This window comes from Agelaius phoeniceus, chromosome 3, assembly GCF_051311805.1.
Source record: "Agelaius phoeniceus isolate bAgePho1 chromosome 3, bAgePho1.hap1, whole genome shotgun sequence".
NCBI lineage: Eukaryota > Metazoa > Chordata > Aves > Passeriformes > Icteridae > Agelaius > Agelaius phoeniceus.
The window spans coordinates 34,748,419-34,820,507 of record NC_135267.1 but is presented as its reverse complement, the minus strand read 5'-3'; positions in this window follow the sequence as shown (position 1 = coordinate 34,820,507).

Genomic DNA, 72,089 nt, shown 5'->3' with positions numbered 1-72,089 from the left:
AATACTCAGTCTGTAATAACCCTCTTGAAATATCATATTTACTGTATAGCATTTAAAACCATTTAATAATAAAACTATCCCAAGAATGATGGTCATTTTCAGCTGATATCTCTAAAGCCATTTTATCACCATTTTAATTTATAATTATGGAGTGGCATAAGAAACTAAACCTAATTCATTATCTGGGTGAGAAGGATTGCTACAAACATATCACATTACTCTCTATCACTTATGGGCACATTAGTGCTCATAATATCTCATTTATTTTCAAAGCACAAAGTCCTACCTATCCTTAAGTATTGTCATGATTCAGGTAAAAGCCAGAAGAGCCTAGAAATGCAGAATTAATACAAACATAATGGGATGACCTCAGTGGCATCTCAGATGATTCAGTGCTATAGAAAAGATAAGTAAAGAATATTTTGTATAAAAACATAAGGATATGGACCCGAACAATGAATCACATCCTGGAGAAGGTCCTTTACTTTTTCTTTTAAATTAATACCTGCTTCCTTTGGCTTTTGCAGTGATGTTTATGGCACTTGGAAAACTTTACCCATACAAATCAATAAACTCTTCAGGTCAGGACAATTGAAGCAATAGGTAGAGAATGGAGTGGAGCAGTTCCAAAGCCAGCAAGGCTGGGAGTGGAGATAAGTGAATCTAAGTTACTCGTCCTTGCTGAAGTAAATTAGCCCAGATGAAGAGATTCATAGTGAATTGAAGAGGGCAGTGTGCAATGGTAGAACCAGCAGGGAGCAATTTTAAGCCTCCCTCCTGCCAGCTGTTTTACATGGGTGGTCCCTAAGCATGCCTGGTATGTAATTAACCTGAATCCCTGGATAGCATCTGTGGCACACACACTGGTATTGCAAGCTGCCATTTCATCCTTGCTTCCCTGCAGGTCTGACAAATGATTGTTGTGTTGCAATTACAGCAGACTGAAACCAGCCCTACATTTTCCTGCCTCTCTTTAGAAATAAGGAACACTCTTTTCCATTAGCTGCCAATTAAAACAAAATTTACTTTAGGATTAAAAAAAAAAAAAAACAGCTCCAGCTGTGAAACAGTTGCCTCTATCCCTGAAAGGAAGTGTCTAGAGCAGAAGGAGCACAACTTTTCACCCACTGATGCTTGTTAAGTAGAAAAAATTTTCATCACATTTTTAAAAATCTATCAGGTCTTTGATCTGGCATATTTCTTAACCAATGATCAGTTTTCCTACATCACCAGTGTTACTGTGCTCAGGTGCTTCTAGTTAAATGGTTAACTAGACCAGGATGTCAGTCTTGCCACACACCAGACGCTTGGTTGTGCACCACGTCCCAGTGTCTGCAGTCAATGGTCGATGGGCATTAGAGTCCATTGACTCAGGACTGGGCAGCGCCTGATGTTATGCAAAGATGATTGCTTGCAAAACACCCCAGACCCCTAACCTTGCAAGCTGACACAGATTTGCTAAGTTAGAAAGTTATTTTAGGGGTCACTAGCTGCAATAAGACATTTTCTTGAGCAGGCAGCACACTGTGTATATTGTACAGTCCAGATATACTGTAAAATGTTGACTTTATTATGCTATGGTTCCACTGGTTGTATTACCATTTTAGCTACATTTACCATCTTCTCTTAATTTAAAAAGAATCTGTTTCTCATGATGACAGATTGGCTGGCATCATGGAAGTGTTTGATATCATAAAATCCTGTGACTTGTGAAATGATGTGATTTAACCTACAGTTACCTATGCCAATTTGTGAGGTCTGATTGACAACAGACACTTGTGCAAATAGTGAGATACTTCTAATTAGAAGCACTTTAAAAGCAGCAGAACAGAGACAGTGGGGCACTGTGCTAGCATTTTCAACAGTTTTGGCTTGATCCTCTAAAAACCTGACTTACTGGGAAAGTTGCTCCTTTTTCAGGGAAGACCCATGAGGCATATCATATTGGTGGACTCTTTTTTCCCCGAAACATTCACAAGAGTGGAATTAACGTGTCTTGTTTGTGCAGCGTGGGATAATGGGATTTTCTTGCAAGGAATTTAGGAGGAGTGCTCCTGGAGGACTGTACGACTATGCAGGGAAGAGCTCAGCTCAGCAGACTAAGGCTTGTTGTCTAGTAATGTTATGTATAATGTTGGCTTGAACCTTTTTTTGGCTCACAGAGATGATTTCCAGATGCTGGGCCAGAAAATTTTTTACAACTCCAAAAATGGGAGAAGGGGGAATCCACTTATCTGCATCTCAATGATTGCACACACTAAGCAAAAGAGATTTGGAGCTTCCCAAATTTTCTCAGGGACTTAACCATGTGCTTTGGCTCAGGAAGAACAGAGACTGTTTGCCCATGGCCTGAAACACTTATTCCTGGCTGAAGCTGAAGTGCTCTGGCATTCTGCAGCTGCATGGGAGAGAAACAAACTCCACCTCAAAGCATGAGCTTTTCTATGCTGCTTTCACTCACCCTTTCCAAATGACGAGGGTTTGCCAGCTATTATGTGCATATATTTGTAATTTTCTGGCCAGCACATGGGTCTGTATTCTACAGCATGTGTTCTACATGCTGCTGCCTGACACTGGCTGAGGTCTCAGCTCTGCCACTGGGGATCTGTGCTGCAGCAGGCATGCAGAGTGCCTGCCTGCTCCTCGGTCCTGCCTCCAGAGAAGGCAGGTGATAACACAACACAAAGCTTTCTCCAGTGGTTGACTCTGCTTCTTAGAGAGGATAGTGGGGTATCTCTGTGGGGGTGATAGTGCAGAGTCAGGGGTCTGGAGCTTGCTTCAACTGAGCTCGCTGTGGTGCTGGAAACAGCTTTGTGTGACATTTCTCTCCTGAGTAAATTATGCAGCTGTCTGCAATATATATGTACTCTGTAGAACTAGGGCTGTCTGTTTGCCCTGTTTTCTCTCATTAATATATTTCCTGCAATAATTCCTCCCTTCCCCACCTCTAAATTATATATATATATATATATATGTATATATGTATATATATATATTATTTTTTCCCCTGAAAGGAGAAGCATTCTGTTCTAGAAAATGGAACAGATTTCATTATCCTACACCTCTTCTTTTTTTCTTCATCTCCCAGGATTTTAAATTCACCCTTTAAGAAAGATTCATGTCTTCTGAGAAAGAGATGTTTGGAGTATGAGTTTTTCTCCTCTTATTTTTTTAGTTTTTTAGGGCAGGGAAGAGAGTGCTCCTATAAAGTAACTATATTCCATTATGGTTGGTTGAAATGTATTTTTGTTTTCTAATAGTTTAAGTAGTAGAAATAAAAGTTTTGATAATTTTTGTCTGGCTTTTACTACAATATATATTTTTTAAAGAAACTGGAAATACTCTATTTTAAGTCACATCTCTAATGAAACAGAAAAGACCAAGAATAAGATTTTGTATTTTTTAGAACCTGCACATCAAACCAAATTCTTCATGGTTCTTTTTTATAAAAAGTTGGAGGTTGTTTGTTGCTTTTTTCCCTCCTGCCATAGCCATTTGCTGTTATAATGTGACAATTTCCATGACTGTTTTGCATGTTGATTTAGTTGAGAATGACTGTTGCTCTCTTGGATGCTGTTCGCATAATTAATGCCTCCTATCTGTCTCTAGCAGAAGGAAGAAAATCTTTCTTATCTTTGATGGAAATGGTGGAGAGGCCCTCTGGGGCCAATTAGATCATCAAATGGCAGTGGCATCCTGAAAGAAACCACCATGGTGCATTTTCATCATTCTTTTCAGCTAAGCAGGTCGGAGCATGGGAGGAAAGGAGAGGGAAGGGAAATGTCGGGGTCCCTGATTAGAGCAATAAATTGGCAAATAGACCACATCTTACTTCCCTGTTGAAGGTGCTGACATGACACCTCTCATTTTTTTCAACCTTATTTCTTTCTGGCTAAATAAATTCATTTCATGAATTCATCACTATTTTGAAAGCACAGTGTCTTGATGTCAGTCTGAATCCATACCACTTAATTCTAGCATTTCTTGTGTCTCTTGACAGCAAGCAGACAGAAAATACTGTTTGAGATAAATGACATTTCCGTCCAGTTCAAGTTGTAGTGCTTTTTAATCAGAAGATTTGAAACAGCATCAAGAGCTGTAGTCAAATTGTTTAGGGTTTTTTTTCTCATTGAAAAATTTAATAGCATGCAAGTGTCTGACACTTTTTATAGCATTACTGTAATTCCTGGTTTTAGTGATAAGATATTTAATAGAATTATTAGCTATTGCAACAAAGCCCTAAAATTCAGAACCACTTAAAATTTTAAGTTGTATCCTGAAACCATCTGTACAGAATAGTGGTAATCTTTAAATGCAATAAGTTTATAAGTAATATGCATGTCATGCTGTTAAAATGAACATGTGTGTTGCCTTGACATTTATAAATGCTAAAACCTTTACCTTGTTATTCAATTCACAGCAGGAGATGATATTTAAAATGGTAACCTTCTCATGCTTATAGATTATTGCTTAATTTTATTACTCTTTTATAAAAAAAAGTCACAGTCATTATAATTTCTCCAGTGTCAAGGAACACAATTGTAAGTTGATGCATGATTGTAAGTTATGAGAGCTAGCATAGAAAAACTAAGCTTAGGAACACATATCTCTGATGCTGTTCTTAACTATCAGCTTAGGAAGCATGTCAGTAGATAAGAAAGATGATGTTTCATTATACAGATCATACCAGTCTTGTCAGTAACAATAGTTTGGTAAATCTCATATTAATTCCTCTTAAAAGACACAAAGGAGCAACATGTAGCTTTTGCAGGATTTTCTCAAGATAGGTAGGTCAAATATGACTCTTCATGTAACAACTTCACATGCTGAAGACCTGACTGTGTATATGAAGTGCTGCCCCTCACACACTTACTGTGCCCAATTGTTTTCACCATACAAGGAAATATTTTACTGAAAGTTAACTGTACTTAACAGTCTACTGGTCCAACACAAGACATCCCTCACCTAAGGGGACCTGGGCTCAATGGAAGAGCCCAAGCAGTCCCTGTGTATGTTTCAGCCCTGAAGTCATCGGTGCAGCTTGAATCCAGAGTACAAAATCAAATTAATGCACCTTAGGCCTCGTATGCTCAGGAGATAAAAACCTGCAGGGACCACAGCAAGGTAAGATGGTCACTTTCTCATTTAGCTTCATCCTCTCTCCATTTCCTACCTGTGAAGCTCAGGTATCTATCTGTCAGATTGCAAATCTTGGTGGGTTGCAAATCAGGTGGGGTGCAACCTCTTTGCCCACTCTTGTTGCTCTTTATCATACACTTTGCAGGAAAACATAAAGTCAGGTAGTGCTAGAGATTTCCCTAGACAAAGGAATTTGTCAGATCTGTCAGAACTGCCCTCTAATGGGAACATGTTGCAACTTACAGAACTAAAAAGATATTGTAGCTAATTGTAAACACTCTATAAATACTGAATCAAAGGATTGTGTACATGATGGTTGTGCCTCAATTTGGGAGAGCCTGAGGGTTGCTCAGACTGAGAAACCAGCAGGAAGGTGGCAGCTCCTTTCTTGCTGAGACCTCTGAGAGGTGGCTGCATGTTCCCAGCTCTCACCCCTGCACAAAGCCACCCTGGCCAGGCTGTTCATGGAGGGGTCAGGCTGTGGGATGCACAGCAGAGTGTAATCACACCTGTATAAATTTTATTCCAGGCTAAAATAGGCTCTGCAAGTTAAGACAACCTCTGCAAGTTTCAACATTTACAACTGCTGGTTGACAGGAATTAAAAAGCTGATAGACATGAAAGCTCAAAGAAAAATCTTAAAAGTATTCTTGGATACAGCTGCAGATCTTAGGGGCCATGGGGCCTTGTCAGCTCTCAGTAAAATCTCCTTTCCTCTTGCACTGAATGCAAGCAACACATTCTGTCCACTGCATGCTGTGCTGCTCTCTGCAATATCCAGAGTGAGAATTCCACTGGCTATTCCTAAAGTTGGGACATACTTGTAGCAATTCTGCCTAAGCAGCATACAGCAGGACATTGGATTGTCCTGGCACCCCTGTTGTCCCAACAATTCATTTGTGAGCTGAATGGTGAGAATTCATCATATAAGTTTATAGTTCTGGATTCCATTTAATGTTGAAGTTGAATGAAACAGATATGTTTTGGTTTTTTTCAGGAAAACATCTTACAGAACTCTGTGCATTCATCACCTGCACAGTCACCTTCAGTGGGTTTTTGCTGGTGCTTGGCAGCTTGGGGTGCTATTGCTGTATTTGGAGTATAAATAGCAAATTAGTCATATTGGAGCAAATGACAAGATTAATCACAAGGCAACATCCTTTTTTTTTCTGTTTTCAGGAGTCATCAGCTACAGATTATCATCTTATCAGCATTATCTATAAAATTTAAAATTTCTTCTGCTCTTGTTTTGTAAGAGATTGTTCTCTCAGATCTCTATTGTGTTATGCATATGTGCACAAAACTACACTCCTACAACAGAACTCTCAATTTAGATCTCCTTGAAGGCAAAATGCATTAGATTCACCATTGCTTAGATAATTTGTTGTTGATATAGACCCTAGGAATAATCACCTTCAAAACTATAATCTGTTTCAGAAGAAAAGGTTTTTTTCCATGCTGACTGGTCTTGAAATGGATAGAAATTCACTGAAATAGTTAATACTGGTATGAATTTTTCCAGCGTAATAGTTTTGGGATCACTTAAAAATCACTGGAAATGTAACCTCTTGCACTTCCTGTAAAACACTGAACTCTGGATGATAATCAAGACCTCTAGAAAATTGTGGGCTGCACAAAAATTGCAGATTTTGCAATTTTCTGACCGCTGTGTAATTTTCTGGCACATTTAAATGTGTGTTTGGTTCAGTGCCAGGCTCCTTCCTCCCCCAAACACCCTAAAATTAACTAGGAGCTTTGGGAATTTCATCTGTCAAACAGAGACAGAAGTGTCCAATCAGCCTGGAGGAAGCATGGCTGAGCAGTGCTGACCTAAAGCCCTTCTCAAAGAAGGAAGGAAGGAGAAAAAGACAGATGAGCAACAGTCTAGGAGAGAAAGGAGAGGGAGGACAGGAACAGAAGGGGAGAAAGAAAAACTCTCGAGAAAGGGTGAAAAGGCAAACTTGTAAGAGAAAGAAAGCAATAGAAGCATTTGGAACAATAGCTTGTAGCTCTCTTATAGAGTTGTAGGCTTTTTGTTGAGACTTCATTTGGGGATTGAGAGTAGGAAGATTTTTTTGCTAAAAACCCCTGCAGTATCTTCTCTGAAAACTGAAGCAGAGTCTAGACTCTTTTTATCTGGGTTAAGGAAATGCTGAGACACTTCAGAAGCATATGAAGTACTGAATTTCCACAGTGAATGTCCTGGTCACAGTGAATTTACAGCTGAACTTTACACAACTGATGAAATCTGGTAGATGATTGGTGGATTAAGGAACAGGCTGATGGCAAAATGGGAATGGAAGCTGGGATATCGAGTGCCAGTGCAGCACCTTTATCACAACATCACCTGTACTACACAGTTCATTGTCTTTCTATTATAATATTCTTATGGTCCCCTAAGACCATTAGGTGTTGTGAAGCACCAAAAAATGTTTTGGACAGTCTGCATTTGTCCCAGTCATCTACCCAGCTTTCCCCCATTTGCTATGCCATCATTCTCAGCAGCTGTGACTCACTGAGAAATAAAAAATTGCCTGTTCTTGAAGCTCACACAGCTCACACTGGTGAGCTCACACCTCACAGGACTCACTGCTTTGACAAATCAGGACCAGCAGTACCAGGCTCATGGGCTTCAGAAGCAGCTTTGTGAAAGTCTTGAGGAAGAGGGAAGTATTTTAAATAGGGAAGCAAAAGGGTTGAAAGGAATGACCAGGAATTTATCAGAAAGGGCCAAGGAAGAAATTACAGACTTCAGGCATATTACCTGACTTTCTGTGTAGCCTTTGGCCTTGGGATTGTGTCCTTTGACTAGGACCACTATTGTTATATCAGTAGAGTAGCTTTGCACTTGGTATTTGGGCCCTATACAATCAATTTCAGAATAGAGTCACACTTTGTCAGTCTGAGAAATCACAGCCAGATTTTTACAAAAAATAAAGCTTTAGAATTACAGGTGCAAGTGATTTTGAGACTGATTCAAGATCTGACTAATTTCTAGTTTAAGTCAAGCTTAGTAGGTTGAAAAAAAGATGACAGATTTTCACTAATATACTATGGGATGTTTGGAAAAGTCCTCAGCTCTCTAGGAATATTTGTTATTTTTGTGAGATCTAATTTACTCTAAAAGCATGATTAAATGCTCTACATCAAATATACCACATGCTCATTTTATTCCTACGAGCAAATAAAATGCTTCAGCTTTTCTGGAAATGATGCACTCCCTGCTATTATAAAACTTTCTGACCTCAGTGGTGGCATGAACAGTAGCTTTAAATTGCCTTTGAAAAAAAAAAATAACAAGGAAAAAAACCCAAATCCAAAACCAAAACTGACTGATACTTCCCCCCCCTCCAAAGTAAAAAGAAAACTAAAAGAAATTCAAACAGTTTGAGATCATAGAAAATTAGCTAAACCATATGTAAGAAAGAACTGTCAAGCTTCAAATCCCTCGAGATTCAGAAATTCAAACATTCAAGGTTTCATATACTGATCTGAACACTTTCTCAGATTTGGAAATCCCATGAGGACATGATCTCATGAGATATTCTGTTATTATGTTTTCCAGTTTGGTTAGACATATGGCACAGCATGAACAGCTCTCCTTCCAGTGTTTGGTTTCTGTTACTCAGCCATGAAATGCACAGTAAAATGATACTTCCTCCAAACTGCAATGCTTAAAAAATGTTTTGTTCTAATTCCAGTTGTGCTTTGGGGTCTGATCTGGTTTTATTTTCCATGTGGAAGGACTAATGTGTTGTAGTATGGGATGCACATAACCCAAGATGTTTCATCTTTAAGCAATATCTGTCATTGCAAGTCACTGATGTTACACATTTGCAGAAGAGGAGAGTTTGTCCCCATGCAGGGCAGTTTCTTTGTCTTTCCTTGAAAGGTCTTACTTGTAACTCTGTTGTTTTTAACCCAAATAGTTAAGGATCAACAACATGCCACAGGCTACTTGCTTCCTTCTTTCCATCCTTAAATTTCAAATGGCTGAGTGATTTCCAAGAATGAAGCAAGCAAAGAACAATTGACCCACTGAGGCAAGTGAAGATACAATATACAATATTCTGCACCTTGCTCTGCCTTATAGCAGCATTAGTATATAAGTTACATTCACTAAAGATAATATGCACTGAATTTTGCTGCAAAGTCAATTCATTCTATGCAAAAAATGACATCTTTGACACCCATACAATATTCACATCCTTTGCTTATTGTTGGGTCCATGCTTCAAAGCATTGTATTAATACATCTTCTCAATAAAAAGGTTGTAAGAATTTCTCAATGTGGACACGTGTATGGCCTTTATCCTGGTCTCAAAAACATTATCTAAATAGTTTTGTAAACCTTTTTTTTATTAGATGAGCCCAAGATAGACCTCTAATAAGGAAAATTTCATCTTGTTACTAAAATTAAAAAAAAAAAATATGAGTACTTCAAACACGTTTTTTTAATTGACAGTGTTGAACAATGGTGAATAAATATCCAGGTATTGTTATAGTGGGTAATGCCAGAATATGTATGGAAAAACCTACACAGCATCTAATTTTAATGCTTTCGTAGCAAAAACTATCAAACATTTCCCAGCTAATAGTGATTATTTCACTTATGCATATTGAGTGAAGTAAGGTCTCTCATAGCACACCAGACAGTGAAAATATTTCTCAAATCCTTTCCATAAAAGTACATTTTGTGTTTCTACAAGAATATTTTCTTTATTCCTAAAAATATTTTTCATGAAAATAACAGAAGATTAAAAATAAAAATACCCTCGGGAATTTCCTTTCATGTAAACTTATAGTTCAGTTTTACTTGAAGGGATTTCTAGCAGCACTGCCTGTTCTTGGCCTCACCTTGAGAAGCTGTCAGATTCTCACTTGCTAAATGTTCTCAGAGGTCTCTCAGCTTGTTAGTGCACTGTGTGACTTCCCAGGTCTAGCTTTTGCAGTGACTCCAGAATCATCGTGGCTGTAAATCCCAAGTCATGCTTAAGCACTTGGGAGTATCTGTGAACTGCTGAACTTGTGATTACACCTTCCTCCTTCATCCAGAGATTGTCTATGAGAAAGCTTATATTTGGTCTTTCTGTGATAGAATAGTGGAAAGCAACCCACAAAGGCTCTGTTTCGAAGACCTAGCTGAGCAGAAGAATCCTCTTTTCTCCCATATGGCATCTCCAAGTACATTTTCCTGGAGTCAGTTTAAACTGTACTCTATGGAGTCGCTGCACTGGTGGAAACTCTGCACAACCCACCCCTCCGTGGTCAGCATCTGTGAGATGCATATTTCCATGACATGTAAATGTATTAATGCATTTTACTCCAAAGAACTAAAACAAGGCTTGAAACGTTGTTGTTTTTTTTTTTTTTTTTTGAGCTGCCTGGGAGCAGATGAAAAGTCTTAATGGGAATGTTATAGGAACGGTCCAGTGGAGGAGCTTCGAATGAATGATGCCACTTTATTTTGAGCCATTTGTATAAAAAGGGACATGCTGAAGTTTCTGCAAGGTTTAATAATATAAAACATGGAGGATTGAGAGAGATTTCTACAACTTGACTCTCAATGCATCTACCTTCAAGGATCAGTTTGTCAGTAAGAAGGTGACATAATATTTAATGGAGAAAAAAGTAAGGCACAGACTAAATGCACTTTGGGTGCCATCTTATAAAGTATTCACATGAACATATATGTGAATATATTTCGAAGTCTCCTGTCTCACTTAGTTCACTTTGTTCCTCCTTTGAGAACTGAACTCACATTTACAGAGTTTCAGGAAGATCTAGAGAATGTCCACAATGAATGCTCATCCTCAGTTACCTTAAAATAAAAAGAAGACTTATGTAACAGACAGCAAGATATAGTTGGAAGGCATAGATATAGGAAGGCACCTTCTTCCCTAGTCTTATATGAATAAATATGCACAGAATCATGTATAATAATTCTATATTTATTACAAAAACTATATACCTTGCCTTTTCAATGTACTTTCTGAATCATCTCTGCATTTCTTTCAATTCATTTTAAAAAGCATCCTCTTATTGCAAATAGAAAAGCTAAACAAATTTTAAAACCCAGCAAGCTAAAACAAAAACAGATGAAACAGACATATAATCGTGTTTTTTGGACTTATATCTATCCATTTTTCCTGAGTCCCATAAGCTGGAATCTTTTCTGCTTTGAAGATCTCATAATTTTTTTCCTTTATCCTGGCCCCCAATATTTCTTTTCCCAAAAGAGCTGAGCGAACTCACATTTTCTGCCTTACATTAAATTCCATATAATCTTCTCCATTGTTAAATGAACTGTAAGCCAGCAAGGTACTGAATTAGAGACTACTTTTTTCCTGGCAGAGCAGACAATATTGTGTTCAGCATGAAATTAGCACACATTCTTTCATTGAACAACTAGATAAGGTTAACTTGTTGCTCCCCAATGTTCTTACTGTCTGCTAAAACTTAGAATGAAGTGAAATGGTCAGTCTGGAGTAATGTCTTTCAACATGAGAATGAAAAGAAAAATGGGATATCCATAGATAAAAATAACTTTCTTTCTTTCTTTCTTTCTTTCTTTCTTTCTTTCTTTCTTTCTTTCTTTCTTTCTTTCTTTCTTTCTTTCTTTCTTTCTTTCTTTCTTTCTTTCTTTCTTTCTTTCTTTCTTTCTTTCTTTCTTTCTTTCTTTCTTTCTTTCTTTCTTTCTTTCTTTCTTTCTTTCTTTCTTTCTTTTTTTCTTTCTTTCTTTCCTCTTTCTCTCTTTCTCTCTTTCTCTCTTTCTCTCTTTCTCTCTTTCTTTCTCAATGGTTGAATCACATTTTGGTCACTGTTGTAGTTAACATCGGCAGCTTTGCTGGGGACATTCAAATGAAACTCAGGGAAAAAGTAAACATAGATTAAATTGCTATGCATTACTTTGTGATGCAGAGCTATACATCATTCATGATATTTTAATAATGCAATAGTATTTGGATGTTTCAGTCTGGAAAGGAGCCCAAGTGTTTCCAGGCACACTAAAAGCACATGAAATTATGATCGGGGACCGTATTTAAACCACCTACTCTAAATGCCTAATTTAGGCATTGCTACTAAAATAGTGTTTAAATTTAAGAGTGAGATGAGTGATCCAGGCCTGCCAGATCTTGCCTCCACTACAGCTGGTGGGAAACAAATAGCTGTGACTCCTAATTTGAGCACTGGAGGTGGGATTCATCTCACCTAACTTATAGGAAAAATAGTTTAAATCTGAGCTGGCAGCCCTTCTTTCAGTGGAGAGATGGAGACACCTCCACAGTGTCTCTCCTGCTGTCACCTGTTCCAGAAAGGGGTGAATTTTTCTCGAGCAGTCCTTTTTCTTATTTGATAAGCTTAGACTCAGGCAAGTCACTTCTGCATGCATGGCCTGAGATGACTACACTTTTGGCAGTCAGTGCAGGCAGGGAGGAGTGGCCACACCGTGCTACCAGCTCCACAGGGTGCTGAATCACAGCCTGGGAGCTGCAGGCTCTGGTCCACAGGGGCACGGGAGCCAGGAACTGGGGTACCAGCCAGGCTGGACAGACAGGACCTGGCTGGTCCCAGACAATTGAAAAATGAGATGAAAACAAAACTTAGTGAATAGATGTATGAATTTTAAATGACAATTCTAACCCAGTCATTCACAATTTTCACTTAGGGAGAATTTTCTGTATTAATAGACTAACTCTTCTGGAAGTCCTGCCACTTTTGCCAAATATTAGGAAAACTCTTGCCTATGTGAATCATTTGTGATCTTGTCATCAACTTATACCAGGAGATCAAAGTGGAGGGATGTGAGAATTCTGCCAAAGCTAACAAACTTTCCATGGAGGTGTCATGATGAAGATGCACTCTGAATAAATAATACTGTCTGCTTGTGACATGTCCAGCCCTGGGCCAGCACCTGGGCTCAGCCCCGCCTCTGTTCCCAGACAGCACTGCTTGGCTATGAATGAGCAGGGACATGGTGCCAGATTGCCTTTTCCTACAAATCTAACTGTATCTAGAAATTTGTGCTGAATGGATCAATCAAGCCTTTCCTACATTCCCAAGTGATTTTTGAACTAACACATATATGAAAAAAATTTCAGGGAGATGAAATTTTAGGGAAATTCAAATAATTGTGTATTCTTTCTGAAACAAGCTTGTAATCTCATGGCAAATATAAGGATGCAAGTCCTGAGTGTCAATTTCTTCCTCCAAAATCTTCCCTGACTTTAAGCTTACACAGGCTTCCTTTGTTCTTGCTGATTCCCAGAGTTTGGGTTCTACTTGGAACAAACCAGCTCATGAATACATGAGTTTCATTACAGCTTCCCGGAGCCCACCGGAAGTTTTTGTATCTAATTGTACCAATCATACATAAACCAGAAACTTAAAGAATAATAATAAATTCAATTAAAATGTAAACCAAGTTTAAAACAGTAAACTGGAGCCAAATAAATCAGCAGTAAAGAAAAAGAATGTCCAGCAGAAAAGAGCAATATTCAAAACCCATAAATCAAAAATTACCTTGATGTCTACCACATTTGTGCTTTAATATTCACTTGAATTAGGTTCTGAATTCCTGGAAAGAGACAGTGGAAGGAATAACCTATGTCATCTTAGGGAAGAAATCAATATCATTTTCCCTGCTATGAATGAGTATGCCTCCAAGATGCTGAAACAGAATCTCACAATTACTCAATAATGAGAAAAAATAAAAAGACAACTAGGAAAGAGGATGTTGAGATGCTCATTTAATGAATCATATTTTGGATTTCTGGCATGCCTCTTTTTTTTTGTTCTTCCAAGTATTTTGATGGCCAATGGGATTGTCATTTCAGAGATTTTACAACTGCATTCCTATTTCCAGCTTTAATGTACTTCTCAATCATATGTTTTCTCTAGGCTGGTGAATATTCCCCTTCTCATTTGAGTGTAAAATTTTGGCTGGATAAATGAACAAAATATTTATTTTATTGCTCTGAAATGATGGATTTAAAATTTTACATTTAAGAGACTCTCAAATATGTCCCTTTTATAAACTTGTATTCTATATTTTTCTAATAGTTTCACTATAAAGTACGTGTGGATATTTAAAAAGTGCCAACACTGTTAGGCACCTCAATGTGTTATACTTGTGTCCATTCAATCCTTCACTAAAATTACAAATGAAAATTCAGGCTATAAAAATTTACAGTTTACTTGACTTCAGTTGACCTGTTTTGCTCACAGAGTACACACAAAATGCATGGTCTGTAAAACCCTCCCTCCCTGAGGAGCTATGGTAATCACTTAAAATCTGGATCCTTCGTTAGCAGATTTTGAGTAAAATTCTTACTTCCCTCTGTGTGATGTCATTGATAGTATTTTATGCTAAAAGGCAGATTCTGAAAGCATTTTTTGATTAGCCATAGTTGTCATTTTCTCCTGTTGCAAATATGTATGGGTGACAGTGATGTAAGTAAAATCTGAAGGCTGAGTCTGGTCCTGTCTCATCACTAAAGCTGTCATTCACATGCAGGATGGAAGAACCACGCTCTCTGGATGCAGCATGACTGCAAATTGCTGTGAACGTGCCTCTTGGTGAAGGTAAAGAAACTTATGACGGCTGCACTTCTTTGATCCCAGTCTCTGACCATAAGGTAACAACTTCTAACCTTGGAGTTGCAATAGCATATTTCAAGCTAAAAAAATATGTGGAGCCTCATTAAAATTTGGGAAGTTCAATACAAGCACAGCTGTCAGATCTGATGTCTGTACATTTTGAACATGTTCTGTAGAAGGTCCCTTTTCAGAAACATAGTCTGTTGTAAATCAGCGTAATAAAAAGATAGCCTGATTTCTGATATTAGGTAGCCAGTAGATATAGGGGGATAGAACATAAGTAAATAAAGGTAATATAGAAAGTAATCTTACCCCCTAAAGAGTTGCAGCTGAGTTAATTATTAAGGATTAGGAGCAGGCCTGATTTTAACAGGCCACAGCTGTAGCCAATAAGAAGAGTGTTATAAAAGAGTGGATTGGTTGGTTGAGGGGTTGAAGTCAGTTGGTTACTCTGAGGACAAGGAAGAGTCAGTGCCTGGAGGAGCTGCCTACAAGAAACATCAAGGAGGTATGAAACTCTAGTAACACGGAACCCTTGCAATGTAATAGAACCTTTGCAATTTAATGACAACAAGTAGATACAGCAGTTTCTGGTTTCTGCTCCCAGATCTTTCAGAAATTCTTCCTAAGAACTTTTTGAGAAATTTTGGGGTGTCTGCTACCACTGGGAAAGGGTAGCAACAGTGAGCTGAGTTGGCTAGCAAGATCCTGTCACTTCTAACCAGCTCTGTCAGATGTTCTTGATCAAAAGATGCTTTTCTGTTTGCTGCGAATTCCTGGTTTTGAAGAGCTAAGCACCCTCCCAGGAGGTGCTAAGGAGAGGCCTCTATAACTGTCTGTGCAGAAATAGGCATGGAAGGGTGGGGGAAGCTCTGCTGTACACAGTGTATGGGTGTGCTGCTGTACACAGTTTATGGGTGTGGTGATGAAGGTGAAGTGCTCAAGAGCATGGTCCCCACTGACTGCTGGAGTTCTGCCTGGTGTGCCAAAGCTGAACTCAAATCCTCCTGAGGGAAGATGCAGCCCTGAGGCCTGGGCTTGCTGGGATGACAATCCACCTTCTTGGGCTGGGCAAGCTGTGCTCCTTGCCTGCAGGAGGTGTGCACTGGGGAAGGGGCTCTGCAGTCAAGTAAAGCAGCTGTGGGAGGAGGTCACCAGGCAGTGTAGCAACAGAGGTGAGGAAAACACTGACTGGACCTTCTTCACAAGTGAAAAGATCTAACTGTGTTGAGAAAGGAGTAGACAAAGTCTGAGCTTACTATAGATTTCCATGATGGTAAAAGCTGGAATCCTGTGGCTTCTCAAACTGGGAGGGTAACTCCTGTGCCACCTGCAGGTCTGTAGCAACAGTGTGGGTTCAGTGCTGAGGTTGCATCTGTGTCCAGTGAAATATCTGGGCAGGCTGAGCCTAAGACCTGCAGCAGCATCAGGAGGAAGCAGAAGTATGAGTTGTGGAGATTTCCTGCTGCTGGGGATGGATACCAGGATCTCCTGGTCTGGCCTGATGTCTAGGGATGTTTGCAGCTTGTCAGGAATTTGGATCCAGGGCACAAGGTTGCCAATCTGATCCTCAGATTGCCCCCCATTGCTGCCCTTCTCTGTGGGCACCAGTACTTGGAGGGGAAACCCAAACCATAGTAAGCATAACATTGCATTTGAGGTGGAAGGCAAGAGCCCCGGGGCCCAGCTGGCATCTCCTTGATCCTTCCAGTGGCAGGAAGGACTTGATGAAAAATGAATGGACCTCATGGGTCAACAAACTGTTGTACAGCCAGTGTTGACAACAGGGATAATCTTTCACAAGCTTGGGATGCTGTCTGTGATAAAAATATCATCCACATGACCAGTTGCAGCAAGTACCAAGAGGTAAATTATCTTTGTCAACAGGCTGCCCAGCCTGGGGAGGAGAGCTTTAAACTAGGAATAAAGGAGCAGGAAGGGGAGATGGTGATGACCCACACCCTATTGAAGAGGTTGTAGACTGGATTGGTAAGAGGGCACAGAGTAAAGGCTGGCAGAAGAGACCTTGAAAACAGGATAGAAGGAAGAAGGGTCATGAAGAGCTCATTGATTTTTAAAGGATTCTTTTCCACAAGCTCGAGTTTTATCCACCCTTATGGGTGTTCAAAAAAAGACAGCAGGAGACTTGCATGGATGACAAAGATCTCTCAATTTAAATATCAAAAACAATTGAACAGAAGCTGGTGCTTCTCTAGGAGAAATATGACACAGAAGGGATACAGAGGCACTGTCCTGCCTCTGTGCAGTGTGCAGAGGTGGGGTTGGAAAAGCCAAAGCCCATCTGGGGTTGAATCTGTGGGGCTGACTCTGGCAAGAGTCATAGAGGGGCTATAATCAAGAGACCAGTTAGACTGGGACACTCTGTGACAGACACTGCAGAAACAGAGAATGCACTCCTTGAACCTAGGAGTGCTGGTAAAGAAATAACTGTAAAGGAATTATATTCTACTTAGTCATGTGTGGGCCCAAACTTTTTGCACATAGGTGCACATGGCCCCAGATGCAATTAAATTAGGAGTTGTTTTAAGCTCCAACATGGTCAGCATGCAGTAGACAGATAGATCACTTAGATTTTGCATAGGCTAACCAGTCATTTTGCCCACTGACAAGTGGCAGAAGCAGATTCATATCCCTGATACCCTTGTTGATTTAAAAAATTAGGGTGGGTATATGTGGTTCTGAGTATATTTCTTTGAGAGAGAAAGTAAAATTGTAATACCTCTTGGTATTTTCCTTTCCTGTGCTGTTTTCAGTCAATTCAAAAGGATGTGATCATCCTTCCTGGAAAAGGATGTGCCTAGAAAAATAAGGAAAAGTACAGCAGCAAAAAAAAAAGGAAGAGGAAAAAATTTAAGTTCTAGGTAGATGGAGCCAAAGGGAATGGAAAATAGGGTTTCTGTGGCCTCAGTCACCTGCCAAAGTGTAAGCCATCTCAATTACCCTTCATCTAAGTCTTCCACAGGGAAATGGAAAGCACTTGCTTCCCTCAGAGAGGATTATGTGGGATGGCAAAGGTGATTTTTTTTTTTTGCTTTCTCCCTCCAGTTAAATCTTGGATTGCACAGCAAGTGTCATATTTTACTTACAGGCCTCTGGATAGACTGGATTTCTGTGTTTTGCAGGTCAGCATTTCAGAGATATGCTGAAATATCCATGAGACATTTTAAAGTGTAGGACTCCCAGTGTGAGCAGAAGGCTTGGCATGTAGAAGAGTCTAAGAACAAAGCAGCCAACATCCTTTCTCCAGAGACAAAACACATTTTGTCTGTGACATTCTTAGTCTCCATCTGCTCGGGAGAGGGAAAGTTTCCCATATGGTACTGCAGTGGGCTAGTGATTCACTCTATTGACTCACTCCACAAAATGCACAATTGAATGTTAAGCAACTGAAGTCAGCTTTAATGGATGCAGCATATGTATACTTCATGAATGCAAAATATGTAAACTATTATTATGTCACCTCTTTTTGTGCTGATAGTACTGCATTGATTACTGATTGATTCCTAATTGCTTATCAATCAGTTGTCATGTTCTGAATAACTTGCATTTTGAATTATCAGTTTAGAATCAAAATTAGAAGCACATCTGTTTCTGCCATGGCACATTATATTTTACATTTTTCATATTATTTTCAGTAATATCTTGAGTCAAACATATTAGGTAATCAAGATATTAGTGGTTTAGCTCTGATGTGAAAGCTTATATTTCTAGAGAAAAGGATGTCTTACAGTTAGTCTTGTTCATGTATCACAAAATCTGTTTTTTTTTAAAAGAATGTTGATTTTTAATAGATCTGTGAATGTGAGGACTGTTCATAAGACAGTTTATTATGAGATAGTCAGAACAAGTTTAAGCAGCTGATGCCTATCCTCATGGACTGTCATGCTCATGATACCATAGTGATCTTAGTTAATGATCTGCAGGAAGCTGCAGGACAAGAGAGACTTGAAGGAAAATATTCTGTTTCTGACAAGGATGTGGGGCTGAAAGCTGATTAGTCAAGTTGCAGGATCGTTGCAGAGTTGTAACAGTGACAGAATGTTTCAAGTAACAAAGAAAAAATCATGTCCAATATTTCGGGGGAAAAGATTAACCATAACGTATGCATGTAAAGCCATGCTAGTGCTTGGCTTTGGGATGCTTCAGTGTGTTTCCTCAAACAATGGAAATGTCTGTTTGATCCATCCAAGCTGTGAAGTCTGGTGTCAGTGTGGAATGGACATAGGAAGTAGTGAGATTTTCTTGATCATTAAGTTTTCAGTAATTTTCTCCCTCACTTCCTTGACAGCTGCAACTGAAGCTGAGCTGTGCAGGTATATGAGACTCCCCTCTGAGTGGTGTTGCAGAGGTTGCCAAGCACTGAGGCCTGTGCCCTTCATGTGCACCTCTAGGATGTTCACCAAGGCTTGTCCATCTCCTCAGCTTGGCAGGATCCCCACTAACACCATCCCTCAGGCTAGGCTGGGCATGCTGGTCCTGCAGATGGGCTCCAGCTGTACCCCCAGCTGAGGCAGGAGGGATCCTGACCAGTTCTGGAGCACCCCAGCAGTCAGGGTAGACACATGCACTGAAATAAGACACACGCACAGCTTCAGCAGACAAGGCAAACAAAACAACCTGATTCAAATTTGGAAATTTCTCTCCTCCGCTCACTAAATTATCTGCAAGTAATCGAGCAAAGTCAAACATCTGCCTGTGACACCACTGCTTATAAAAACTTGGCATACCTCATCTACTCAGGAAAACAATTTTTTTCCTCTTTACAAAGAAGTTACAGAATTTGCCTGTCCCATGCAGAGATGTGCAGAAGGCTCTGTTGTACCCTCTGTATCAATGAAAATCATGAGAAACTGCTGGTAAAAAGAAGGAGGTTATTTGGTTGTGAGAGCACTTGCATTCAGTGGAAGCTTTGCTACAGCTTTTTAGTGATTACAGAATTGGGGCTGGTGTAAGAGAATGGTTTGTTTTGAATGTGCGATAAAAATCTGGTGTGGTACAGCCACTTTCAAGGATGACATCTGGAGTATTAAGAAATTGTGTCTTGGGGAAAGTAGGGGAAGGAAGGAACAGACTACTTTCCTCCAGACTCAAGGACTCAGAGTAAATAAGGGAATTTAACAAAAAAGACCAACATTTAGCAAATTTTAACAAAAAGACAATTTTTTCCCCTTTTTTTTTATTAAATGGGCACTCATGGCATCCCACGCTTAAGTGGAAGTAAGCCCCTAAGATTTGCAGGTGCTCATGGTTGAAAGGGATGGCAAAAGCCAGAGGATGTGTGAAAGCTGAAAGTTTTATTAATAAATTATACACTTGGTATGGAAATTGGTATAAATCAGTCCCTTATCTCTTAGTATAAGAAAACAGCAGTGGGTTTCAAGTAAAGGGGTAGGGTAAAAGAGAAGAGAGAGAGAGATGACTTAAAGAGGGGGAGACAGAGAAAGGAAGAAAAGGAGAAAGAAAGATCACCAGTCCTGGTTCCAATATTAATCCAGCTGATGGAGTTTGCAGGGTACACAGGCTCTTGGGCTTCTTGGGGTTACCTTTTTATAGATAAATTCTCTCCACCCTAGAGATTAGTTACATGTTTTCTATGTAATTTAGTTATCATGTGCAGTCCATTCTTCTAGACCTTTCTGGAAATGGCTCAGAGGACTGCAGGAGTCATTGGTGCTCTTGGTTACCCTCTCCTGGGCTGGCTTTTTGTTAAGAACATGTAATGACCGAGGCACGGACTCAGGTTGGCAGGGAATCTGAGACCTTTATTCAAAGAAACAAAAAGCTGCTTTTATACACTTCAAGACACTTTGTAATTTCCTTATATGGTATTTTTCACTAAGCAACCTATCACACATTGCCATGTCAGTAACTCAGTCTGAATGTCCTTATGCTTGGTGATTGCACCATCCAGGTGTCTGTCAGGCTCCTCTCCATGGGGCATCCACCCTGCAGCATCTCCTCCCTCCAGGGCCCCGCAGAGACAAGCCCCTCTGCATGGCCATGGTGCTCTGCAGGCACATCCCAGAGCCTGCAGCCCAATTCCATCTTGTCTCTCTCCATGGACAGCAGCCCATGTCCACTTCCTGCACTTGCATGGTACTGGGTTGTGCTTATCTCCAGGAGCCAGAACAAGAAAGTGCTACCTCACCTCTGCACAGCCCCTTCTCCAGCCACTTCCTGTCCTTTCTCACAGCATGTCACTGCCAACAATCCTTGGTTGGCTCCACAGCTGTATGGGTGTTTGAGACAGGCACATTAGTGCCTTCATCTTCTAGGCTTCAACAGCACTCAAAGTTTTTAGAAGTCTAAAATGACATAGCTGTTGGGCTTCAGCCATTCAAAACATCTTTTTTAATCTATATAAAATTTGATATTAAATTAAATTTACAACCCTAAAATTAAATTAGATTTCAAACATGAAGCAACTGTAATTTCACTGTATACCTAGAATGTATACAGTACGTGTATCTGGAATCCCCTTGGGCTACTTTATAATTACTATATACATGAGGATGCGTTTTTTCCTGTTTTTCTTGTGGAAATGTATTTTCTTAAATAGCTAAATTATAAAGTTTGAAACCTCTCTGATCTCCAAGTCTTTTTTTTTTACTAGTCACAAATATTATAACTTTCTACCTTAAACTTTTTCCCATTTTATAAATAGTATCAATACATATATATATGCATATATGTACATATATATACACACTCACACACATGCACATATATACATGTGTAAGTACTCTAGAGTGCAAGAAAACCCCATTTATAACACTGATATACCTGTCAATCCAAGGAAGAATTTTCACTATGGTTCATAAACATACATAGCAGTGCTTCCTTTGTAATGAAAATTATACACAGTGCAGTTCTTCAGGAAAGAAATAAATGTAGCTTTGTATAATAAACCCGTAAAAAGGAACACATTTTCTTCCAAATTTTTTGCAGAATGGATAGGAGATGTGATCACATGTTTGGGTTTTTTTTTTGTTTTTCCCTGAAGTTTTGGTGTTTTCAGGACTTGCACATCTTTAAGAATATGCCATAGCTTCTCTAAGCTTTGCTGGTGGGTCCCCTTAGGATTTCTTCTCCAGAGCACCTGGATTCTTGGAAAAGGTATGAGATGAAGCTCTGTGGTTTAAGTTTGTGCCTGTGTGTTTGGACATGCAGAGCTCAGTGGTAGTGGATCAGCTGATCTGGCTCTTCCAGCACCAGCTCTGTTGGAGAGATGGCTGGAAAGGGGCTCATGGCCCCTGCCACAGCTGAGTCCAGGAATACACCTTGTCCCTACTGCTCTGGTCCCCCTGAACGTGACAGCCTCTTCACCCACTCTTCCTCAGTTTCCTTCAGTAAGGGGATTTAAAACATTTCAAGGAAATTACAAGATATTGTGGTCAAAGCATCTGGATTTCACCAACTCCTGCCCTCTCTTTATCTCTTTAGTGAGATTTATTGAGGTTGCATTTGTTCCTGCTGAAGAAGTGTCACATTATGGCTTCTTCTTTGTTATAGTTACTTAATTTAAGCTCCATACACAGATTCTGTTGTCAACTTCAGAAAGTTTTTGTTCAGAATACCCGACATGCATCCTTCCACCCTCCTCGCTCGAATCAGAAGGATTTGTGGGGCTCCAAAGTGTCCCATTACCAGAAATTGTTTCCAATTTCATATTTATATCAAGTCGCATAAGGTTCAAGTCAGAAAAAATAGGATAAAACATTGAAGTAATGAGAACTGTTTAATTCACAAAATTTAGCATGTCCCAGAAATTAAAGTTATAGGAGTTCTGACTTTTACTTTTAAATAAATAAAGCATGTAATGGAAAACAAAACAAAATCAATAACCCCCACCAAAATTGATCCCTCCTGCTGAACAACAACTTTGACCTCTTTTAAGACTACCGGCCCATCTGTTCTAAGATGCTGTCGCTGTCTGGTTTCAAATGGATAGAAATAAAGGCAGACAGTGTTCCTCCAGTGTCGCAAAGGTTCACACTTTGGTGGCATTTAAGGTGTGCAAACTTAGGAGCAGAGATTTAGAGAATAAAGGGAAATTAATGCTTGAAAGCTGTGTTTTTAAAACAGCAAACCCTTCCCTTATGTTCTGGTGCGATTTTGGGCTGTGCACCTTGTATGCCAGATGGGAACACTTTTCTGTTTGCTTGGTCTTGGTAACTTTTTCTGTTTTCTTAGCTGGTTTCAGGTTTCTGTGTAACACCCTTTGCCTCCACTTAAAAAAAAATCCAAACACCTGACCCAGGCTACACGTTAGGAGGCCTGTTTGATGGGAAGTGAATGCTGGAATGTTTCAGTTTTCAAAACTGCAAAGACTCAGATTTATAGTCGGTCAGTCTGTTTATATTCTATCATATCATGTGTGGTAGCATAGGATATCAAAGCAAGAAAGCCTACAGGGATACCACCATTTGAAATGAAAGATAGTTCCTATGTATGGCATAATGCAGCACAGATGGAAAGTTGTGCTTTTCTGTTTTACTGTTTCTGTACATTGCTCAGGCAATAAATACTGGACAAATCAAGCAGTCATTTCTAAGGCTCCATATAACCTATTTTACCAGTATCAGCTGCTATAGTTTTATATTCCCTAGAGAAAAGCTGCCTGGGTTCCCAAGTTTTATAAGGCATTTCAAGGAGACCTCACAAATAAAAATGGATGGAAAATATGGTCTGGCTTTTAATAATAGTATAGTTAACTCTGCATTTTTGTATGATAGTCAAAGCTCTCACTAGTGTGTTGCAGCCTTATCATTCTTCAAAGCAGCATTTATTTAATGACTATTACTTGCTTATTTCATCTGCTATGAATTTTACATCATTATTTCAAGGGCACAGCACAACAGGAATACACTATAGCTATGTCACTTCAGATCTGGGCTTCATAAACTGAGAAGGGTTATCCCACATCTGGTGTAGCAGACCATGCTCTGACACCTTCTCTCTGAAGGTGGCCACAAAGGATTCCCAAAGCACATTTGCAAAGCCAAGTAGCCTAATAATATTTAAAGCAGTGCTTGGGCACTGTGGGACATAGGTTTGTGGAGAAGTTTTGCTCAGATCCAGAATACCTAAGGTATGATGATGAGGCTAGGATAGGGAAGCCTGTCAGCCTCACTCCATCACCTCTGCTTGTGGTTAGAAACCACAGAAAGGGACCAGATCACCCACAACTGCCCAGCAGCTGTCCTACCCTGGGCTATAGTGCTGGGAGCGCACAGGTTAGCTTTGATGGAAGCTTTTCTATTGCTGAATGGAAAAAGAGCTGTAGGTAAAAGAAAATTACTTTTCTCCAGAGCAGGCACACCTGTCTATGAAATGCCTTTAAAATTAAGGGCAAGATATCTTCCAGGAAAAAGAGACACCCCCCAAAATAAATACTGAGCAAGCTGTCAGACTCCTCATGCAGGGTCACAACTGCTCTGCACTGCAGTAGGAAGTAATAGTATCAGTATCTTTTCTGTGACTTTCATATCCTAACATACCAATTAAATAATGGCCCCACAATATAGAAAATCAACTTTCCCCAAGCCTTTTAGGACTTCAAATCACATTATCCATACCCAGCAAGGTAGTTGCCACATTTTTTCTTCTTTTTCAAAGTACCAGTATTTTTCCATTTCAAAGGAAATACTAAAGGTAAAAGGAAAAATAATCTCTTAGCAATGTTTGTTTAAATAGAAGGAATAATTACTTATGGGAGTCTGTGCTACAAGATTTTGCTTGTAGACTGAGTGGAAAAAACCCTGATATTTGTAAAAACAAAGTTATAGCAATTTTAGTCATATCAAGCTTCCTCTTCCATGATGCAAGCTGACTTCTGTCCACTTGGCCTTTCCACCTCCCAGTTCAGCAGGTGTCATATCACTCCTGAAGCTGAAGCCAGTTCTGCAGATAAGGAAGAAAATCCAATTTCAGCATCTGACAACAATCTCTCCTTAAGATAAGTTTTGGTGAGACAGAAAGTAGTTTTTGTCAATACTATATCCCTGTGTGATAATTTCAACAGAACTTTCAGGGAGTCAGTTTGAAGTGGTCAAGGGCTAATCAAGGAAAAATGATTCTTTAGTGGGTTTTATTTGTTAATATGCTTCATGTAACAGATATTATTTTCCCTATTTTCAAGACTATTGATTCCTCATGTATCACCTGTATTTATTACTAATTATTTTTTAGAATGGTTAGATATTTCTTTTCAGCTGATTTCCAGGATCTAAATTTTAAAACATCATAGTACCATATAATAATAGAATCTTTAAAGTTGAAAAAGACCTGTAAGATCATTGAGTCCAACAATTAGCCTAGCACTGCCAAGTCCAGCACCAAACTGTGTCCCCAAGTATCCCATCTACACATCTTTGAACAATTACAGTGATGGCAATTCCACCACTCCTCTGGGAAGCCTGTTCCAAAGGCTGTTTGACAGCCTTTCAGTGAATAAATTTTCCCTAAAATTTAACCTAAACCTCCTCTGACACAACTTGAGGCCATTTTGTCTTGTTCTAAAATATTAAAACAAAAGGATAAAAAGGTAAAAAAAACCCCAAAACAAAAACCAACAAGACTTGAATTATATATTGAACCAAGGATTTGGGTTGGGGTTTCATTTCTTTGGTTGGATTAATTTTTTGTTTGGTTTTTTTCTGAGTGTTTATTTGTTTGGGGTTTTAAGATCAACTGCAGGACTGTACTTAAGGCAACTTCACATCCAAGGCTGAATATATAAAACCAACTTTACTTAAAGTCAAAAAGAAGCCAATAGATAATTCAACGTGGCCACAAAGTTACAGTGAAACTAATAAACTTAACCAGGTCAGCACATGGGCCTGAGTATAGAATGAATGCAGCCATTCATATTGTGAAAAGTTTCACACAGTTTTGGTCTCAGCCAAGTAGTTCTACAACAGGGACAATCTGGGAGCCAGCTCAGGCCAGAAAATGCTCTCCATGGGCAGTGTGAGGAAGGGTTAAGAGAGTTAACTGTATAGATGTGAGCCTTTCCATACTATTTGTCCAAAAGCAGTCCCATGATGTTTTGTTTGCCTCTACAAATGCAGCCAGGGGGACGGGGGTGAAGGAAGTTTTAGGAAGGGGAAGAGGTTTGGTAGGAAACTGCTGTGCCGAAGAAATTTATTGCACTTCAAGGTCAACTAAACCCACCTTTGGCTTAAGGTCAAATTACCAAGCACCATTTTGAGAATGCAAATTCCAAGCAACTCAGATTCTCTTCTTGTTCAGAGTTGGAGACACTTTAAAAAAGATTCTGGCTCCCTAATACAAAGAATTTACTCAGTCTCAGTCAAATCATCTGGATTCAGACATTTTCAGCCCTAGGTTTAAAGTTCCCTTTCCCCATGTTTTAATTAGAGCATAACTGTTTTTCTTTAATTTATTTAATGTAGGGTGGTTTTATTGTTGTGGTCTGCTATTTTTATTACAATAGCAAAAACATTTAAAAAACCCCAGTTATTGTTTCCAAGCTTCAGTAATTTTTATAAGCAAAAAGCCCTATAAATGGTGTCTGACAAAAAAACTTGACATGAATAAGGGAGTATGAGGCCCTACCCAGAGAGGTACTGAGCAGCCTTGTGAATATTGGGCCAGATGGCTTTTTTAGGGATAAACAAAAAGAGTGAAGAGAGAGCAAGCAGTAAGAACCATTTAAGGACTATGGAGACAGAAGAGACTTTGACCCCTGGACCACCTCAGACTAAGAAAAAAGGAGGGGTTTTTTGTCAGAAACCATTCTGTGGCTCAGATGACTATATGATCATGAGAGATACTCTTACCTAGGTCCTTACTATGCCCCTTTGTGACTTTTAAAAGACTTAAAATAAGAAACCCTTTTTTTTATCCTGCTGTGTCTCAATTCCTTCTTTGGGAAAAAATCCATTTCAGTCTCATCCTTACATCATTCTGCCCTAATGCATCCCAGCTGGAGGGACTTTCCCTTCATAATCATCATTTTCCCCAATTTGAGGCAGATCCACTACCCCTCCTTGACCTGCACTTGTCCTGCTTTAACTGGGGATGGAGTTAGCACAGGATTTGAGCAGCTGTCACCATGTCAGTGCTGCAGTGCTTACCTTATAAGCATTTTAAGGCCTCAGAACAACATCCAGAGCTCAGAATTGCTCAAAAGGAAAACTAGTGAAAAACAGTAACAGAAATTCTGCACACTGAATGAGGGCCACTTAGAAGCTAATGAAGAGAGATATTCAGCACAAAGGGGTAAAATTTGGCACTTTTTCAGTCTTTGAATACCTCAAGTAAGGACTTTAGGCAGGCATTTTTACCTCCTGTAGTTCAACACCTTATTTTGAGGAAAGATATCTACAGTTGCTACAGATTGTAGACCAGTGTTACCAAAATTAATGATTTACATCCTTGTTTCTGCAGTTTACACAGAAAACCCATCAAATAACATGTATGAGTTTCCCCTTCAGCAGGGATCAGATATCTGGATTACTTCTTTCAGTTCGGATTCCATGCTGGAATTGGCCTTTTTTGATCATTTTGGGCCCCTTCCACAAGCTACAAATGTTTTGTTGCTTAGAAGGGCAGTCCTGCCAGAAGGTAAGGGAGATGCCTTGCTACATCCAGGAGTGTGAACTTCCTCCTGGGAATGAGGATGTGAGCATCAGTCTCTTCTTAAAGAGACATTTAAAGAAGCCCTGCAGAAGACAAGTTTTACAAACACCTGTTGTAATTTGGAATCAAATTCTTTGCTCAAAACCAGGAATTTTTCAATTTGTAGAAAAAAAAAAAATCCCCCAACTTTTTGGGGTTATTTTGCTTTGGTTTGGGTTTTTTGTTTTTTTTTGGTTTTTTTTTGGAGGGGTGGGGGTTGTTGATTTTTTTTTTTTGTTGTGTTGTTTGTTACTTTTGGGTTTTTTTTCCTTTGGTTTGGTGTTTTTGTTTGTTTAGGGGTTTTTTTTGTGGAAGGTGAGGCATTCTGTGAGCACAGCTGAGGAGGGGGAGGCAAGGATGGCTTCAGCTTGGGTGCAGCATCAGCTCAGCCAAGTGTGTGAGCATTGGCATATGAGCAAGATGCTGCAGTCTGAATGTCGACACATGGTCAAATACTTCTCAGTAGCCCAAGTGTGATGTTTAAAAATCCCTTTGTGGCTAATGTCTAGTAAAAGGCTACATTATTGGCTAGAACAAAGAGTGTTACACTACAGACAGAAATGGAACATCTCCAAGTACTCCTGTTGTGCTGTACAAAGCAGCATCTCTCTTAGTCTATGCCATTTTCCCTTGTGAGGGAGAAGACTTTTCCTGATACAGGGGCTACAGTAAACTGTGCAGATAATGGAATAGCAGAGAGGATTCACAATAAATTTTTGGCTAGGCTTTGGGCTGTGAAAACGGTTTAGTTGGGTTTAGGACAAGTTTCATTCCCTGCAGTGGGTCTTGTGCCAGCCTTATTACTGCACTGCCATGTGGAAAATACTTGGAAATAAAAAGAATGATCCTTTGAAAAATGCTTTAGTGGAGTTGATGAGACAGAATAAAAGAAAGGACAAGTTATGATGGATAGGGATAGGGGGTGCTTGCTGACTGCCTGCAGGTCATTCCCAAATCAGTTAGAACAGCTGCAGAGGGGAAAAAAGCAAGTTAAAAATAAACAAAACAGATTTGTACCCATTACAATCACTGCCTTTGCCAGTCTTTGCACTCAAGCCTGGCTTCCTGGAGGGAAAGAAGAAAGACTTCAGATTTCACAAAGGAATATTAATAGAAGTAATAGATGAACTTAAGAAAGAAAAACGACTAAGATGAATACAACTTGCTTTTGGTGCGAACAGATGGGTCATGGAATAGTCTGAGGGGTAACTAATGGGACATTGATGCTTAATTGAACAAAATAGACAATTAGCAGCTGAAGAAAAATCTGGGGAACAGTAAATAATGCTAAGATGAGGCCAGTTCTACAGAGTGATCTGAGATTCATTATAAACAGTACTTAGCAACTCACATTTTAATATATTCAACTACAAGGAAATTGGTCATATTTATAGGGCAAGATTCTATTTTAGAAATCAGTGATGCTGCAGATCATACAGGGTCACTGTAGTCAACCAACTGAGCACCCATTTCTAGCACTATGAAGCATGGAAAGACCCCATGGGAACTTTTGAAGTGGAAACAAGGAAAATTATAAAGCAGTAGTAGTGTGGCTCTCCTTGGCATTAATGAGAGCATTACTGTCAGTACTGGTGTCTGTGTTAAAGGTTATTAGAAAAGGCTGACAAGAGTTATAAAACCCACTTGCATCCAGGAAAAACATGTTTTCAGCTGGAGGATAAAAGTTTGATTTCTGTAGTGCATCCAAGGGAGGCTAAAAGGTGACTTGTTTGTAATGTTCAAGTACAGCCTTTGAGAGATTGTTTTTGAGTGAAAAAGGCTCTTCATCCAAACACATAACATACAATTTAGTAGTTTGAATGATGAAATTTTAAATAAAAATACATTCTCCCAGCAGTTAATTTTATAAGCATTTCACGCATTCATCATTGGTTAAGTTCTTCAAACAAAGACTGGATAGATTTCAAAAAGACAGCTGCTCTATCTCAACCTGGAATTATGAGTTTTATTCAAGTATTACCAAGCAATATTCTCCTTTTTGTGTCATGTTTACATTAAGGTAGCAGGGATAGAAGTAATTTTGGACCTTAAAATATAGGCCAGCACTGGGAAAGCTCCAAGTACATTGCAAACATACAAGTAGCAGCAATTTCTTAAGAATTCTCATCAAAATGTCAGTTGTGCATAACAAGCATCTGCCTCCATTGGTTTTTAATAAGGTTTCAAGGACCTCATTTTAATTATTTTGAGCCTCAGAGATGCAGAATGAGAATCCAGCTTAATTTTGCACTGAATAGTTCTGCTCTGCTAAAATGAAAGTGATCTTTGCTTTATCTTTCTGCACAGAATGACACAAGATCTCCATCAAGTACATTTCTCACATTATTACATGAAACTCCTTGACTAGCCCTTGCAGGTTCAGGAACGTAGCTGCCTTTAAAAGCCCTCAGAAAAAAAGAAAAGGAAATCTGGATCCCTTTCCTTTTTATTATTTGGAAAGGAAAAGCATTCTCTTGTCAATCCATCAAGAACCATGATTTAAGCATTAGTATTAAACCAAGTAATGACATGAGCTTAGGTGATTATATACTTGCAGGTACCAAATGCTCATCGTTAAAGGTAAGGACATACCTAAGGAGCTGTGTAATCTAAATAGCACCAAGTCCTTATGACCATCCAGTTGCCCTATTTCTTTCACATTTGATTTTATTTTTTAATAATGCTGATGCCGGAGGTGCTACTTAAGAAGTTCAGAGAGGCAGGAGCAGCAAGTTCCATCAGCTTTATAATAAATGGGTGTGTAAGAGGAAACCAGCCAAAGGGCAAGCATTTGGAGGTGAGATATTGAGAACACCTGCTCCTCCCTCAGCACACTCGTGATTAAACATTTTACTTAGTATGTGAACTGAAATGTGTTATGTTAAACTGGGGTCAGAAGGCAAAATGTAATTATGGTTGTTATTATTACTACAGAGGCCAAACAGAAACCATATTGGGAATGACTGTGTGTGACTGCAAGAAGGAGTAAATCTCCTTGGGTAAGGAATTGCATTTGGAGTGGAGAAGATAAAGAGTGTTTTACTGGAATTCTCCAGATCTGTAATAGCTACGTTTCTCTTCAGGAAAGCATTAATTTCTCCTGTTGTTCTTTAAACGTCTCTTAGTAAAACACAAAAATAAATAAGAAAAAAAAAAAAAACAAAAAAACAAAAACCAAACCTCTTAATCCAAATCAGCATTCTTTAATGTATTCTGATTTCTTAACACATTCTGAGTATTTTTGTGTGAGTCTGTGCTGAAGTGTTCCTTCATTTCCTAGGAATTTTTTCATGTTTCCTTGAGAAACACCTACAAGGTAGGTTTGTCACCTCAGGGCTGGGTGACCCATGACTATTGTGCCTGAAGATAGATCATGGAGCACAGACACACACACACCCTCCAAGTCACACACCTGGTCTGTACTTAAACATCTTTAATGATCCTCCATCATTTCATGATATAAATTTAAGGATTCAGACCATTTTTTAAAAAAACAATTAATGAAGCTAGGGTTTGAGAAGTAATTTCACACATTTCTTACTGCAACAGCTGCACATTTTGGAGCCAGTGCTCTCACAAAGTGCAGAAGAGCAGGAATTAATGTTCTGGTGTAGTGTGGTTTAACCCCAGGTGATAGCTAAGCACCACCAAGCTGCTCACTCACTTTAATCTGAAAGATGGTGAGCTGAGCTAGAGGCAGTTCAGTAGGTAAAGCAAAAGTCAAGCACACAAGCAAAGCAGATAAGGAATTAATGCAATACTTCACATCAAGCACAGAGGTGGCCAGCCATCTCCAGGACAGCAGGGCTTTGTCATCCACAGTGGTGGCTAGTGATGACAAATGCTTCAGTCAGCTGGGGACAGCTGCCACAGCTGGGTCTCCACTCAGTCTCCTGCACACCTCCAGCCTGCCACCTGTTCAGGGAGTGCAAGGAGCAGAAAATACCTTGGCTGTGCAAGCACTGCTCACAGGAACTAAAGCTGTCTGTATTATCAACACTGCTTTCAGTACAAATCCAAACCATAGCCCCAGATACCAAATACTGTGACAAACAGTAATTCTATTGCAGAAAAACTCAATACATTCTTCATTCTTTTCCAGATGTATCCACTGGATTATGGTTTTTAATATAAAAATAGTGTTTGTACATTAGTAGATGTGTACAAGCTCTTAATATTTGTAAGACTAAACTCTTTAAGTAAATCAAGTACAATAAGAAGCAATAACAATGAAGCTCTCAATAAATATGGTAAATAAGTGCCACTCCTCCCAGCACAGTATTTAAGTGCATGTTAGGGAAGCTAGCAATTCTGGTTTCTTACCATAACTTTCTTCAAAGTTCAGAGACAGAGTACATTTGTATTTTACTGACTTTATTTATCTTGAACAGTACTTTACACAACAGGACAATTACTGTAAGGGGTGAGATGCCAGCAGCCTTTTTTCCTGTAATCAGTAGAAATAATTATACAGAAAGGCAAGTGTAAAATATGGTAGATATCAACCCCCATCCCTGAATCTTTCTGTCCCTGATTTAAAAAGAAAGGACACTGTAATTAATTTTGAGCCGCCTTGTTACTGGAATCAGAAGGTAAATTTTTTTCTGAATTTTACCTGAATCTGACTTTAACAATTCCCTATGGTGATGTCTTAACCAGTCTAATTGCACAATTTATAATTTAAAATACATGTGTTGGTTTTGAAGCTTAGCCTTTTTTAATTAACTGAAAGGTCACTTGCCTATGTAGTATGAGTTCGGTTATGATGCCTACTATCAGTCCCATATGTTGATAGAAAGGTTTAAGTTCCTTAAATTTTATGACTTTGTCTGTTTGCAATTAAAATTTTCCCTGTGTGTGCCACAGCTTCATTTTACAACAAAATGACTCAAGCAAACAGACAAACAAACAAACCCCAGTTAACACAAGAAAGCAGTTTCTTCCAGTGACATATATCCTGTGTTTTTAAATGAAGTTATTTCTATGACTGTTTAAACTGAAAAGCTTGAAGAGGACTTAGCTTTTGAGCAGGAACAGGAAAACTAAAAGGCTGTCTTGGTGTCAAAGGTGTGTCTTTATCCCTCCTGTCATAATTATTCCAGGTATGATGAAATTTTGAATTTCAGGTTTTAAACCAGCTACTCTTAGTTAAGTCATGCTCTGCAGAGCATATTAACTGAATTCTTAACATACCATCCAGAATTAAGTACAGAAAGTTGCAATATAATCTCACAGTTGCAAAAAGACCAAATATACAGGAGTTATGCAGTGCCAGAATGGAGCTGACACATAGAATTAGCACTCTTCTTTTGCCTATGTAATGATCTTTAATTCTATAACACTCTTTTTTTTTTGGCAACCTTTAAAGCACAGAGGAAAAGTAAATAAAATCAGAATAAACGTTTAACTTGTCTTTTTATTCATCTTGCTAAGGTCAGCATAGTCCTTTTGTATGAGTCCCCTACAACCATTTCTCATACTCCCACCATATGAATTTTTCTCTTGCTCCTCAAATTTCATAAAGAATAATAGGACAGTCTATCACATATAACTGTGATATCCTCACTACAGAGATATGAAAAGTCATCCTAGAGTGTAGAAGTCCTGACTGCTCTGTTGGCCTAGTCTGTGGTGGAGTGACCGTGTCAGTGGACAAGGGATCCATCCACATACACTTCTGTAAGGCCTGAGAGAGTCCCCCACAACATTCTTACCTCTAAACTGGAGAGATTTGAGTTTGATAGATGGATTTTTAGATGGATAATCAGTGACAGTCAATGGCTCAGTGTCCAAGTGAAAAACAGCACTGAAGGGGATGTGTCTCAAGAGTCCGTACTGGGACCATTCCTACCTGACATCCCCATCGAGGGTGCACTCCACCCCACAGACAGGGGTGAAGTGCACCCTCAGCAAGGTCGCAGAGGACATCAGGCTGAGAGGTGCAGCTGATTTGCTGGAGGGAAGGGATGCCATCCAAAGGGTCCTTAACTGGCTTGAGGAGAGGGCTCATGCAAAGACAACCAACAAAGCCCAGTGCAAGGTCCTGAACCTTTGGTGGGACAACCTCCCAGTGTCAATAAAAACTGGGTAATGAACTGATTTGGACTCATTATGTAACTCTTCCCATGATCCACTAAAGCCAGATCCGTTTAGATAGTTCTGCAACAGTAACTATGTTGTTCTTAAGATGGATTTGAATTCCAAATTAGGGTTTTAGAGTTAATTTCATCAAAAAATTGGTATACCATTAGTGGTCCATCAACATTAAACTGATGGACCCCACAATAAATATAGAAAATATAACCTGCCATATACAATTAAAATATTCAAACAATCCACAGATCAACATGCTTAATGCCAGAAAACAAGCAATCCTCTAAATAAAATCAATATTCTCTGGCATTTAGATGAGCTTGCATATTATACTGCATTTATTTTTTAGAAACAGTCACAAAAGCAAATTTACCAAGACATTAAAAAACTCTTAGCAGGGGGTTACTTCTCTTGCAGAATAAATTTTAATTTATTCATGTAATTATATAAGCTTGTTGCAAGGAAAGAAAAACTTCAATAACTGTACACACCTGTGGATGATAGAACAGCCAATAATAATGAAATCTACAGAGAAAATAATTAATCCATTATCATTTACACTGAAAGAAAATAATTATTTTAAAATAATATTATTACAAATCTCCCTTCTAAAACATCTATATAAAAAAAAATTCTTCTCTAAAATCACTGTGATCATAACTTCTAATAGAAATATTAAGTAGAACCAAGTCTTGTCTAAAGTGCCATCATCCCATCTGGCTGAAAACTGAAAAGTCATTCTTGTGACTCTTGGAGTGAATTCTTAATGAATAAATGTCATCAGTGTAGAGATGATCCATGTATTTGCAGGCTGTAAGAGAAGGTGGAACCAAGCACTGAACGAGTTTAGGATGTTACAAACCTGTGTTGCTTCCAACAACTTCATTGATTCTAACCTCTGAAATCTGCTGTTTCCTCCTGAAAGATGGTGAAGTGAACCAAATAGCCCCAAAACACATCTGCTGCTGCCAGCAAAATCAGCTGGAAATTCTGTCTTCATGCACAATGGTCAATATTGTACACAGCAGAAGAAATGAAACCATGCTGCTTGCTTCTGTGAAGGTATTATTTTATTTTAACCCTCTTGTTAATCCTGTTCCAGATACCATGTAATTGCCTAGTGTAGTTATATTTGTGCTTCTTTTTCATCTGGGTACAATCCTAATTTCAGAAGCGTAATGAAGAACCCTGTCTCATGTGTTCTGATTTCTGTTAAATCAGAACATCATAAGTTTTTAAAAGCATGCTGGAACACGGCTGTGCTTTGGATTTTTGGTGCTTTGTGCTTTTGGTGAGCAAAAGTTTGATGACACACCAATATTTTGGTTGTTGCTGAGGAGGACTTGCACAGAGACAAGGGACTTTGCAGGTTCTTATGCTGCCCTGCCAGTGAGGATTCTGGGGATGCATGAGGAACTGGAAGAGGATACAACCAGGACAGCTGCCCCTGACTGACCAAAGGGATATTCCCTGCCATGTGGCATCATGCTGAACAACAAAACTGAATGGAGTTGGCTGGGGATGATGGCACTCTGCTCAAGAACTGGTTGGGCATTAGTCAGTGACTGGTGAAGAATCACATTTTTCATCACTTTTTTTGCGCACTCTTTTATCATTATTATTTCCCTTTTAGCATCATTAATTTTTCCTCTTTTTTCATCGTTATTTGCCTTAATTTTCTGTGCTATTAAACTGTCTCTATCTCAACCCAAAATTTAACCTTTTTTTCTGATTCTCTTCTCCATCTCACTGAAGGGGAGTGAGTGAATGGCTGGGTGATATTTAGCTGCCTGTCTGGTTAATCACAACACTGGTGAACTATTCTGCTCAGATGAATAATGTCATTGGAGCCAGCAGGACTTGGAGGGGGTTAAATTTAGCAAATCACACATGTCTCTCTAGGGCTGGAGCCATAGCTTGTGCAACAGAACATTTCTAATGTTTCCCAGGACCAGCATGGAAAATTGACTTGAACAAATCATTAGATGGCCATAGAAAAATGACTTAAGGATGTGACCCTCACAGACCTGATTTCCTGTAGGCTGCAGAGGAATAGTAGGGCAAGCACTTAGAATAAAAGCTTTCTGTTTCTCTAGCCTTTGGAAAAAAAGTTTGGGGCAATTTTCTTTTGCTTGCATTTTTTTTACTGGAAAAGGTAGTACAGGAAGATAATTCTGCCAAAATATCTTCAGGCTTAAACATTTGAAACACTATTTTGGTGATTTTTATGAGGTCTAGGTACTACAGTAGGATACAGATAGAGAAACTAGCTTGCAGCTAGTTTCCTGTATTCCCATTAGCAGTTTGAAGACTGTTATGCAGAAAATACAACAGTGATGTCAATGTCCTTGTAATATTCATAAAGGTGCTGTCTAGGTTCAGCTGCATTCTGATATTTGCACCCAGGAGCTATTTTTTCCCCTTATTGTTATTTTTGCAATTCTAAAACATGAATCATAAAAAGAGCCTTTTGCAGAAGCACATTATTATCCACCAACAGCAGCTCTTTCCATTTGCCACAACATTCTCTCAAACCACCTATTGTTATGAGGGTGCTGCTGTTGGTTAACTGCTATTATATAAATAACATTAATCATATATGCCTGCAGTTAATTTTAATTACTCTGCTTTCTGCTTCTCTTCTTTCCATGTCTTTCCTCCAGTAACTCAGCAGAGGAACTGAAGACCCTCTGTTTCTGTGCCCTTCCTGAAGACCAAAGGAGGAACAGAGCAATCCCTCTGTGAGCTCTGACAGCAGTTAAAGGGAAAAAAAAGGTGCTTTCAAGTAAGAGAAATGAGAATCCCTCATTAAAAAAAAGAAAAAGTGTTTTGAGACTGCATTGACAGCAGGAGCAATATTTAAAACTGTGTCTTAATTCATTAAAGCACCAAAGCTCACAGGATAGCTGCTGCTGAGGGTGCCCCCACACTACCCAGTTGTGGCTGACTGGTGGGTTCAAAGGTTAGCACTGAGGATGCAGGGAGAGGCATTGCTGATAAGCTGCACCATCACTGGGCCCCAGTTCTCTAGGCTTAAAGTGGTCTCATTGCTCATAGTTCCCAACATGTATATATATATTGAGACTGACCACAGCTAGCTTCTGCCCTCTGCAGCCAGGTGAGTGCCCTCCACATGAGGTAATTCCATGCTGGGTAGATCTGCTGGATCTGGCACTCTTGGGAAGCCCAGGCACCCAGACACTGCTGGTGAGAATCACTGTGTCTGCATCAAGGAGCCAAAATCTCTGAGCGAGTATTGCTTGTCTCCTTTTATAATAACTTGTCTGATTAATGCTACACCTCTTTTTTTTCCTTTCTTTTTCTTTTTTATTAAATTCAATGGTAAAGAGGCTCATTTTTATTCTGTGATTATTAAGTGAGAGTCAAATGCCTGGTTTGAGACACTGGTAACTCATATTAAGGATATCTGCCATGGGCCAGAAACATCCCAAGCCTTGTGTGTGTATGCCAAGCATGTCTGAGTGTCCCTGCACAGGATAATGAGCCAATCACCCTAGGCTATTGACATGATGTAGGATTTAAACTTTTAGAACACCACTGAGTACCATCAAATCATTAACTAGAATTACAATATGACTGGTACCATCCTTTCTCACATTCTTGATGCATCCTTAGTTCATTTCTTGCACACTGAGCCACTTTCAGTGTGTTGACCACTGTGACATCTGCCCAGGGGGTCAGAGTGAAATCAGGGATCAATTCCTTGCAGAGCTTTGTTTCTTGAGGGAAGACAGCTTTGTGTGGATTGGACTGAGAACAAAGCCCTCTTTCTCTGTGCTTTGCTTCTTGTTGAATTGTGTGTCCCTGCAGGCTCATCTTTAATGCTGAAAGTTTGTTCTGAGTTCATTCTTTGCTTAGAGTGTTTATAAAAAAAACTTGGGGCTTGACAACTTTAGAAGGCATATGAATACAACCACGTACCTTAATTTTCTTTTTGAAGTCAGTTCGTTCAGACCTATGATTTTATACCATCCCTCATGTCAGGTCTGTAAGATTTTCTCTCCAGCTTTCTGCTGAGGAAGGTGTCTGAGGAGTGGCCAACACATCCCAGTTTGAAGAAGATATTTATTCCTGCATGTCTTTGTCATGTGCAGGTAGTGAATTCAGGCTGGTTGTAGCTCTTATAACAGCTATGTGCCTCCTTGACTCCATTCTTGAAGGTAAGGAATTATGCCAGTTTTTTGGAGGAAAGGTCTTCCTCAAATGATCAAGGTCAATTTTAAAACCTTGGCTTTTTTTGAATAAGAAGAGCTTATTAGCTGTTGTGGTGCTAAGCAAGGATTGGGCAACAGTAGTGCCTAGGAGAGCCAAAGTAATAAGATTTTTATTTTTGAAGCATAAAATTATTATTTATTTCTAAGATATAGAGGAGTCATAAATGTGGATGAATTAACAGAGCGGAAGAAATGGAGTTGTTTTTTTCAAAGGTCAACTGTTCTCATACCCATTTTTCCCATTTTGTAATTAGTGTGAGAACCTGCTGTGCAAGGACACCATCTCAATTTCCTTCACCTACTGTACTTAGCAGATCTATGCCACTCCTGGCTTGCCTGCATCCATTTCCTCAAGTGAGAATCAGGCATTTCTCCAACCAAAATGCTTTCTGAAACCTTTGAGGTGCCAATAAAGTGTTTGGCACAGAATCATCACAATGCTGATAACATCTTCACATAATCTGATCTATTGGTACCTTAGGCTGATATTTATATCTGGCAATTGAATTCGACCTGTTTGTACACATGCATATATGTATGTTTGTATTTATGTAGCCCTTCCCCAAATAAGGAGAAAAGTCAGCTGGCCTCCACATTCCCCCCTCCAAATTCCCTGGTTACAAACAGTCTTTGGAAAGCATTGGAAACAAATGCTGGAATCAAGGTGCTACTCTCACAAACAATGGGCTGCAAGAAGCAAAATTATCCTATAAAAATGCACCTTGTTATTTTACAAATATTTTGTTCTATAGTTTCTATTGCAATTAAGTTCTAATATTGCTCAATTTTATATAAGCTTTTTTTAATATAATTTATGTCCAACCAAAACCATTGTGCACCTAAATAATTTAGGTACCATAAAATTTCGAAGGTGCTGGAGTGGCCAAAAGTGATCCTTAACTGTGCCCTTATTTAATTAGTGCACTCTCAATATTTCAAATATTGGTTTAGCAAGAAAGAACAATCTTAAGCTACAGTCAGAAATATACATTCTGCTCTGAAAGGTATCCAGCCCAACCTGATTCTCCTTTAAGTGGGAGAAGTGCAGGATGATTTAATGTGTATAAACTTTCAGCTAGGTGTGAATAAGTCACCAGCATGCCATGCACCACTCTCCAGTCTCTATGTTCAGTGAAATGTTTAACTTTTTCAACAAGACAGGTGATCTTCCCCTCATTGGCAGTCTCCAGCTCCTGAACAGCACTAATCCTCTGCAAGAGGTTTGGTATGAACGCTCCATCTCAGCTATGTGTCTCATCAGTCTGCGTGGCACTCTATGATTATTGAAGTAATGGTTATTAAAGTGGTGTCAAGGCATAAGCAAGGAGAAAGGAGATAGCCTGCTTGTATGCACACTAGTGTTTGACCTGTGCTGGGATAAATATTTTTGTTGGCACACTGAAGCCCTTAAGAGCTTCATCAGAAAATTAAATGCTCTCATGATAGGTTCATATCTCTGTCCAGAGCTGCATGCTCTTAGAGATATATCTGCCAGGGAAGCACTCAAGAACCTTTGTAGAAGATCAGACAGCGAGCAGCTCCAGCTAGTACTGTGTCCCACCACCAACCAAAAGGGTCAAAAGGACCATGAAGCCCTGACTAGTGCAGAGAAACGTGTGTGCAACGTGTTTTCCCATCTCCCAGCAACGTGAGACTCTTAGGACTTGTGAAGCAGAGGTGGTGTCTCTGCTTTACAGCCCTACCCTGACCTGCCTGGCTTAGAAAGCCAGGGATGGTAGCTGTGGCTCTGATGAACCCCAGCTGATGAACTGGTCTGAAGTGCCAGCCTGAGTGAGTATCTCACTGATTGGTCCTTGCTGAGCTCTCTGATGTTATTTGTAGTGAAATAGCAAGATTAGGGTTGGCTGTGTCTACACAAGCCACAAGTGCCATCATACCTTATATGAGATTGTGGCAGGATTCAGAGACAGATGACTTTGAATAGCAGTTTCTGAAGAAATACAGCTGGAATTCCTGGATTCAATAACTTATTAAGTTACAGTCCTATTTATGACCATTTAAGGTCACACTTAACCACCTCCTCACAGGTGCTTTCAGCAGAAGTCTCCTGCAATTTGGGGAATGTGGGAAGGGTACAGACAGAATTAGGTTTTGTCATTCTTCCTATTTCTGCTCATCACTACAAATGTACATCATCCAATGTGACAGCACTTCACAGCAAATCCCACCCTAGAATTATCACAGGGCAGTTCTCTCAGATGCCCAGGTTAGAGGGACCAGTGGCCTTTCTGAGCCCAATCTCAGCTGGAGCATGGCAGGCACTGGCTGGGGGCTGGGCCAGGCTGCCCAGGAACACTCCACTGTCCTTACACCTGAAGGAGGAAGGATCAAGGTGATGCCATGATGACACAGCACTGCTCTCCTGACTTTTTAATCAAAATGTTGAAAGCTCTTAGCCTTGCTCTACAAAATGGAAACAAAGTCTTAAATATTGATATTTTTGTCAATATGAAATGAAATTATTCTTTCTGAGCCAGGCCCAGGCAGGACTGTGCACTATGTTTTCTCCCTAAAGAATATAAAACTTTTCCAAAATTCACTTCCCTTTTTGCTGTTTTTATTCACCATGGAGTAGATTCATGAAGAGACAGCTGAGACCATAATATTTTCAGTTAATAAAATAATAATCTGAAACATATCACTAAACTCTCTTCATGACAATCTTACAAGCACAAAACCATCAGAATAACCTGTCCCGGGGCAGTGCAATTTTGGTGCACAATTTGAAATGTGATTTACTTGCATTCAATTATATAAGTACAGGCTTGATGTATATAAATCAAACTGAATGTATTGATTTTCAGGAGAAAAGATGATCAGTTTTGACTGTCGAGCATGTTGAATCAATGTTCTCTAAAAGTCACAGCTTAGTAACTCCAATACATTTACTTATTTTGGGAACTAACAGCCTCTCTCAGGATAATTGCAGTGTATCACTGTCAATTTTTCTGGTCAGTTTAGAAATCCAGTTCTTCTATTTTTCACTGGACACCTACATTAGCAATGCTCACACTGTTCATTTATTTCATCCAGTTAGAAATAAGGGGACGAGAATACCTTTGCTCTAGTAAGGGTTAGAAAATTAAATTCTTTAGAATTCATATTTTATTCAAAGTCTTTGAACAGAACATCAGCAAGAAAAGTGCAGTGCTATGCCTTACGATCAAAAATATGTTCTTCTTTTCTAGGGGCTGCCAGTAATCTATTACTGACTAAAAGCATGTGAATTCCATGTTCATCTTGAAGATACAATGTACAATATTTCACATCTACTGCACTTAGATTTCAACAATCAGCTTCTTTCAAAGACACCCTGACAACTCAAATGGTGAATTATTAAGTCAGGATAACAAGGACAACATTCACTTTCTTTGTGCAGCTCCAGCTAGAGTAGAAGACTCTATTAATTATCAGACCAGAAATGGGCTGGGATTTGCTTTGTACATTGCTAAGAAATTTAACTGGAAGAGATGTGTTATGTATGGAAATAAATGACCTTTCTAAAAGCTTGTTTTTCCACCAACTGCTTGTGTTGAAACCAATTGCAGAAGTCATTCAAAATGAGCTGCTTATTGCTTCCTAAATGCATTTACTGCATGCCAGATGTCCATTTCAAAACATTCTGCTGTGTGCCTTTTAACTGACCCTGCACTGAGATGCAACTGCCCATAGCCATTATCCTGGAAATGCTGCTCACTTAGCAGTGGGCTGCCAGCCCAGCAGGCACTGGGACAGACCCTCTTCAACACCACAGAGATTAGGAAGAGTAAAAGCAACTCCTTAGAGGAGATGAGTCCATGTCCTGCTCAGATGGGTGTATCCATCCCAAAGTAAAGCAAACTGTCAGTGTTATCTCGTGAGCTGGCTGACGGTAACAGCGAACACATGGCAACGCAAACTCTCGGCATGGGACGCTTGCAGGGTTCCTGAAATTGCTTCCTCTCTTGTGCTGTAGAGTTACTTTTTAACTGAGCTGTGTTTTCTAGGGTGCCTGTTACGCTGGGTAATTCTGCTTTGGCTCCTTAAACTCTTTTGCCGTGTTCCTGGAGCTCATGCTCCTGCCTCACAGCAGCCACCAGTGGCAAGGCTTAAATACACTTACCCTCACTTGGTGCTTGCCTTTGGTGTGTGCTGTCTGGGATATCACAGAGCCATAGAATAGTTTGGAAAAGGTTGGAAAAGACCCTTAAGGACCTTGAGCCCCACTGTTAACGTAGCAGTGCCAAGTCCAGCGTTAAACAATGTCCCCAAGTGCCACATCTGCATGTCTTCAAAAGATGGAGCACTGCGCTTGGTAGATGTTGGCCAGAGGAGCTGCCTGGAAGGGATGAACATCTTGGGCCCAGTTCCCCTCTTACTCTCACATCAATGGACTCAGCACTGATAGTAAGAGCATGGCAATTTCTTCCTTTAGTGGTCCTCAGCAGTTTTATAGGTTTACCACACCCTGAGAATACACTAAAACTTTTCTTAAATTTCGCTTTAAAATATTCACCTGGTCCTTCAATAAGGCATGATTTATATATGGAGGTTAGGTGGTCAGTTTGGTTAGTTTCTTCACTATTCAACATTTTTTTCTATTAGCAATTTCAAAATAAGTTACTTTATTGCTCTCTCTTTCAGGTAATTATATACTAACTCCCTCTGCTAACACCATCAGGGATTTCTTATAGTAAATGCTCATATTCCTTTAGTGATATGCTGCAAGTGAGGCTTGGATAAAAATGAAAAATACATTAAATTAAAATAAATTTTCAATCTAAATTAAGATTAAAAGAAAAAAAGTTGGGGAAATGTTTTCACTGTACAATAACAAGGAGATTAAAGTCATAGTAATCTAAAGTTGTTTTGAGTAATGCTGACATATATAGCAATCAGGAAGCGAAATTAATTTTATATATCTAATTTCAGTCCCAATTTAAAAAGGAGTATTTCTTTCTATAACTGAGTGTTAGTACATAAGAAACCAACATGAAATTGTGAAATAGAATGTCTTTACCAAATGACAGGAATTATAGCAAATGTGAAAAATAAAGAAAATCTATCATATTTCTTTTATAAAACTGAAAACATTGATACTCAATCCATTATGAAAACAGTTTTGGTTTTGATGAGGGGGAATATTCAAAAAAGATTTAAGATTTAAGATTTAAGTCCATCTCCAACTGGACTTGTTTAATTTCAAATCAGTGATACTGCAAAGCAAGGAAGTTATCTCCTACTTGCCTAGGAGCACAGAGCTCATATTAAGCATAGCAAGGCCACAGAGAGCTCTTCAAGCTCATATGGTACTTAATGTAACATTTGTTTCCACATTTCAATATATCATTATATTCTTTGCCATACCTCCCTTGCTTCTCACAAAAAACAAGACAAAACAAAAACCAAAAAAGCAAACAAAAAAACCCCACCAAAACAAAAAAACACAACAAGTTGAAATAAAGCAGATGAAAGCAATTAACTATGTCTAAATTTCTCTGGTTTTCCTTCAATGTAAATTCAGTTAAATCCTGAATTTGAAATTAATCCTGGGCTAACTACAAATACTTTGGCTTTAATGCAGTTTGATTTGTAGTTATATAGAATGAAGAAGAATAAGAAAAGCAATCATAAAAGACACACACAGGAAATTATTGCTATAGTACAGATTTTTCCATGAACATTAGCTATATGTCAGAGGTGGATTTTTTTATTTACTTAGAAATAAAAATATGATACTTATCTGTGTAAATTATATCTTAATTAACAGCAGTACATGGAGTCTATTTTTGCAATGATAAAAAACAGTTTTAGTGAAATATTCAGAGTAAGTTTGCAACTGAATTACATAATTTTAACTTCCAAATTCTGTTACTCTCAGTAAATGCACAAGAACACAATTCTTTTGGTAAATTAGCAGTGTTGGAAAGAAAGCAGTTACACCCACGGTGGCAAATCAGTTTTCCCAGACTGCTCAAAAGAACTGAAATTGTCAATCACTCAAATCAGGCTGCAAGGGTTTAACATTGTGCTGGCATGCAAACAAGAGGACCCGTCTGCAAGAGTAGATCTGTTCTGCAAGATTAACAAAAGTACAAGGAATGGTTTGAACTATCATTAAAGCATAAGCCCTGGAAATTATATCAAGGGAACAGGGGAAAAAAGCACATGGAGAAAAAGCAATTACTCCATGTAATTCATGTTGCTTTTACCATGGTGTCTGAGAGGAAAAAAAACTCAGAATGTCACCTGGATAAAGTGACAGGGAAAGATCCCAATATCAAAGTGAAAATGCAACTGGAAATGTTCTTCTAAATAGTTGCTATCAGTAAACACTCTGACAGTGTGATGAGGCCTCAAAAGAGCTGTGTCCAGATGCACCTTTAAGACTCCCAATTCTGAGGCAGGCAGTGCTTGTTCTTACCTTCACACTGAAGATTTTGCAAAGTGACTAGTCTGAAAAATAACTGGGAAAACATCTCTCTACATCTCAGAACTAGTCTGTAATCTCTTTGCATACTTGCACTACTGTTGTTCCAGTTGAGACTGGAGGGTTTTACCACTTGATTGTCACTTTGGTCTCATACAGTGTAACCTATTTTGAGGTCTGATCATCACTTCAGCTGTACACAGCTCTCCCATTTTCAGGCCAGATCTAGAGTTTGAAATCCTATGGAGCCTTACAGCAATTACCCCAGCACCTCTGGCATATCCATCATCTGGATGACTCCTCATGCTGGGAGCAATAGCAATTCTAGCCAGAAAAGCAACAATCTCCTTAAAGCAATGTATTTGGAACAGAAACACTGAGAAAAAAATTAAAAAGTGTAAAAATAATAAAAATCTAACTTGTCAGCTAACTATGTTCCAGTGAGATGCTGGTAGCACTGAGATCTTAAAGACCCTTGAAATCTCAGCTGGTATATTCTGTTCTTTCAACTCATGAATCTGTTCTCACTTCTACCATCTATGTTTAAGGCTTCTAAGGGTCACTTTCTTTTTATCATGTTCTTCTTTGCCAAGACAAAGTCACTGTTTTATTACCCTGACTTCTTGTAGCCCCCAGCTTTAGAAATGAGGCCAGTAATCCATTGGAAATCTGAAGTAAAAGCCTTACAGAAGATGTTTTTTGTAGTGTTTTTTTTTCTTGAGCATTTCTGTAGGAAATAATTTTCTTCCCTTTTGTTTTTGAAAAAATCTCCACAGTCCAATAGATGCTAATTTTACTTCAGAAGCATGGTCATGTAAAGTGGGATTCTCCTCATCTAATTTTAGCTGCCTTCGAGTTAATTGTCTAATTTAGTCAGAGATTCCTTTTATTATGGACAGAAAGAAGTAGGTGTTATCAGAAGATAACATGTTCCTTACCTTTGGAATTTACCTAAGAATTGGACAGCTTAACTTTTAAGTACCTAAGGTGGTAGAGACCCACCCAGACTCCTACCTGTAGTATTGATTAATTCTGTTCCTTTTTAATAGTCTTTTGCTTATTATTTACACATTTCAGTAATAAAAAAGCAACAAAATGCAACTCACATTTGAGAGGAAATCTTACAGGCCTGCTGGTAACTTAATTTTTTTAAATTATTATCCTTTTTTTTTGTTATGGTGCTGGTGGTGGACATTCAGATTGACATTTGTACCTTGTGATACCTGTTGGTCTCAGCCCTTCTGGGTGCCAAGCTTGTAGGACATGAGGGGAGGGCTTTAAACTGAAAGAGGGTAGATTTGGATTAAACATTAGGAAGAAATTCTTTACTGTGAGGGTGGTGAGGTGCTTGTCCAGGTGCCCAGAGAAGCTGCTGATGCTCCATCTCAGGAAGTGTTCAAGACCAGGCTGGGGCTCTGAGCAATCTGCTCTGACAGGAGGTATCCCTGCTAGTGGCAGGGGTTTGAAATGAGATGATCTTTAAGGTCCCTTCAAACTGAAACCATTCTATGATTTATTCAGCTGCATTTTACAGTGTGCAAGGCACATGCTGTCATTGGTTGCAAATGCTTTGCAAACCAGAAGATTGATTTCTTGATACTTTATCAACTCTGATTTGTAGAAACCTCCAACATTCAGGTAAGTCTTTTATTCAAGACATTCCCCAGGTTCTTAGTCTAGTAGCAATACATCTTCTGACACCAGCTGGTGCTTTTCTGATTTCTCCATCAGATAACAGGTCAGCAGGCTGCCACCCCATTCATTTGTTGAAAATTTGGAAAGCTGGCAAATGCTGACAACTGCATTTGGCACTTGGGGTTATAATGTATTTTGAGAAGCTGAGACTGCAGAAATCAAGAGTAAACCCCTCAAAGAGGGTGTTTAATGCTCCTGTGTGTAACTTGAATCCACTGCAAAGCTTCGTCACTTCATCATGAGCCTAAGATCTTACCTAAAGAAACAGAATCAATTGGGTTTATCTTCTGGGTTTTATTTCTCTTTCACCTACTTAAAAAGGATGAGCATGCATGTGGATGTATTAGAACAGCCAGTAAGCAGAAATGCCAAACAAAACTGCCACATTACTGCTATTGAAGTACAAGGAGGAACAAGCTGGAATTTCACTCCATATTCTGATTTCTGTGGAATCCAATTATGTTCCAAAATGCTTAACTAGATGTCATCAATTGAAAGGAAACTGTTACCAACTGCTGGAGTTCTGGAGTTGGTGGTTGAATACACAAGGCGTGGAGGTGACTGGGGAAATGTTCCAGGAGGTGGAATTTCCAGTATTGCTGTCAACCCTCTAGCTTTTTTTTTTTTTTTTTTTTAACTCAGAGACTCTTATTCTGCTTTCTGTTTACTTCAAATTATATGTCCAAAGTGACAACATTTCTGTCTTTAATTCTCTACTGGTCTATGTATTCTACTCTATGTACGTGAAGTGAGAATGTATAGGTATAGGAAACCCAGAGCAGCTATTGCAAATCCCATTGCAAAATTCTTCATCACATAGTGCATCATTTGATTGCTTCTTTGCAAGAAGTTATAGTGGTAATCTGGGAACCCAACAAATCTTTTGAATATTTATCTGCTGAGGCTGCAGATCCTCATATCTGTCAACAAATTGATAAGAGATTGTGGGACCATTTTTCAGGGAACGATCTGGTTTCTGTTGTAGAATACCTGAGCATCTGTTTCCTTAAATCAGCAGAAGCTATGCAAGTGGTGCTGCTCCAAGGGAGATTGCTGTTAGCTCTGCACTTTGGCAGAAACTCACATCAGTTGGTTGAAGAAGCAAGAGGGAACAATGGAAAAATAAGCACGCAAAAAAAAAACTGTAGGAAAAATAAGCTCTAGGAATCAGAGGACTGAAAGAGAGAAATATAACTTTTCTGGTAAAGCAAGCACAAACAGCCGAAGATTTATTGATTGTAACCCATATTGCAATGGTCCCTGAGCTAACACTTTAATAAAACCACGGAAAATGACAACCAAAAGGAGCCCCAGAAATCATAAATCTTAGTGTACGTGCAGAATGGTGTGGAGAAAATAATCAGCAAAAAGCAATCAACTCCATCTCAATTTGGAAGCACAGAAAGTGTCATTTGGGGAGGACTGAGGTGTAGAAAACCTTGGAGCTTTCAGCCTTGCCTATTTCAGATGGCAGCCAGTGCCAGATACTTCAGAGAAAATATGTAGGAAATTCCACAGCAGTCACATGGGGGATAATCTGTCCCCATCTACTTGCCAGGAAGATCTCATGCTAATCTTTAAAATTTAAGATGTACTTACAACTTGAAACATCAGGTTTTATATTACTCCCAACATTCCATTTAAATGTTAACCAGTATAACTGGATAGTCACATTTTTTTGAAACCTGCTAAACCTAATTTTTCTTGGAATTATGTACTTATTATTTATATTTGATTTATTATTCTTATTTCTGCAATGATCTGAGCTAATCAAGTTTTTTCCAAGCAGCCATTTCTCAGTGTTCAAAATATCAGTACAAGAATTATAAAAAGAAAGCACTCCCCTCATTTTTCAGGTTGCAGCCTACACACCATTTTCTTGCCTTCCTCAGTAGTCTAAAAGAGAGTATTGATTTCAGGGATGTGGCTAAGTCTGTGCCTTTATGTAGGATCCAGTTTGCCTAACTTCCTCCAGCTTTTTGAAGATGTAGGATACACCTATGCTAGTAAATTAAAAAGCCTGGGACAGGAACTAAGTACTGGGACTTTAAGATTTATAGAGTTTAATTGGCAGAATGATCCTAGAAATAGTTTCCTCTGACAGCTAACACTTTTTCAAACAGAGCCGTTGGAGAATTTGCATGATGGCAGAACCTAGGTGGGATATAAAATATTGCCATTGGTGTTTTAAGGGAAGCTATCCGGTTTTGGAGGGTAAGAGAGCTGACTGCAACTTGCACACAGGCTGTGCCCTGTCAATCAGCTTCAGTGACATAAAGATGTCCCAAACAAATCTAATATAGTGTAGGTATGTAGCCTTGAGAACCCATCTTCCACAAGCAAGTACATCCTATTTAATCAGTAAAGACAAGTTCTCTTGAACTCTCCCCTGAGAGGCTGTCTTGTATAAATTGTGCAACAGGTTTTTCTCTTGGGGATATCTGCTGACCAGACACAGATCTCCATCTATTTTAGTCCTGGTGCTTTGTTAGCACCTGAAGCTACATTGCAGGTCTAATTAGGTGGTGTGGATCTAATGCTTTATTGGCTTACTCAAATAACTTTGGTATCAGGAAATCTACGGTCATATTTTCCTTTAATTTTCAATCACTCTGTATTGAAATGGATAGGGAAAATGTAAAAAACTAAATCTGAGTTTGCAAGCTTTTATCTAAGTAAAAATGGAAGTGTGTTTTTAAATTAATTTCTTCTTTTAGAAAGAACAAACACCAACGTGTTTCTGTTGTGGCTGTACCTAGAGGTGTCAGTCAGAATTCAGGCGCCTCTGAGCAAACATGTACAATAAAAGGGCTCCTGTCCCATTGAGTTTAACCTGGAAATGAACCAAATCATCAAAGAGGGAAGAATAAAACAAAGGCCTGGAAAGAAGAGTAATGTGCTTGAGATCAAGAAACTGACTAAAATTGCTTAAAATGAAGAGATTTAGAGCAACAGAAAAATTTAATTAATCAGACTGTCAGAACTAACTGCCAGGTAAAATACATCTGCTGATGGATGGATAAGTGCTAGTAAAACACATCCTTCACTTCAGCAGCAGCAAAGGAAAGGCAGAGGAAGCTCTGGAGGAGCACTGGCTGAGGTGTGCTCTCAGCTATGCTGCTCAGGCACTGATGATTGCATATCCTGAGATGTGTGTCAGCACAGCCAATGAGCAGCAAATGTTTAATTAATATTTAGGATGACATACACTCATTTTCATGTTAATCCTAGGTGCTTTGCAGTGAGAAACAAAAGCTACAGAATGTTTAATGCTTTCTTGTCACTGCTACAAAACACCACTACCATGTGCACTACCGTGCATACGATGCTTTGGCCACTGCACGAAATCCCACCCAGCTTCCATCTCCACTTTTGGTATCACCTGTTTTTCAGTTTCTTAGTTTTGCTTTCTTTACACCTTACCTACAAGTCTGTTAGGATTTTGAAGACCGTGTTCCTCTTATTCTTAAACTTTGATGGCTGTTTTTACCTGAGGTTTTACTTTGGTTGTCTTTTGTTCTCTGAAATCTTCATGAATGGGTAGCCACCTGGCAAAGTTTGTAATTAACTAATTAATTATTTTTTTTTAAATAAACAGAGGTGTGTCTGAAATTGAAAAGCAACATACTCTCAAGTGCATTTTTTTCTGTTTTAAGAAGCAGTATTTTATAGTGTGTTATTCTTAGACAGACTGTGAGGATTATTCTGCTATAGTACTAAAATGAAGAGTCAATTAATCAAGCACTGCTAATAGGTACTTTAAGATGCTTAAAAGAGGGAAAGAAAAGAGGTCACAGGCTTATGCCTAAAGCAGAGGAAAATTTTTTCTAACTAGCAGTTAATGCACAGAGCACCCTTATCTGAAAAATACTAAATAGTTGTTTGATTCTGAAAAAAACTTACCTTTTACTTTCTTATTCCTTTTTGTACAAATGAGGAATAAAGTTAACTCTCAAACTTATCACTGTACATGGAATTGATGCTGATCATAAATCCACTGACTATAATATCTATAAACTTCTGTTTCTTGCCCCCTAACCACTGAATTCTCAATATGCAATCAGCAATCAAGAAATGGAAATACTTCCAGGTTTAGCATTTGGAGTTTCAGGTCTCCTTCCATCTTAGCAATCTTGCTACTAATCTGTGTAGCTGGGCTGGAGTTTGTCTGTCTTTTTTTTCTATAGCCCTGAGTTTTGCATTCCTGGTTCAGCAGCTCAGCTTCTTGATGAGACATGATGGGTTCTCAGGTCTAGATTTGCACACCCTTTATGGTTAGGAAAATATCCTGTAACAAGGGATAGCATATGTATATATAAACACACTCTTAACTGTTACCAAATGTTGGCTATATGTAAAAAAAGTAGGTCACAATGAGAGTCAAAAATTATGGTAATTGTCTGAAAAACATTAGTGTATGTTGTATGTATTCCAGCTTATTATTTGAAAAACATTAAACACCTGTAAAAAAGTAGGAGGTCATGATAATTACCCCAGATGAACATCAAGTCATGGAAAATTTCTGCAAAAACTGTGATACTCATCATCTTCAAGAATGTTTCCCATAAGAATAATTTTGAAACTTGACTCCAGAAACATCAGTGTCAACATCTGTGTATCTTTAATAGAGTGAATATGATGAAGCTATTAATGAGATCTGATTGCTGAACATCAGAATTGGGATGGAAAGAAAGAGAGAGAAAAAGAAAGTAAAACTGAAGAAAGACTTGGAGCAATGAAATTCTGTTCTGCAAGTCACCCTGCAATATCTAAGAAAACCTGAGTGGAATAAACTATGCATTGATTGACTGTAAATTAAATTAAATTCTGTTTGTCTAAGAAAACCCCAGCATCAATGATTTGAAGTGAAAATTGCTTTTAACTGATACACAAAAATATATAAAAACAATAAAAATAGTTATATATTTAATATTTACTCATTCAGAATGCTTTTCTTCAGGGGAAGCATGGTATTCCTGAAGTGAATGTGTAAAGGTATAAATGTCAGACAAAACTGATTGCAAAACCATTGCATGGAAATGCTGTGTCTGAAACTGGGAACACTGGGCTGCACTGACTGGATAGAGGTGTCACTATTTTTGTGCCTGCAGATCGGTGAGGGTAAAGGTGAACAGCCAAGGAGCTGAGCCACAGCACTGCAAGGATTTATGGCTGGAGATATCAGAAATATGGCTGGATATATCATTTCTGCATTTTTAGCTGGCAGTTTCCTACATGGAGAGAAAGAATTTAGGAGTCTGTTAGATGGACTTCTGAAAATTTCTCTGCAGGGGTTTCTACCTCTGTCCAATTGTCCCGCTAGCTTGCCAGAAGTTACCATCCCTGTCACAATGGTGGCATAGGAGGATTTGAGTTCACATTTAACAAGTCCTGTTTGTATTCTGTGTCCTTGTCCAGACTGACTTTTGCCCATGCAATGGAAGTTCAGATATCAGCTTGGAAATCACTGTGGCTAGTGCTGCTACTCCTCAAAATCTGACATAAGGTCTGACACAAAGGTGGAAAGAAACACCTAAAACACCTAAAGGCTCACTTTCAGTTTGTTTCAAGGCATTTTGCTTTCCTCTAAGCAATCTTCAGCCCTGGCAAGCATCAAGTCGACAGCTTCAAACCACTTCCTGAAGTAGATGTGACAGCCTTGCTTGTAGTGCAATTGTCCTATCCCCTTAATACTCATTGAGACATTGCAGAAGAATGGTGCTTACCCAGTGATAATTGATTGCCTTAATTCACAAAGGCAAAAGTTACACAAGTAGGCAAAAGTTTGGAAAATGAAGGAATGCACTAGAGGTTAATTTTCAAGCATTCTGAGTGCATCACTCGAAAGATAGTGACATTGATTTTTACTACATATATTCCATTAGGAATAATTGGGTCAGGAAGACATTTATGCATTTAATATACTTGTATGACTTTCAGTGATGAAGCTGGGAGCTGGGTCCAGATTTGAGTGTTATTGGAAGTGCTTCTCCACCAGGTCAGCTTCTAAGAACAGTAGAATAAATATGACTTAATGTGCATTGCAGTAAATTTCACATCTTTTATTGACTCTAAAACTCTAATGATATCCAGGAAATCCAGACTTGAGAAAAATTGCTGGGATGTAACAAAAGCTTCTTCTATAAAAGTTATGGAACACATATGCATTAGTATTTCAAAAATTTTTTTTATTGTAACAAATATTCAGAGTATATTTATATTCTCTAAGTAGATTTTAATGGAACTTTGAAATTCATTAGGGTGTTTTAGTCATCCTACCAAATAAAAATTAATGTCTTCTGCCTAAGGAACCAAATCCCGGCTGCGTGTCATATTGCAGTAGGAGTGTGGTGGATCTTTCAGCTATGTAAACCATCTGTGCCCTGGGTGCAGCAGCACAAGAGACTATTGACCAGGTGCACAAAGGAGTGAGACATATTGCTTTACCACAGAAACCTTGGGCTGCAATTTCCAGAATGATGTTGTGTCAAAAATGCCAGCAACAAAAGGTGGAAAGTGGGAGGCTTTCAGGGGGAGGTGGGAACTGGTGAAAGGAATTCTCTGTATTTTCCCAGACAGCCCTATGGTGATTCCAGTATTATCTTCTGAAGTTATCCCTGAGAGTCAAGACCCTGACACAGTTCTCACACATCTGGGCTTTGCCCTCAAGCAGGATAAAATGTTTTGCAATGTAATAAACTGAGAAAAAAAAGTAGTTGCAGAGTAAGTAGCAGCTGCCCATCAACATCTAGCAAACAAATCTTCAAAGTTTTCTCTGTCTTTTTGTAAACATTTTTAAGAAAAAATAGAATATAAGAAAGTTTTAAAAGTACTTAAATGTTTTTTATAAATGCTTTCAAGAAAAATATCTCTCCTTTCAGTAAGATACTTTGTTTCAGTTTTTCACAAATATTGAAAACAGTGTTTGCATTTTGAAACTGAAGAGCCTTAAAAGTAGAATCACAGAATCATAGAATTGTTTAGTTTGGAAAAGACCTCTAAAATCACTAAATCCAACTCTTAATCCAGCACCTCAAATTCCACCAATAAACTATGTTCCCAAGTGTCACATCTACAAGTGTAAATATCCCCAGGGATGGTGACTCAGCCACTTCCCTCGACTGCCTGTTCCAATAACTCCTTCAGTGAATAATTTTTTTCCTGATATCCAATCTAAACTTCTCCTAGCACAGCTTGAGGCCATTTCTGCTCATCCTAACTTGAAGTCTATTCCTCCCATCCCAAAGTTAGCCCAGCTTTGTGTCCACTTTCATCCTGCCCCATTCAGCAACAGTCCCACACTCCCTTTGTTCCTCATTTTGTTACTAATACAGTGATAGAAACTCTTGATGCCCTCAGTATCCCTTACAAGTCTTATCTTCAGCTGGGATTTTACCATTCCCACACAACCATGCAATATTTCTAAATTCTTCCTTTGTAGTCCACCTTTGCTGCATTTTTGCACTGAAGTGTAGTCATGAGTTCCCTGTCAACAAAGCTCTCATCCTGCCAGGTCTACTTGGCATTCTGAGTACTTTGATAAACATTCTTGCTGATGGAGGAGGCTTCTAGTCTGTCACTCCACTCTGACTGGAGAGATGGCTGGACCTAATTTCACCATTGCAAAACAGGTTCATGTATCTCAGTAAGTCACAGCAAAACAGAATATTTGCCTATTAGTACTTTAAATAATTCACTAAAGAAACAGTTATTCAATCTGATTTTTTTATCTTATTTAACATACCCATAAAACTTTTGCTACTAATACTACATTATTATCAAATAACTAAAATTCTAGGTAAAACCTTAGGTAAAAATGCTGTCTTTGTTACAGGAAGACTTCATAAAAGTACTGTTTCTGCTTGTTCCCAAGCATGAGTAGGAATGTGTATTTTGAGTGTTTCTGCTCCTCTTCCAAGTAAAGTTGATAACAGGATGTGTTGGCCCAAAACTTATCTTTCCACACACAGCCTGTTAATATCTGCTTCAGCTATTCCATCTAGTGGAATTTTACCTCTATTGTCTTCTCCCAGCTGAAATGTCATTAACCCTGTCAGGATCACTTGTTGTTCTTGTGCCAGTGCTTCAAGGAGGGATTTCACTGGTGCAAGACCACACATCCTGCCCAATCTGCAGGAGCTGTCCCCCACCTCCTAAAATGAGCCCTTCCAAATTTTCTCAGCGTAAGGGAAAAAATTAGAAAAATTTTGAAGTATGTATCTGTAATTTTGATATTCATGTTCATTTGTCAGACTTGGTAACTTTTATCCTCACAAATGAAACCCTATTCAGGTAACAGCTGCATGGCAGTAGACGTAATTACAGCCAGGAATTGCCTTCCTATTAGTGACTCTTATCTTTCTGCAGAACTTAAATGTGCCATCCCAGGCTGCTAGCCTTCCAAATCTTTCTTGTCCTTGTGCCAAAACTCCCCTGTATTAGTAGGTATATACTTCCAAATGTAATGTCAAAGAAAGTGTAAAAATAGAAAATAAATTATCTAGTGTCATTTTACATAGGATATTAGGAAAAAAATTCTTAAAAGAAAGTGTTGTCAAGTGCAGAACAGGCTGCCCAAGTAGTGCTAGAGTCACCATCCCTGGAGGTATGCAACAGAAATGGAGATGTGGCACTTAAGGATATGGAAGGATATGGCTTAGTGGTGGACTTGGAAGTCTTGGGTAAGTGGTTGAACTTGATAATTTTGAAGATATTTTTTCAACCAAAATAATTCCACAATTCTACAGTTTTAATATTTCTGGGTCAGCATCTCATCCAGAGTCCGCAAGAGCAGAATCCACTTAGACCTGTCCTTTCATAGTCTCTGTCTCCTCAGTATCTCATCTCCTCTTCTGCTCTCAGTCTTCCTCTCATTTCAATGCCTTTGCTCTCATTTCACCCATGTTTTGCAGCATCTTCCCATCTTAATGTCAATCATCACTCTCTTTTTGTCTTTCTTAAGAGAGTCAGCTGTGTTCTTAATTCAATGAACACAAACAGCTTCTGTCAATAACAAAATCCTGGGCTTGTGGTCTGCTCCTCAGGGCAGAGCCCACAGCCATTCTGGGACATCCGCGTTACAAATATCCTAAGGTTTTAGTAATAATAAATTTCCAATATTGAACAATTTCTCTTAAGTAGTTGTCTGGTGGTTTTTGTTTTTCTGGAACTGTGTTAACATATTATCACTGTTAGCATCCAGAAGACAACTTGATTATTGCTAATTAACCACCTACAGAGCAGATGCTTAACCTGAACAACACCTTTCAAGGGAATATCCAGAGGCTGAATTTACCAGGCACCTTTATAAGTATTAAGGACCTACATTTACCATTAAGCAGTAGCAAATTATTTCAGAAATGCTCTAGGTGAGGGAAAATAGCTAGTGGAAAAAGAATGTTAATTAGAGTCAGGAAGTTCAGGGCCAGATGTTTCATGGCAGGGAATCATGCTGTCTACATGGAAAGGTATGGGAGCACTGCACTGTGAATCTGTTTGTGCAAATGAAGGATCCTGAGGCTTGAAGAGGTGTTCTCTCCCAACAACTTTGCCAAATCTATTGTGCTGAGCTTTGCAATTTACCAAGGTGGAGTGGGGATGTTGCATAAACATTTCTTCTTTTAGCCATTTCTTGGGCTTTTGACATTGAACCTGCCTCTTGTTGTGCTTGTTTTGGCTGGAGTAGAGTAAATGTTTTTCCCAGTGGCTGGGGCTGTGTATGTATGGGGCTGTGTTTTTTATTTGTGCTGAATACAGGGCTATAATAATATAGAGAGGTTTTTGTTGTTTCTGAGCAGGGCTCACACAGAAGCCACGGCCTTTTCTGTTTTCCGTACTCCCATCCTGGCAAGGAGCTTGGGGGTGCATGGGAAGTTGGGAGTATATGCAGATAGGATAGGTGACCCAAATGGACCATTGGAATATCCCAAACCACATGACATCATGCTCAGTATTTAAATTGGGAGAAAGAAGGAAGAAAGTGTGTGTGGGAATTTTTAGAGTGATGGTGTTTGTCTTCCCAAGTCACTGTTACTTGTGATAGGGCCCTGCTCTCCTGAAGATGCCTGAACAGCTGCCTGTCCTTGGGAAGCAGTGATTTAATTCCTTTTTGTTTTGTTTTCCTTCTGTGAGTGGCTTTTGCTTTCCCTATTAAACTGTCTTTGTCCCAATCAATGAACTTTCCAGCTTTTTCTTTCTGATTCTCTCCCTGATCCCATGGGTGGGAGTGAGTGAGTGGGTGGCTGCGTGGGGCATGTCTGATGGCTGCTGTGAAACCATGGCACCTGTACAATATTGTGTTATTGGAAGAGCAGCTGGAATTAATATTGGGGAACATGGCTACTAATGCCAAGGCCTAATCTTCACTTTTTCTCCATTTACAGAGTGATCCTCATAATTAGGAAGATTTTTTTTTGTAGCCAAAGAATTTCTGGTTCAATGTTGTCCTACAACACTGTTATACTTCACTCTTTTACCTGATTTCCAACTCTCTTACACCTGCTCTCTTTGTCAATAAGGATCATAATTCAGAAGACAGAATGCACAGTAACCCTGCAAACAGCTCTCCTCTTCAGTGCTCTTTTACAATAGAGAAGAATCTTTTTCCAACAACAAGGCTCAGTCTCTTGAGTTACATTTGCATGTATAATTTTTTGCTCCATTGCCCCTAATGTGCACTTACAAGGTATTATTTTTGAGCACAGCTATAACTGATTGGAACACAAACCACTGGGTTTATCACCTCTTGGACTAGGATTTGTGTCTTATCCTTAGACAAATGCATATGGAAAGCTTTGCTCACTGCATTGCATATTGCAGCTTGCTCCCCAAATGTACAATACATAATTCAACAGAGTCTGGTGTAGTTGTCAGCTTTTCCTCAGAAAGAAACCAGCTGTTTAAAAGGCTGAAGGAATAAAACATTTTTTGGAAGAGCTTCCCCTCATGGATTTCTACAGCTCCTCTCAGCTCATATTACTAAGACAGATACAATAACAAATTTACAGAAAAGAGCTGAAATCTGGACTTAAAGCCAAATGAGGGTTTCTGCCTCCAGTGACTTTCCTCACTCTCTGATTTATGGTTATGCGTGTGAAATGGAGTGAAAGAGAGCAGCTTTGTGTTTCTTGTGTTAATTTACACTTTCTGTGTCTGGAGATCTCAAGGACCTTTGTGTGATGATGAGTGGATCCCCGAGACACAGACTTATAAAAGTAATTTCATACACCCCTAACATGAAAACCTAGAAGGTATTTAGGATATGCCTTCACTCTCATACCAGGAGGGAGCCCCTAGCCCCTAGTGCAGTCAGAGCATCTCATATGTGTCCTGCTCAATGACTTTACCTTCTGGAATGAACTCTTTCTTCATGTGGGGTATTCATGTCACAAGTTTTTGTTTGATGGCTATAGCATAGCCCTTTTTTTTTTTTTTTTTTTTTGTCTCTCTGCACATAAACCTTCACAGCTCTCATAATTTCTGCATGTGTGTCCTACCACAGTTTTTGCTGGTGGGAGTGTCCCATGTATGCATTCCATGCTGGCACATTCTGCCTTAGGGAACTTCATGCCACACATGCTGAAAGGTCTCCTTTAGTCCTCTTCAGTGCTAAAGTAAAATTTTTGCACGTGGCTAAGAAAGTATAGCCAAAAGCATATTTCTTGAATGCTCATGGCCATCAAAACAGCTGCGAGACACAATGTAGACAAATATGATGTATAAGATATAAAAATGCCTTTCTGAAACCTTCCTCACAAAGGCTAAAATACTGATAAAGTTCCTTACTCTCCAATTCCTCTTACATAGAAAATGAAGAAATATGAATTGTGTTTCTCTTGTGTCTTCCTCTCATATTTCCCTTCTATAAAATACCATGCTGATAAACTGTAAATTAGTTCTCCCAATTCTCATAGCTATTAAAAAAATAAATACATGAATTCACATCTCTCTTCCTTCACCCATGTGTGCAATAAACAATGATATCTCTTTAAAGCATCCATTACTTCTGTGAGACTTATAAATGAGTCTTTCTCATCTATACTATCTGTGGTGTTACAACTGAGTCAAGCAAGCAAAAGGAAAAGCTTCTGTAAGGCCAAACAGTTAAATTCCTCATGTGAATAGCCAGAAACTTCCAGCAATTTTTACCCTCCCATAATTTTGTTACCTAGATATGAGACGCTGAGACAGTCTGTGTTCTCCATACTGTGTCTGTGAGAGACAAAAATATCCAAGGACCCCAACCTCTGATGGGCATATAGAGGGCCAGTTTATCAACAGAAATTTATTTATTTTAAAATAGATACATATGAGATAATTTAAGTGAGAAACCACTCTAATGTAGAAATATATATGTGATCATCCTAACCCTAAATTAAAGACCTTCTCCTGCTCATCAGTGTGCTGAAGAGGCACTTTTTTGACAGAAAAGAAGGGGGAAAAAGGAGTATATGCTTCTATCTTCTCTGTTCAAGGCTGCATAATGGCAAAATTGATCTTTAGGATAAAGAGATAGTACCTTATTTGGGGGTAGCAGTGGATCAAGAAAACTTTTGGGAAAGTAAGGACAAGGGAAATGTGGACTCATCATAAGAAAGGCGTGGCCTCCTTCTGTAACGTCCTAGTCAAGATGCAGAAAAAGCTAACAGGACTACCAACACCATGTGCCAGTCCATTCCCTTCTGCTTCTTTTGAAACAAAATATCAAAAGAATCCTTCCTCTCTGCACAGCTTGTCTTCTGGCAGCTGAGATGTGTGTCAATGAGCTTGTATGATCATGTATCTTGTGGAGCAGATCCTCCAGAAGAATTTGGCTGGATGATGGTGGCCACGCTGCTGGGTAGCAATCAGCAGTGTCAGAAAATAGTATCCAAAGTCAGGATCTCAGCTTCAGATGTATCTGTAAAATTACCAAGAGAATCAGCACCTAGACACACACAGGATGTTGCACTGTTGTCCATCACCTGCCTCCCAGGAGTTTCTTTCCTGCCATCAGCAACACAACCATAACTTTATTTATGGTTACCTGGGTTAGATGCTTGCTTGGCAATCCCATGTGAATCATCCCTGGCAACACAGGCAGGAAAGACTGTGATACAACCTAAGCGTTAAATGAGCTGTTGTCCAGCATCATGATTTTCGTGTACCTGAGGGCAGAACTTCATGGTGAGTCATAAGTCAGAAAATTAAGAAATCTACAGGCTTAAGATTAGACAACAAAGTTGGAGGACAGTAATGTTGCTAATCTACCTTGTGGCTTTCAAGCACCAAAGGCAGAAAGGACCAATGGTGTAGCTGCATTAACTCCTCTCTTCCCTGCTCCACATGAACTTGCAGAAAATCCAAACTGAAAGGCATTGTAGCATGGGTGTGAAAAATATCAGGACTTGTCATCTAGAAACAGTGGAAACATTTATAAAATTATTTGGTTTGGAAGGGACCTAGTTCCAGCCCTCCTGTTGTAGGCAGAGATACCTCCCACTAGACCAGGTTTTTCAAAGACCCATCCAACCTGTCCTTGAACACTTCCAGGAATAGGGTATCCACTTCTTCTCTGGGCAGTTACAGCCTTATCACTCTCACAGTAAAGAATTCTTCCTTATATTTAGGACTATCCTCTTTCAGTTTGAAGCCCTTGTCCTATCACTACATGTCCTTGGGTGCTGCAATGCTGAGCATAATATATGGCTTGTTTTTATTCTGCTTTTCTCAACTATAAAAAAGACAAATACAATTGAACATGGCTGCAATGGTTGAATTATTCATGTTTGTGCAATGTTTTGACTGAAGATACAAATTATCAAGGCAGAGAGACTCTGTAGAGACACCCCAATAAATTATAGGGCTGGGCAATCAACAACAACATGGAGTTTAATAAGGACAAGTGCTGGATTCTGCACTTGCTACAGGGCAACCTTGGATATACTGGGGAACGAGATTCTGGAAAGCAGTGCCATGGAAAGGGACCTGGAGGTCCTGGTCTGTGGCAAACTGGGTATGAGCCAGCAGTGCCCTGGCAGCCAGGAGGGCCATCCCTGTCCTGGGGGCATCAGGGACAGCATGGCCAGCTGGGCAAGGGAGGGGATTGTCCCTCTCTGCTCTGCCCTGGGGCAGCCTCACCTCCTGTGCTGGGGGCAGCTCTGGGTGCCACAGTACAAGAAGGATGTAAAACTGTTAGAGTTCAAAGGAGGGCAACAGAGATGGTGAAGGGCCTTGAGGGGAAGCTCTGTGAGGAGTGACTGAGGTCACTTGGTCTGTTCAGCCTGGAGGAGACTGAGGGAAGATGTCACTGCAGTTTCACTTTCCTCATGAGGGAAAGAGGGAGGGGAGAAACTGATTTCTTTTCTGTGGTGACCAGTGACAGGAATGGTATGGCCTGAAGTTGTGTCAGGGAGGTTTAGGTTGGATATTAGAAAAAAGTTTTCTCCACCCAGAGGGTGTTTGGGCACTGGAACAGGCTCCCCAGGGAAATGGTCACAGCAGTGGACTGAGAAAGCCCAGAAATATCTGGACAATGCTCTTGGGCACATGGTGTGACTCTTGGGGATGCTGCTGTGCAGGGCCAGGATTCTGTGGACTGTGATTCTATGCTTATTGTTGTAAAGATAGACTGGGATTCCTGTTGTTCTAACCTTTAACCACGTCCACTTACAGTGATTACTTTTTATCAGTCTTTAAAAAATAGATAGCCCATTCTTAGATATCGCTGCCATTTTCAATATATCAGTAGTCAGACAGGCTTATCAATTACCTCAAAGTCAAACAGCTTAACAGCAAAAAACAGAAGTAGCAAGATTTAATTTGAATCCATCCAATCAGGCCCTACTGGGAAAAGACATACAACTTTAATGTCTGCTGGGACTTCATTTCTGCTGCTGGATAGGTTGTTCCGGGAGGAATATATAAGTACAAATTTTGCTTTTCATTGCTTCATGCAGTTCCATTGACTTTAATGAGACTGGAAAGATTACTTCAGAAGCAAATGTGCTTTTTATCTTTTTTCCATTAACAGGCCATACCACTTTAATAAAATCAGGGTGAAACTTCTTTAGGAATGGCAAAGCACCTGGACATTCTCAAACTGTTGTCTCTGCCTGACTGATTTGTTAGCCATTCTTTTCACTCAAGTAATGTAAATGATGATGGGTGTCTGTGGCACAGATCTGCTATGTCAACTATTAAATTCTTCATGTTAGAATTATCACTTTATGTTAAACAACAACTTAATCGTGTTTTTGCTGTATCTCTTTTACATCCATCAACATGATACTGCCAGCTTTCCCTCTTAAATTACATTTTTGAGACCATTTCTTCTAGTTCAGATTCCATGCTTGTTTACAATGAACACAAATTTTTGTTCTCCTTTGTGCTGTGTATGAGGCATGAAACATCCTCCACAGCTGTGAAGAATATCTTGTACATCTTACTATTTTCTTGCTAACATTTCTTTTTCATTAAGGCCAGATTAAGCATGGATTCTGTGAAATAAAATTCAGTATCAGAGCATAGCTTATGTATAAAGCTATTCTAAATCAAATCTACAGCAACAATATCATGTTAATACAGATGCATTGAGGAATTATTAATACTAAAAAATGAAACATGCATTTATAGTGCAAAGTTTCTCTCTGTTTTTCTGAGTTTTTTCCTCTCCTCTGCTTCCTACTTGGCTTTAAAAAAAAAGTGCCACAGTAGACTTTTCAGCATTCAGTTTGTAGAAACTCATAAAAGTGACGTGATTGAAATTCTCCAGACACGGCTTGGCTTCAAAATGTAAATAATGTTCTGACACTGATTTCCAGAAGCTGACTAAAATCATTAAATTTGCAGCTTAACTGTTCTGGCGGAGAGAAATTTAGGAGAAAAACAAAACAAAAACCAAAAAAAAAAAAAAAAAAAAAAAAAAGAAAAAGAGGGGAGGAGGGGAGGAAAGGAAATATAATTCAAGAAGGGATGAACATTATTAGTCTCAGCAAGTTCAGTCTTTTAAAGCTTCTTCCCTAAAGGACAAGCTTAAGTTTGCTTGAGCATTTTCCCAGCCATTTATGTTTGAATTTACCATGTCTTAGCAAGATTTTGCAGTCTATTCAATCCAAGCTCAGGCTCAGATACCAATCAAAATAAATACTGGTGGGTAATATTGACTGGAGGTCAAAGTACCATGAAATAATAAGAGCAGATTTGTCATATTATTATTTCTTATATAATTATTATTTTTGCTTACACTTGCTATCCATTTAGATTTAGAAAAATTATCCACTTATATGAGTGGCATACACAAGAGGAGGCTACACAGCTTCAAATATCTGACAGTTCTGAGGATTAAGAGAATAATTTAGTTTATTAAGACTGTCTGAGTAGCTTGACTTAGCTGGGATGTGAAGGAGCATGTGTTGGGTATCTTATTTTCCACTGGAATTGCTCTAAGTGGGCCAAGAGGGCAGAAAGTCTGTTTCAGTAAGAGCATTCATCACCATTCTCTGGAGCAGGAGGAAAAGGAGAATAGTGACAAGTGAAAAATGGAAAAAAAAATGAAACAAAGCAAAGCAAAACAAACTTCCCCGACATGCACAATTTTAAAAATAAACATGTATTTCATCTGTAATATATCTCCAAGCACTGATCAAATTTTTTGTGACTGTTTTCAGGGTCAGCATGGTTATCTATAGGGTTGCCCATCTCTAAAGAAAGGGCAGGTCAACCTCATCTAAAAAATGTTCTCTATAGCCTAGTTCATCTGTCCACACCTGTCCTTCAGTTAAAACATAGGGACGGGTGATGTGAGTGTTGAAAGTCTATTTTTGTGTTAAATATGACAGACTTTGTTCAAACACTACTGCAGGACTGATTGTAGGTATCTTTAGGTGTTCCTGTCTTACTCTGGTACTCTCGTGTTAGAAGCAAATTAACCTGGAAAAGTAGAAACCTCCAGTGAATTCTCCCCTTCCTTTTATCCTCTTTCACATTTTTGATTGTTCCATGGAACTTAAATGAGCAGTGAGGCAGAGGCATGTGTAATGGCATATGAAAAGTGTTTTCAAACATGGGGTGGTCTGACAGTCAGTGATATCTGAATGTACTGAACGTAGTACTTAACTCTGAGGTCCTGATTTTCTGTCACATACAATTTTGTTTTAGTATTTTCACGAGTGCTGGTGAATATCAGTCGCTTGCTTTCTTGCCTGGGAGCGTTCTGGATCCTGTTGTCACTTGTTATGTAAAGAATATCCTCACTGATGGGAGAGCAGGGAACCCTGCACAGAGACATTACATTGCTAAACATACCTCTGTCTGTGTTTTTGCTTCTGTTGCTTAAACTGGGAGGTAAATCTCTGGATGTGGCTACACCTCCCATTTGGTGAAGAAACAAAATCTGGGTTCCTCCCGAAGCCTAGCTTCTTGTATAGAACCATCTGGCCAATGATGAAACCTACAGTGTTGATATTAGTGGCTGGATAAACCTTCTTACAGTACCTTTAGTGTATATAATTTCCATTATGTGATTCACTTAATCCTAAACTAGACACCAAAGTAGGTTAAATGAGTCAATGTGCTACAACTCATGGGGTTGTTTCTCCCCACAGCTCTAACAGGAGCCTTTTGCTATGACCTCATTCCTCTGCAAGAGTTCAGATTTAGGCTGATACAAATCCCACCGGACGTGCTTGCATCTCCCTTGCAGGAGAGCTGAACAAAGATTTTCAGAATCTCTGCCTATCCTTTGGTAGGTAAATAGAAAATTTCTAAGAGGGAGCTCAGACCAGCCTGTGATGAGCAGGTGACAGAACTTCCATCAGACCCCGCACAGAAAACCAGGGCACACACACAGGACAAGGAGGTGTTGCTTTGATTGCTCTCTGGGAAATAGGCTGCACCTGAGCTTCTCCCTTGGCACTGTGAGCCAGCCCTGGGGGTTTGGCCCAGGAGATAGATACCATGAGGATCTTCAGCTGGTCCTTGCTCAGCAGTGGGGACCCAGGCATTTCTCCCAAACAGGGCTCTGCTGTTGTGTGGGTTCTTCCTAAGCAAGGGCAATGAGGACACTGAGCACAGCCAGCATTGCTGGGGACAAGGAGTTTATACAGAGTCCCTTATCTTCCCAAAGAACTGTTTATGCCATAAAACTAACGGGTTTAGCAAAAGTGAAGAAGCAGATATCAGACTGTAAACAAATAGTTTTAATTTATTTTTTTCTTGGGGGGATGAACTATAAGCAAAGTAGAAACTTTCATTCACAGTAGAAACTGGAACAAGGTCTATGTTTTTCTTTCTTGCAGTAGGTATGTTTGGAAATCAATTCTTTCTGAAGGCAAACATCACTGTAATTCAAGAAGAAAGAAAGGATTAAAAGTTGCTTTATAACTGATGTTGCTCATTTGCTTATTGTAAAGGAAGATAAATACAAGGGTCTTTCTCTAAATATCCTTCTCTTTCATAATTGATATTATTTTTATTCTTGCCATTGCTCTATTAGCATGTGTTCATCCCTTGTTAACATCATATCAATACAAAAGCAACAGGCTTCACCATGTGCTTCAGTCCCTAATAGCACTAAAAACAAACAAATCCTGAAATTTAAGATTATAGTGGAGAAAATGTACATATCAACTAAATTTGTTTATTGTGGGTGTACTAACTTTTCTCTATTTTAACAATATTTATTTGGGGTTTCTGCACTGGACCACCAGCATACTTCCTCTGTTTTACTTAATCTTTCTTTTCCCTTCCAAACATAATTCTTTTCAAGGATCCTCAAGCACCATTCCTCTGCAGTCTGAAATTCAGTATCTGAGTTATATCCTGGGGATTGCAGTGGTATTATATTGTCAACAGGGCTGCAGCTGTTACTATCATGTGCAACATGTGTTTAGAGTACAACTTTTTTCCTTCTCTCAGTTGTTTGGGTTTGGGTTTTTTATCTTTTGATGGCTTCTTGGGAGAAAAGGAAAAAAAAAAAGAGGAATTAACTGTAATCCCCAAACCACTAGATGAGACTTTCAGATGAAAAATATTAAGTACTTCAGTTGAGCACTGAGTGGGCAAAGATCCATATTTAAAAAAAAAAAAAAAAAAAGAGTGATGTCACCATTGCTTTACTGAGAAAATGTAAGAAAAACAGAAGGAGCCTGGGGATGAACTGTGAATCTATAATTAAGGGGTCCAGCTGAAGTGCTCAAACTGAGCAAGTTACAGCTCTCCCACCACCATTCCCCTTTGGCTTTGTTCCTTCCTGATTTGCAGTCCAGAGTAGGGAGCATGAAACTACTGCCCTTGCCATGTCACACACCAGCACTCCTGTAGAAAGGAGTTTGTGGAAACCTGATCATTTTCAAATGAGTACTAGCACAAATGGAAGTGTCTATGAAGCCAAGAGAGGGCTCCATTGAAATACTAAGCGTGGGGAAAAAGGACCTAGAGGATGGCTTAAGATTAAAAAAGTGAAATTCTCAAACAGCAGCACACTGCTATAGAAGCTCATCTTTCTTACAGAAAAGTAATTTTTGATGCGTAGTCTACCATCAGTCTGGGAGTGGTTTCTTGAGAGATGTGAGAGGTAACTAAGGAAAAGCTTACATTTGTTTTCCTGCAATGAATGCTTAAAACCAAAATATTTAGTTGAAAAAAAGTGAAAATCTCTGTGAATTGGTAAAGCAAATCATAGAACAGATTAAGTCCTTCTGTTGTGATTTCCTGAAATAATGTCTGGTCAAATTTCCCTTTATTTTCTCATGTGTTTAGTTCTGATGGCAAGAAATTTCTCCCAGGTATGGAGAAGATTTGAATGGAACTGCTCTGACACTGGAGAAAGAGACAAGAAAAAACCCTATCATGTTGCAGAAATAGGATGATAAACTTGAATCTGAAAATCATGTGACTGAACAATAATAAAACAGTAGTGGGCATGTGACTGAAACCCATGTCGACTTGTAAAAAACAAACATTAACAAAAATAACGTCTATCTTTCCAAATTCTGGATTTATTTAAGCCAAGATAAAATCAGAATAATTGTTTTCTTGCAAGACATGGTGGAAATCAATCTAAGTGTACAAAATCAGAGTCTATCTTCCTATATCAGCAAGAATAGAGGAAAAAAACCCAAAAAACAAAACAAAACATTGTGACAGCTGATCTATTTCCTTTCTCACTGTTAGGTAAAATGGCTGAAATTCCAGAAGGTAGGGTAAGAGCTCTATCATGATCCTTGACTTTCTGAAAGCAGCCAGACAACAACATTTCACTAAGGAGGCTCTGAGGAAGAAGCCTTTAATGAAAACCAAATTAATTTTTTGAAGGAGGCTTAAAATAGAGCAGTAGTTCTGAAACACTTAGATTTATAACAAGACACTTAGAAGCAGAAGCAGTTATTTTCAATCTATCCAGATGGATGAGTGAAACTGCACAAATGTAGCTTTATTTTAAAGAAACTAATCATAGATCTAATGCAGAAGTCCATTTCTCAGTTTGGATTCCCCAAGAACTCACTGCATCTGGTGTGCCTACCCCAGGCTCACCAAAGCACTAAAGCAGAACAACCCCTAGAGACACAAAGCATGTACTTATTTATTAAAACACACAAAAACCCCACAAACAAAGCTGAAATAAAACAAAACCCTATATTATATCAGCCATCAAGTTGCATGCAAAATTAATGTATGTAACTACAGGATTGCATTCTTGCTGCTGTCCTTCTCCACCATCTTGAAAACTCACCTGTATTTTATGGACTCTGCCTGTCTCAAATTTTTGCATTTCATACCAGTTTACAATATCTTTAGAAGAGAGAACATGATTTTTTCTTTCCTGAGATGGATTAGAAATCCCCAAAAATGGGACTCTGGCCTTTTGTAGTTAACAACATTAGTTATGACAATATATAAGATCCAGGAACTGTCTTGGGAGCTGTACTTTTTATCTAGTGTTTCCTTTTAAAAGAAAACCTGGAATACTTAGGAATCATCAAACTCTCTAATGACACATATTTACAAAAGCCACATAGAGGAATACTTTACTGTAGTGAGTCAGTGTTGTAATCAGTAAGTAATTATTATGCATTATGCTTTCATTGGGGTTCTGGTGATGACAAAATTGGACAGCAGCATTTTTTCAGACAGTGTACTCTATCTCCTTATGGCTCTGAACGTTGGAGTCAAGAAAATGAAGTTCTTGGCTCAGCAGACTGAGCTGTCTTTGTCTCTCCATCCACTCTTCAGCTTTTCCAAAGAATTTTCCTGCCAAATGAGATAAAACTAGTATTTCTAAATCCACTAAAACCTCATCTTGTAATGTATCTGTAGTAACAGATTCAAGCACTTAATTTTTTTCTTTCACATTTCGTTTTCTGCAGGCAAAGCAGTTTGCCAGTAGAAATGGTTGGAACAATTGAAAATGAACATCAAGGATCCTACATTGAACCTGTCTTGAAGCCGAAAACTTAACTGATCTTTTCCATCTCTGATTCTTTGAAACTTAGCACTGAATGAGTACAAACTTTGGGTTTTTTTATTGCAATTAATATTAATATATTTTCTGTAATCTTGGTAAATAAAGGATATATATCTTCCTTCCAAATGTGAGACCTCAAAGTATTTTTTATATATTTACTGATATACCTAGCAAATAATCTTTTGAATTGGTTTAGGATAGAACTTGTATGTAAAGACTTCAATGAATGGACTGTAAAATTACTAAAAAGAAAAAGGGGGAACTGGTGGATTGGAACAAAACTGATACATATGATACCTACGATGTTCTTTCTGCATAGGTTTAGACCCACTAAAAGTCTGTCTAGAAAAAATAGATGGAAAATAATATCTCAGGATAGCAATATTTCATCAAACACTAAGCAATTCAAGGATTCAAGAAAATGGGACTGACAATGCTGAGCCACAGCTAGAACACACCCACTCCAAGAAAGCTCCTGTTGACTGTTTTCAGTAGTCCTTGGGGAAAGTTCATATCTGGCTCTTGCATTCAGCAGCCCGCTGTGAAACTGTCCGCCATAAATTTGGCTGGTTTCTTCTTAAAAATATTTATTCTCTGGCAATGAGTCCCACAATTTAAGTATACACTTAGAAAAAGTACTTCCTTTAGTTTATTTTCAACCTGCTGCCTGATAATTTCATTGACTGTACCTGTTTGTTTGACAATGCCAAAACTATTCATTTTGACAATTTTTTCATTGATATCAGCTGTTCTTAAAACTAGTAGAAAACATTTTTCAGCACAGGCAAAGAAAAGAAGCCTGCCTGAATTGGAAAAAGTGTTTTTTTCCCAACAGATAACAATTTGAGAGAGACGACACAGAGGTACCTAGGCTAATAACCAGGGTAATATGGAAGGAATCTGGCAAGACATAAATACATGCCAGTTGCCATTTGGAATTCCTCATCTTGTTACATTTTTCTTTAAGAGGTTAATTCTTGTTAGCTGACAAGAACAAGGTCCTTTAATTTCAAGGACACTGTTCACTACATGCCATTGCTACAGATTGGAAAGTTGCCTGATACCAGAAAATACAATGATTGAACATCATGGTTTCACACCCAGTATGGATCCAGCCTCAAGGAGAGAATTCAGATGTTTGACTGCCATAGCACATCCTGGAATTTTATATTGTCTGTGGAGAGAAACCAGATAGGAGGAAGAGAAAAGGTAAATTTGTTAGTAGAGCAGCAACATGCAATGAAGTGTAGTGTAGACTTAGGTCTGTACTGAGGTAGAAGAAATATTTATCTCCACTGCAGGTTATTGCCATCCTGAATACAGTTAGACTGACTCGTGTTCCCTAGGATACAGTAAGGAAGAACCAGACTCTTGAATTTGCTGCCTGACACATGTTGAAAAGTAACATATTATGGGAGTCTTCATACTACTCTTTTATTTTACAGTCCCAAAGACTGTGTGCATTGAAATGAACTGCTGAGTACAGCAAATGATGCTCAGAGAGCTGCTGTGTTTAAAACAGAGCTCTTGGATTTTGCTCTGTCTGCTTTTTATAACAATTTTAAAAGAACTTTTTTGCAACATTTGGTTATTTTTACTTCTTCTTTTTTCTGTTTAGGACACTTTTCAAAGGACTTCACAGATGTTCACTGAGAGATTTCTATGTCTATTTTTGTCTCAGGAATATATAAATATCAGTGACATAAGTGCTTGGGCACCGACAGTCCAACTGAATTTCAACACTTCTTCTCACTTATTTGCATGGAAAAGGTTTACCACATGTAAAATTACCTGCTAAAAAGTGTTTAATCTGTGCTTCTTATACAAGGTGCAGAGATGAAACCTTGGAGAAAAAAAAATTTGCTCATCACTTTTGGGTATGTGTCTTAGGACAGGATGAACTGCTCCTTAAATGAGCCCTTTCCTCCTCACCAGCAGGGTGAACTCAGGTCACCACCTTCCACTGTAGCTCAACAGCTAAAGGCAGCTAAGGTGACTTCTGTCCTTTGCTCTAATTTCTACCAGTTCTGATTTTCCTTACTAAGAACCCTTAAAGATATTGAAACTCAACCAGTGAAACAAATAAAGAATTTGGTTAGCATACAAGTAGTGTGATAACTGCTTTAAAAAATGTCTTTTATATAGTGTCTTTTTTTATTATAAGCTCTAAACCTTGGGAAGCAATCAACACACAAAGAGCTGCATATTCTTTGTATCACACAAGGAGAAATTAAAACTGGACTTTCAGTTCTGTCCTCGTGTTGTGGGGCACATCTTAAAATCATGACATGCATGGATTCAATATACATAATCCCTTTTTAGGAATTCACACTTGAGGTTTTGAAAGGTCTTAGTGAGCTTTGACTCACAAAATAAGTGGCCTCTGCATGTCGTGGTGGAGGACATAGTAGAAGACTTCAAGGAGAGTGCTGACACCAGAGATTTATCTATAACAATTTCTATCTGCTTTCTATGTCACTGGAGGACTAACTTTCTTTCAGTAGTCCATGGAAACGGTTAAATTGAAGTCTTAAAATGCTGAAACCATGTCTTCACTAAATTTGTTTCTAACATGTTCTGTTTGGGTGTGGTTTACTTATTTTTATAAAGAAATCTCTTGGGGATGTTGCAAGCACTGTGATCTCAATCAGTCTGCCCAAGAGAAGGTTACCTCTGTAAAAAAATAAGAAAGGACAATTATCATGGAAACATTGCATCTGAATTTACTCTACTTACAAATCATAATTCTCAGAAATGCAGTATCCTGAAAGAGGCCTTTTATTTAATGACAAGGTAATGTACCTTAAGAGTAGCCTTATATATTTTTCATCACAGATCTGAAACAGGTTCTCTCCTATTTCTTGTAATTCCACCTCTTGAGTAGAAGGCAGAGCCATTTCCAGTGAAAGCAGAGTAGTCATGTGATCTGTGCAATTATTTACATTAGATCAATGTCAGTACAGACATGGTCCCCTACCAGACAAAATTTTGGTGTAGGGCTCCTGATCCTTCCCTTCTTGAGGAACTGAGGCTGCCACACAGACACCACCATGCAGCCACCTCCTCTGCATTGCCCATCCCTGGCAAATGCAGAGAAACTGCAGGTTGGAAATGTCTGAAAATATGTCTTGTGTGCTATTAAGAGCAGGATTTTAATAATTTTAACATTAAAAATGGCTTTTTTAAAGCAATTCCAAAAGGAATTTTTTTGTACACATTTTGTTCACTGCTTTGAAGACAGCAATATCATTACTGCAAGCAGCCCTTCACCTGCAGTCACACAAGAAAAGGGCGGAGGGGGAGGCAGAAAGAAGCTACGTGAAGTGTAATAGTTACAGCCTCCAGCAGACTATCAACAGCTGCAAGGTTAATTACACATCTTACCAAAATATATTAAAAAAAAAAAAAAAAAGAAAATGAAAAGAAGGGAAAAATCTATGCTTCAGAAATAAAAGATAAGAAATTCTTTAGAGTAATTATAGGCTGTTGAGGCCTTATGGTAATAAAGAAAAACATCTGACTGGATTTATGCTGGAGGAGACAGTGACAAGAGGAATACAGGTTGAAAAAAATAATTAAAATCAGCTATCTTGGGTAAGCTGTCATTCAGTCTCAGGAAGAAAAGAAATGCTAATAAAATATTAATAGGATCTTTTTAAGATTTTTAATAACATTCTTTTATACACAGGTAGCACTGCAGTTTGTCAGTCAAGAGCATCAGACACAGAAGTCCCAGACAAACAAATGCATGAAAAATGGGAAGAAAAGAAAAGCTTTTGGGCAATAGGGTTTGACCTCAGAAATAAACCACCAAGACATTCAGGCAGGAGCTGTTTGGAGAGCATTTTGTGGAAAATCACTGACTCTGCTTTGCTTCTTAGAGGAAATTATAGCAAGGAGGAGAAGTTATTTCAGACTGACAGACACCAAATGTCAGCAATCATGATATAATCAGTGCAGGCTTTATTATATTTAAGTGGTTTGAAACTCGGCAGATTTCAGACAGCTTCAAAATCTAGAGGAAGAGTGTGTCTAAAAGATGATCTTATGAATATTACATACACACGCTCTGTGTAGCATCACACATATTTTTATGTGATAAATTCTTTTGCAACTGTCTCTGCAGCTTCTTCTTCAGTGGCCCCTTAACACTGAGTGCCTTTCTTGAGCTGGCTTGCAACTCCTCTGCCCTTCCTTCTCTCAAGTCCTTACATAAAGCCCCATCTTTACTGCTGACCCAGCCCCTCTTTGTAATGAGCCCAGGAGAAAATATTCTTTGCCAGGCCAGAAAACCACTGATGTCACTGTGCTCAGACAAGTTCAAGGAAACTTCTCAATATTAAAGATATGCTGTGGGGTTTTTTTCTTCCTTGGAATGTAATTAGACCTTACTAGAAAGCTGTATTACCTTAGGGGTGGTTCTCAATCCACTTGGATTTAAGCAACAGCTAGGACAGGCTTAGAATCAGGCATTTTTCTCTGCACAGATAAAGCTGCTGAGGATGACACACGCCCTGGACACGTGACACAGGGTGCAGTCACCCTGCAGCTGCACCACATCTGTCACAGCTGTGGCAGCTACTGCACACCTCAGCACAGATGCCATTCATTCTAACTCTACACCTGCAGTGTGCCTGATCTCATAAAAGACTCTTTAACAACCTCTTTCCTTCCAAATCAGCACACTTCCAACTCAGCCACAACTCATTATACTGGCAACTATTCTAAGGAGATGCAAGGGGAAACTGAGGGAAATAATTAAGGTCCTGCCCACGGAAATGTGTCGCATG